Below are 72,089 nucleotides of genomic sequence, written 5' to 3' on the forward strand. Positions count from 1 at the left end.
TCCAACACTTCAAAAAAATTTAAACCCTTGAAACCCTGGATTGCTAAGGGCTTAATTATAAGTATCCGGAAAAGAGACCGCTTAAAGCGGAAATTAAATAAAAAACCGTTTAACCTACAGCTTTCACAGTTTTACCACAGTTATAGACATAGATTATCTGAACTATTACCTCTAACAAAGTGCAATTATTACAAAGAAAAAATTGTTTGTGCTAATAATGATCCTGCAAAAATTTGGAATATTGTTAAAAAGGTCTGTCAAGATAAAAAGAATAAACAAGCGTTAAATGAATTTAATATCAATATCGAGGGTAAAACAGTGGATTCAAAAAAAGAACCTCATGCGGTGCCAGACGGTTTTAACAAATACTTCACAAAAATAAGAGATAAAATGGCCCAGAAAATAATAGATTTGAATCATCAGAAAGTTAATTTTTCTGCAGTTACTCGAAACCAAAGAAGTATTTTCCTAAATCCCGTTACGGAAATAGAAATATTCAACCTTATAAAAGGCTTAAAAAATTCCGCTCCCGGAAGTGATGGCATAAATGCTAGAACTTTAAAATCAATTAGTAGATACATTGTTAGTAGTTATGTACTGTATTCCTAGCCAAGCGGGGGCGTGGCTACCGCGTCCACAGCTGCGTGACGAGGGGGGAATGAAGCGGGGAATCGCGAATCCGCCCCCCCCTCGGGCGCGTGACCTGAATAATTAATGAGATTAACCGGTGTTAATTAATGACCTATCAATCAACCTGTTCAAGGTCAAAAGGGTGAATATTAATGAGCGTGGTATTGTTTAACTAGGTAGATTACCGTTAGGGGTCATTGACCTGTTATATGGATAGTATAGTAACATGTGTTTAGGATCACAAGTAGTTATACTTGTTTATTATATGTTTGAATATTAATTTTGGCGGGAAAGTGTAAGCGTCGCGTGTATAAAAATCAACAAGTGGTTAAGCTCTTTAGGTTTATTAATGTACACTTATGTTTGACATGATTTTGGCTGGGAAACGGGTATAGTTTGTACTCTATAGGTCTATTACATGTTTGTACCTTTATAATTAACCGTTAGGGGTAATTGACCTGGTAGCTATATGGTTAACAAATCATTTTTGGCGCGAATTTAACATGTGTTTCGGTTAGAAAAGCGCGGGAAATTGTAAGCCTCGATTAACAAGTGGTTGAACTCTTTAGGTTTATTAATGTCTGACATGAATATAAATTTTTGTTCTCAACTTCAGAAATATAAAGAGAAACCATAGACCATTTTTTAGCTCTAGTCACCACAAACTCTATATTCAGTTATGAATGCCTATTGAACTTAATATACCAGATGACCATTATTCCAAAGCGCCGCATGGTTAAACTCTTTGAAAAGGTGTATTAATGTACAATTATTGAACATTTTCGGTTTGACCATCACCGAACCATATATCTCTAAATATAAGTCTCCTTCAGATGTCCAGAGTCCAGGATCAGCAGTGTCCAAATATTTAGTTGCTGAAACTCTTTTTGACTTCCATCCTCTAATTCGAAATTTAAGACTTCTTCAGATGTCCAGAGTCCAGGATCAGCAGTGTCCAAATATTTAGTTGCTGAAACTCTTTTGACTCCCATAGAACTCGTATTGAATTCATTATACCAGATGGTCATTATTCCTATTATACAAAGCATAACAATAAAGTTTACGATAAATAACTTAACATTTTTATATTGACATTTCGAATTTACCGCGCCTCTACGAAAATCCCTACTTTCCAAGCGCACTAGCGTCATCTATTGTACTAAATCACTACCATAAAAATATATTTTCGGGCTGTTTAAAATATATAAAATAAATATCAGTCTAATTTGTTTAATATATACTAATATTAAAAACACTGTATAATTAATATAATATAACATTTATCCTTACCGATAATTTAAAGCAACTCGCGTCCCGAAAAATTACCAAAATCTCTCATTTCCAAGCGCACTAGCGCCATCTATGTATTACGTTACAAGACTACCATAAAAATTTGGCGGGTAAATCAGTATATTTGTTTATAACAGTTAGGTAACGTCTTGGGGGTTAATCAACAAGTGGTCTTAAGTAGTAAATATTAAAGAGTTTTATAAGCTGTGTTTTAACGTTAGGAAGCGCGGTAAAAAAGACTTAACAGAACGGGGTAAAGTTTGGAGGCTGGTCTCTCTTTTAACGGTTGTTATATGAACTCTTAGTAATTTTGGTTGGAAATTCACGTGTTTTGGCAGCCATCTTTAATGATTCATATTTAAACGGGTTCTGTAGGGCGTATTGAAAAGGGTGTCCATGTCTGTTATTTTTAGGAAATTTGCCATATATTCTTTAGATCAAGTTTGTGTTTAACAAGTTGTTGCTAACAATTTTTTATATATATTAACCTAAAACGTCGAGTTTGAAGTCGCTAGGCCTAAGGTAGTGCCTTGGGTGTAAGCTGATAAATATTACGACAATGCATCATGTATTAATTTTATATTACCGTTAATGAGGACGCGCGAGAAAGATTATGCATTACGTGGTAAAGTTTTATTGTTAAGCCTGGCCATCGTAAATAATAAGCCTAAAATTTATAAATTGGAAACTGTGTATTCAAGGTTATTTTTGGGGTGAAGAAATTAGGGAGTTTAGTTTTTTATTGGATATTTCAAGTTTTTAACATAGTAAATCCGTTAAAGACTTCTTAACAGTAAAGATAGCATATCCTGTCGTCCGTTAGGAAGCGTGTTTGGGGTCATCTCACGTAAACATGTGTTGAAAAGGGTGAATTACATATCAAGCGTGGTCAAAAGACATTTCAATAACTCGCGTTTCGGCGTGTGTAACAAGTTATCCCTATATAGTTCGATCAAAAAGCCGCGTCACGTGATCATCTGATTTATGGTTAATGAAAGGGGTCTTCCACAAATTAAATTATTATAATCATGCAATGCATTTTTTAGGTATAAACGTCGCTATCTATGGATATTTTCATTCGGATACATGATTACCTGATATGAAAACTGTACAAGTTTCAATATTTGGTTAAGTTGACCCAAACAGGGGAAACCATTTTCGTGTAAAGTTAATCTAACAATGCCTCACGTACATAAATCGTTTACGTATACATTGTTTTATATTACCGTACCATCGGTCTGGTCTAATAAGAAATCGAACATGTTTTGTTCGCTAAAGATCGGGAGAATGAGATTAAGAAACTATCATTTTTAATATTACCACTTCTATAATGAACTAAGGTAGTGCTTTGGGGTCCAGTTGCGTTGGGGACGTGTTAGATATTTTTAAATGTGGAAAAATAATTACTTCTGAGGGTGGCGCGGTAATAATTATCAATTACTTGTAAAATAATATTTACATCGTCTTTGTAGACTTCTTAACAGTACATAACGGGGTAAATTGTCAAGCGGGGCCATCTTTGTTAGATCACGTACAATGTTGTTTTGACGCTTATAAACAAGTTGTTCCCAACGGTTTTTTATATATTAACACGTACCTAAAAAGTCGCAAGTTGTCCCTATATTAAGAATAAGCTTGGAATTATTAACAACGTTTGCAGCTCTGGCCTTATAAATGTTTCACAGTCTTTACGCACATCGTATACATTTTCCTCAAAATATCATTTTTACGCATAAAATTTAATATTACCGCTTATAAATCCTAGTAAATATAATGCATTTATACATTGACACTATACGAAATATTTACATAACAAGGTCGGTTCGCGCTCATGAAATTTAAATAATAGTAAACTTTGTAGGGTAAATCACTTGACTTTGTAATGGATATTTCAATAACCGTTCATCATTTTAATAGAACAATGACGGTTTGAATTAATACTGTGGTATCTTAGGTATAATTAACAACGTTTGCAGCTCTGAATTTTCGTCGCTAAAGGATATGTCCATAAAGATTGATTATAAAAAGTTAAACACGCTGGTATCTATGGATTCGGGTTACCTAAAACCGTTACTTAAACAAGTCGCCCCTATATGAACTTTTAAACGGTTATTCGTGTTAAACGTGTACATTGCATAAAACATTTACGACAACATATAACCAGTCGAACATGTCTGCGATTCTTTATAATTTTGCGTTAGTTTATCAATAATATCGTGTATATAAATTATAGTATTAAGAACTATACTTGTATTGAGCCGTTATAAATGTCGTAAAAATCTTTAATATTGAATAAACGTAAAAAGATCCTCTAATCTATCGTTAACTAGCTGTATATTATTCCGTGTTTACCAAGCGGCACGAGGAATGTTTACGTAGCTGTTTTATAGACTTTAACATGTACGGTCCGTTAATTTTCGTAAGTGGTAGCGAAATTATGGGAGGAGCCACTACGTGAAAGAACGCTCAATCAATTTGTGAACCTTTAAAATGACTAATAGATTTATTAAATGGGTAGCAGACATGGGCTTATAGTAATATTTACAGATTCTATTTAGATTTTAGAGTGGCATTACCATTTCTCACCACTAGGGGTAAATTGAACTCTTATAAACGTAACAAATAACGAACGTTACTTAATTCGTTGACCGAGGGTATTAAAGAGCATTATAGTTTCACCACCAGGGGTAAATTAAGAACATAGTGGCAGCACACACTACCCTGATTGTAACGACTGCATTATTAATGTAAGCAATGTTTAAATACTTGACCAACGAATGTTCCTGTATGTTAGTTTAATGTTGATATTTCGGTTAATATTGCAGTAAAAAGCTAAGCCTAACAAATACGTTGTCGTCAAAACTCGGACCAAAAGCTATAACTTGTTACTGAAAACATTTATACTTTCTGTTATAATCTCCCGCGTATTAATTTGGTAATAATAATGGTTAAACGTATTTTATAGCGTCATATGAAATAACGGGCGGAAATAACTTACTGGCAGGTGTTTTCGGTATTGAGTGTGGCGGCTGAAAGAGTAATTTTGGACTATTTGAGAAGCGGTATTATTGAACTATACTTGATAAGTTTAAATAAAGTTTAACATATTGGAAGAAATGCCTTTCTTCGAAGAGTACCCTTTAATAACGCTCGTCTGTTTAACTATATATTTGGTTTTTTTCTTGTGCCAGGTGTTTTGAAAACCATAACCACTAGATAGCGGTTTTTAAGTTACCGCTAGGTGACGCCAGTTACAATTTACCGCTAGGTGACGACAGTGGCCGCTACGTGACGCCGGTTACATTTTACGCGAGCTAAATTTTTAACCAGCTTTAAATACGTTAATATGCACTTTGAAACAAAAAGAATAGAGTTTTAACTAAAATTTTTCGGCAACCTTTTTAAATGTAAACGAGTTGGCAAACGCCGGCTTTTTTTACACCGGGAATAAAAATATTGTCATGTGTTTCTGTTGTGATGGTTTGGTTAACGATTGGAAAGAGGGGAATGTACCTTTACTAATTCACATCCAACGGTTCCCGAATTGCAAATTTGTTCAGGATAAAACTACGGATAACATTCCCGTGCTACGCGAAACGAACGATTTTTGGAATTTAGGACCTATGCGATCTGAATTTCTGAGATTACAGGCGTTTAAGGATTTCCCGATTGATTACATAGACGTGAGAGATTTAGCACACGCAGGTCTCTTCTACACGTATAACCAAGATTGTGTCAAATGCTTCTGTTGTGCTGGAGAGCTTTTATTTTGGGAACAGAACGATATTCCGATGGAAGAGCACGCTAAATATTACCCGAGATGTAAATTCGTTTTAAACCAGAACTGCGGTAATATACCATACGAGTATGATTCAAACCAAGCGCCCTATTCAAGCACTAACGAGAATGCTCTGGTCTATAGCTTAATTACTCATGTCATTGAAACTCTAGATCGGAAGAAATCTAGACCACTTTGTAGCATTTTATAATTTTCAATCAGAAACAATGAGAATTAAAATGTAGACTTTAAATCAAACATCGTTTTCAACATATTAAAACTGATATACGAAAAGACTATTCTGAACGCGTTGGTAAGGAAATTTTAAATGATGTACAATTAAAATAAGCTATTTTCGTACGTTACGCATCGTCGCTAGTAGTGCCTGTCCCGAGGAGGCTTCTTTGAAAATATACTTAAACTATTATTATCATGGTTCCTCGTGTATATAATTTGCTAAGTTAGACGAAACCACCTATGGACTGTGAGAAGGATAATAAAATACGCGAAAAGTAGATAAGTCCATAATTAAAAGGGATAATATAGCTAAATCCTAAACAAATTTGAAGAAATTTAAAAACTTACTAATAACTCGTACCGATAGGTCTTCGAGCAACGCGAAACTCGGATCAAATAGATCTTCGAGTAATAAACTAAATTAAAAATAAATAAAATAGCCAGAAATTCCAACGGTAGACCGGTTTCGTTCTATTTGGAACTCATCAGTACCGTGCGGGAAATCTGGCTGGCGACTATCAAATCGAAAAGAGAAACTAAGCCTAAACATTAAAAATTTCAAAACGCGTTACATATAGCAACGGAAAGCCGAAAAGGGGGGAGTGTGGTGGAGAATAGTATATACGATAAGTTAAGTAAGAAGAAACCACCTATGGACTGTGAGAAGGATAATAAAATACGCGAAAAAGTAGATAAGTCCATAATTAAAAGGGATAATATAGCTAAATCCTAAACAAATTTGAAGAAAATTAAAAACTTACTAATAACTCGTACCGATAGGTCTTCGAGCAACGCGAAACTCGGATCAAATAGATCTTCGAGTAATAAACTAAATTAAAAATAAATAAAATAGCCAGAAATTCCAACGGTAGACCGGTTTCGTTCTATTTGGAACTCATCAGTACCGTGCGGGAAATCTGGCTGGCGACTATCAAATCGAAAAGAGAAACTAAGCCTAAACATTAAAAATTTCAAAACGCGTTACATATAGCAACGGAAAGCCGAAAAGGGGGGAGTGTGGTGGAGAATAGTATATACGATAAATTAAGTTAGAAGAAACCACCTATGGACTGTGAGAAGGATAATAAAATACGCGAAAAAGTAGATAAGTCCATAATTAAAAGGGATAATATAGCTAAATCCTAAACAAATTTGAAGAAATTTAAAAACTTACTAATAACTCGTACCGATAGGTCTTCGAGCAACGCGAAACTCGGATCAAATAGATCTTCGAGTAATAAACTAAATTAAAAATAAATAAAATAGCCAGAAATTCCAACGGTAGACCGGTTTCGTTCTATTTGGAACTCATCAGTACCGTGCGGGAAATCTGGCTGGTGACTATCAAATCGAAAAGAGAAACTAAGCCTAAACATTAAAAATTTCAAAACGCGTTGGTTGCATATAGCAACGGAAAGCCGAAAAGGGGGGAGTGTGGTGGAGAATAGTATATACGATAAGTTAAGTTAGAAGAAACCACCTATGGACTGTGAGAAGGATAATAAAATACGCGAAAAAGTAGATAAGTCCATAATTAAAAGGGATAATTTAGCTAAATCCTAAACAAATTTGAAGAAATTTAAAAACTTACTAATAACTCGTACCGATAGGTCTTCGAGCAACGCGAAACTCGGATCAAATAGATCTTCGAGTAATAAACTAAATTAAAAATAAATAAAATAGCCAGAAATTCCAACGGTAGACCGGTTTCGTTCTATTTGGAACTCATCAGTACCGTGCGGGAAATCTGGCTGGCGACTATCAAATCGAAAAGAGAAACTAAGCCTAAACATTAAAAATTTCAAAACGCGTTACATATAGCAACGGAAAGCCGAAAAGGGGGGAGTGTGGTGGAGAATAGTATATACGATAAGTTAAGTTAGAAGAAACCACCTATGGACTGTGAGAAGGATAATAAAATACGCGAAAAAGTAGATAAGTCCATAATTAAAAGGGATAATATAGCTAAATCCTAAACAAATTTGAAGAAAATTAAAAACTTACTAATAACTCGTACCGATAGGTCTTCGAGCAACGCGAAACTCGGATCAAATAGATCTTCGAGTAATAAACTAAATTAAAAATAAATAAAATAGCCAGAAATTCCAACGGTAGACCGGTTTCGTTCTATTTGGAACTCATCAGTACCGTGCGGGAAATCTGGCTGGCGACTATCAAATCGAAAAGAGAAACTAAGCCTAAACATTAAAAATTTCAAAACGCGTTACATATAGCAACGGAAAGCCGAAAAGGGGGGAGTGTGGTGGAGAATAGTATATACGATAAATTAAGTTAGAAGAAACCACCTATGGACTGTGAGAAGGATAATAAAATACGCGAAAAAGTAGATAAGTCCATAATTAAAAGGGATAATATAGCTAAATCCTAAACAAATTTGAAGAAATTTAAAAACTTACTAATAACTCGTACCGATAGGTCTTCGAGCAACGCGAAACTCGGATCAAATAGATCTTCGAGTAATAAACTAAATTAAAAATAAATAAAATAGCCAGAAATTCCAACGGTAGACCGGTTTCGTTCTATTTGGAACTCATCAGTACCGTGCGGGAAATCTGGCTGGTGACTATCAAATCGAAAAGAGAAACTAAGCCTAAACATTAAAAATTTCAAAACGCGTTGGTTGCATATAGCAACGGAAAGCCGAAAAGGGGGGAGTGTGGTGGAGAATAGTATATACGATAAGTTAAGTTAGAAGAAACCACCTATGGACTGTGAGAAGGATAATAAAATACGCGAAAAAGTAGATAAGTCCATAATTAAAAGGGATAATTTAGCTAAATCCTAAACAAATTTGAAGAAATTTAAAAACTTACTAATAACTCGTACCGATAGGTCTTCGAGCAACGCGAAACTCGGATCAAATAGATCTTCGAGTAATAAACTAAATTAAAAATAAATAAAATAGCCAGAAATTCCAACGGTAGACCGGTTTCGTTCTATTTGGAACTGATCAGTACCGTGCGGGAAATCTGACTGGCGACTATCAAATCGAAAAGAGAAACTAAGCCTAAACATTAAAAATTTCAAAACGCGTTGCATATAGCAACGGAAAGCAGAAAAGGGGGGAGTTTGGTGGAGAATAGTATATACGATAAGTTAAGTTAGAAGAAACCACCTATGGACTGTGAGAAGGATAATAAAATACGCGAAAAAGTAGATAAGTCCATAATTAAAAGGGATAATATAGCTAAATCCTAAACAAATTTGAAGAATTTTAAAAACTTACTAATAACTCGTACCGATAGGTCTTCGAGCAACGCGAAACTCGGATCAAATAGATCTTCGAGTAATAAACTAAATTAAAAATAAATAAAATAGCCAGAAATTCCAACGGTAGACCGGTTTCGTTCTATTTGGAACTCATCAGTACCGTGCGGGAAATCTGGCTGGCGACTATCAAATCGAAAAGAGAAACTAAGCCTAAACATTAAAAATTTCAAAACGCGTTACATATAGCAACGGAAAGCCGAAAAGGGGGGAGTGTGGTGGAGAATAGTATATACGATAAGTTAAGTTAGAAGAAACCACCTATGGACTGTGAGAAGGATAATAAAATACGCGAAAAAGTAGATAAGTCCATAATTAAAAGGGATAATATAGCTAAATCCTAAACAAATTTGAAGAAAATTAAAAACTTACTAATAACTCGTACCGATAGGTCTTCGAGCAACGCGAAACTCGGATCAAATAGATCTTCGAGTAATAAACTAAATTAAAAATAAATAAAATAGCCAGAAATTCCAACGGTAGACCGGTTTCGTTCTATTTGGAACTCATCAGTACCGTGCGGGAAATCTGGCTGGCGACTATCAAATCGAAAAGAGAAACTAAGCCTAAACATTAAAAATTTCAAAACGCGTTACATATAGCAACGGAAAGCCGAAAAGAGGGGAGTGTGGTGGAGAATAGTATATACGATAAATTAAGTTAGAAGAAACCACCTATGGACTGTGAGAAGGATAATAAAATACGCGAAAAAGTAGATAAGTCCATAATTAAAAGGGATAATATAGCTAAATCCTAAACAAATTTGAAGAAATTTAAAAACTTACTAATAACTCGTACCGATAGGTCTTCGAGCAACGCGAAACTCGGATCAAATAGATCTTCGAGTAATAAACTAAATTAAAAATAAATAAAATAGCCAGAAATTCCAACGGTAGACCGGTTTCGTTCTATTTGGAACTCATCAGTACCGTGCGGGAAATCTGGCTGGTGACTATCAAATCGAAAAGAGAAACTAAGCCTAAACATTAAAAATTTCAAAACGCGTTGGTTGCATATAGCAACGGAAAGCCGAAAAGGGGGGAGTGTGGTGGAGAATAGTATATACGATAAGTTAAGTTAGAAGAAACCACCTATGGACTGTGAGAAGGATAATAAAATACGCGAAAAAGTAGATAAGTCCATAATTAAAAGGGATAATTTAGCTAAATCCTAAACAAATTTGAAGAAATTTAAAAACTTACTAATAACTCGTACCGATAGGTCTTCGAGCAACGCGAAACTCGGATCAAATAGATCTTCGAGTAATAAACTAAATTAAAAATAAATAAAATAGCCAGAAATTCCAACGGTAGACCGGTTTCGTTCTATTTGGAACTGATCAGTACCGTGCGGGAAATCTGGCTGGCGACTATCAAATCGAAAAGAGAAACTAAGCCTAAACATTAAAAATTTCAAAACGCGTTGCATATAGCAACGGAAAGCAGAAAAGGGGGGAGTGTGGTGGAGAATAGTATATACGATAAGTTAAGTTAGAAGAAACCACCTATGGACTGTGAGAAGGATAATAAAATACGCGAAAAAGTAGATAAGTCCATAATTAAAAGGGATAATATAGCTAAATCCTAAACAAATTTGAAGAATTTTAAAAACTTACTAATAACTCGTACCGATAGGTCTTCGAGCAACGCGAAACTCGGATCAAATAGATCTTCGAGTAATAAACTAAATTAAAAATAAATAAAATAGCCAGAAATTCCAACGGTAGACCGGTTTCGTTCTATTTGGAACTCATCAGTACCGTGCGGGAAATCTGGCTGGCGACTATCAAATCGAAAAGAGAAACTAAGCCTAAACATTAAAAATTTCAAAACGCGTTGGTTGCATATAGCAACGGAAAGCCGAAAAGGGGGGAGTGTGGTGGAGAATAGTATATACGATAAGTTAAGTTAGAAGAAACCACCTATGGACTGTGAGAAGGATAATAAAATACGCGAAAAAGTAGATAAGTCCATAATTAAAAGGGATAATTTAGCTAAATCCTAAACAAATTTGAAGAAATTTAAAAACTTACTAATAACTCGTACCGATAGGTCTTCGAGCAACGCGAAACTCGGATCAAATAGATCTTCGAGTAATAAACTAAATTAAAAATAAATAAAATAGCCAGAAATTCCAACGGTAGACCGGTTTCGTTCTATTTGGAACTCATCAGTACCGTGCGGGAAATCTGGCTGGCGACTATCAAATCGAAAAGAGAAACTAAGCCTAAACATTAAAAATTTCAAAACGCGTTGGTTGCATATAGCAACGGAAAGCCGAAAAGGGGGGAGTGTGGTGGAGAATAGTATATACGATAAGTTAAGTTAGAAGAAACCACCTATGGACTGTGAGAAGGATAATAAAATACGCGAAAAAGTAATTAAGTCTATAATTAAAAGGGATAATTTAGCTAAATCCTAAACAAATTTGAAGAAATTTAAAAACTTATCGGTACGAGTTATTAGTAAGTTTTTAAATTTCTTCAAATTTGTTTAGGATTTAGCTATATTATCCCTTTTAATTATGGACTTATCTACTTTTTTGCGTATTTTATTATCCTTCTCACAGTCCATAGGTGGTTTCTTCTAACTTAACTTATCGTATATACTATTCTCCACCACACTCCCCCCTTTTCGGCTTTCCATTGCTATATGCAACGCGTTTTGAAAATTTTAATGTTTAGGCTTAGTTTCTCTTTTCGATTTGATAGTCGCCAGCCAGATTTCCCGCACGGTACTGATGAGTTCCAAATAGAAGGAAACCGGTCTACCGTTGGAATTTCTGGCTATTTTATTTATTTTAATTTAGTTTATTACTCGAAGATCTATTTGATCCGAGTTTCGCGTTGCTCGAAGACCTATCGGTACGAGTTATTAGTAAGTTTTTAAATTTCTTCAAATTTGTTTAGGATTTAGCTATATTATCCCTTTTAATTATGGACTTATCTACTTTTTCGCGTATTTTATTATATAATTTGCTAGTGTACACTAATTTTTCATATGGTATAATAACAAAGAACACATTTACTAATTAAAAATTTATTTATAAACTGTTTTTCAAATATATTACATCATTTAAACAATGATCAATCAAATCCCTTACGTCAAATGGACAATAACCTATAAATTGTTCCAAAAAATCTTTTTCCACTTGGTGGTCCTGAGAAATACGAAAGAAGGCGTAAATTTCTATAAAGGCACAGGGAATTTGTCGCTTCTGTAATGGTTTATAAACCGCTTGAAATTTCGAAAAATTGTCGACCAAAACACTAAACATTAGGTCTATAACCGGTTCGCTTTGTTTTAACAGACTTAACTGTTCATCTATACACACTTTAATTTCATTTAAAGCTAGCACTTGCGCTCTACTAAGTGATAGAATGGCTGATAAGTTTATTTCGTATTCCAAATATTTTTGAGTAAACGCCATTAAATTCCATGAAAATCTTCCTCCCGAACAAGAAACTTCGAAATTGTGTTCTAAAGTACAATCGGAATAAGGTTCGACGGTCGGAATTGGCAGATAAATCTTTTTTTATTGTTGTTGAGTTTAGATTTTCAATGACTGAAGACCATTATTTTGTAAGGGCGTCCCATGTTTCTTAGGAAATGTCCGTACTTTGGGCTCCATTAGAAATATAAATACCTGGCTCTTTGTTAAATATTGATACGGTCACTACCAATCTAGTGGGCGATTGTAACGTCAGAGAAAGTAAAATAAAATACGTGTTAAATAAAATTAGAGTTTAAAAAAGTTTTTAACATACCCTTTTTAAAGGCCATTGCATGAATAATCCACTTTTTGTTATCGAATCAATTCAACTATAACATTTAGTCCTTGTACAAAACGTGCAGGAATTTTTTAATAGCTCGCGGCCTAGCTTCCTCGGCAAAAAACTTTCTCTTTCAGCGAAACTCTCTCTCTCTCTCTCGACGTCGCGCTTTTCGGGGAACCTCGCTTCTTCGGCGAAACACTATCTCTCTGCGCTTTCGGGGAATCTCGGTGAAACGCTCTCTCTCCACGGCGGTGTGGCGCGCGTTTTTCTCTCACGCCGAGATAACCAGCTGGTGAAACTCCGCCTGAATGAGGGAGGCGTGTAAATTTATACCAAACGCTTTTGGGCCAAGTCCTCCTGCATATTTTTTAAAAATGTTAAATAATTACACATTTAAAATTAAGTGATACGTAACAATAAGTTTGCCTCTTTTTGATCAGTGTGTTGCTTTATTTTAATACAACCTATTATACAATTTTTTATAAATTTTTTGTACAATTTTTTAAACAATTTTTTATACATTTTTTGTACAATTTTTTAAACAATTTTTTATACAATTTTTATACAATTTTTTACAAAACGTGTTAAAAGATAAATTTTAACTCGGAACCTAGAAATGGAAAATGGTATTAGAATTGTAATTATTTTTTCGGAACGTAATGTTTTACCTCCTTCTACGACGATAGTGATTCCCGGAGCTGTAATTAATATTTAAAATTAAAAATGAGAAACATGATAGTTTTGTTTTATAATTACCATTTCGAAGATCAAGCTCCCTAGGTTTGTTCGCTGGAGGTTCCGTGTTTTTCGGAGATGTGGCTGGTGGCGATTCGGTCGGGTCGTCCTGTTTCTCGGGATATATTTCTAGGGGATTACCCTCTATACTTTTTACATAAGCGGCCACTTGCCTCGCCTTTTCATAGGCGCACACATTTCTGTAAAATAAGAAATACTATATATTTTCCCTGACAAAAGATGGTGGTCATTGATTCATACCGCGTATGGTCGTTGTTAAAATGGTGGCTAAATTCTCCCGGCTGTAGCTCTAATGCGGGGAAATTAGGACACTCGAATCTCGTGGCCACAATTATTCGATCTAAGTCGATAAAGTTTCCCAGGTACTCTTTCGTTTGCCTTTCTTTGACAATAACGTATTCGGCCAGTCGCGTTATATTTAAGATATGTCGATCGACGGCCTCGATATCGTATTGTCCCTGAGCCCTGGGAAGCGTATTGACATGGTTGCTAAACGCGTTCATTTTGCGGTTTGCATCCCCCGAATAATTTTAAGCAGCCGGTGTTCGAAAAACAATGAGGTCTTCGCGACCATCTGAAGTTTTGTATCCAATCTGTAAGATTTATATGGAACTTTAAATATAATAATAATAATAATCAACTAGGCTAATACCAAGGCACCACCATAGGCCGAAGTCATCAAACGACTTTTGAAGCCATTAATTTAGGTGGCCGGGTTACACGCCCTGCCAACAGCTCCCTACACTAACTATTACAATAAATACTATACTAATTACTATATAAAACTTTAAAAAATTACCTCTTTTACTAAAAATCGTTTTAATGACGTATATTTATTTTTAGGCCAAATCATGGCAAAAAGAATGTGTACGGCTACAAACGATTCCCTTGAAGAAATAACTAAGTATTTGTAACAATAAAAAAACACCTATAGAAACTTACATTTTTGTTACTCCGGGAAGGCTCACTAGGGTCAGGATTCCTAGATTCGGGCGACTTAAGGATATATATACTACCTAGGGGGACGCGTTGGAAACTCTAGCAGCTGTTTCTATTTCGTTGCAAACCATTTTGGTTTAATTTTTGTAACGGTTTTAATGTGCAGGTGGTTAATTTTATTAAGCTAACGTAATTGAAAGTATACATGTAACTACTCTGACATTTTATAACCCCTAGCGGGACGCCTTGGAAACTCTAGCAGCTGTTTCTATTTCGTTGCAAACCATTTTGGTTTAATTTTCGTAACGGGTTTTAAGAATAATGTGCAGGTGGTTAATTTTATTAAGCTAACGTAATTGAAAGTGTACATGTAACTACTCTGACATTTTATAACCCCTAGCGGGACGCCTTGGAAACTCTAGCAGCTGTTTCTATTTCGTTGCAAACCATTTTGGTTTAATTTTCGTAACGGGTTTTAATAATAATGTGCAGGTGGTTAATTTTATTAAGCTAACGTAACTGAAAGTGTAAATGTAACTACTCTGACATTTTATAACCCCTAGCGGGACGCCTTGGAAACTCTAGCAGCTGTTTCTATTTCGTTGCAAACCATTTTGGTTTAATTTTCGTAACGGGTTTTAAGAATAATGTGCAGGTGGTTAATTTTATTAAGCTAACGTAACTGAAAGTGTAAATGTAACTACTCTGACATTTTATAACCCCTAGCGGGACGCGTTGGAAACTCTAGCAGCTGTTTCTATTTCGTTGCAAACCATTTTGGTTTAATTTTCGTAACGGGTTTTAAGAATAATGTGCAGGTGGTTAATTTTATTAAGCTAACGTAACCGAAAGTATAATGTAACTACTCTGACATTTTATAACCCCTAGCGGGACGCGTTGGAAACTAGCAGCTATTTCTATTTCGTTGCAAACCATTTTGGTTTAATTTTCGTAACGGGGTTTTAAGAATAATGTGCAGGTGGTTAATTTTATTAAGCTAACGTAACTGAAAGTGTAAATGTAACATTCGACCACTTGTTTAAAAATGAAAAAGATGGCGGCGTTATCCAAGCAATTACCAAACTCGCGATCACACTTTGAAATAAAAATGGATATTTTACTATCGCCGTCGCTATGAATGTACCTAATTCGTCGCCTTTAAGTACCCAGTATTTCCAAAAGCATTTCGTGACTCCATTGGAAAATCCATTTCGAGATTTAGTTTCAGTTTTTTCAATTCTGTAGGCTTCCTTCAGCTTTCAACTTTTTTCAACAGATCACGTGATATAAACTACGTCACAAGTCGTGAAATAATTTTCATAGATGCGTTGTTGTTTTCATAAGCCAGCCGCTATGGGAAAGATAAAGATGTCTGCGCTTAGGGTACCAAAGAAATGCTGGATATGTGAGGAACGATACCAGTCCGTGAGAGGTTTCAAACAACATTTAATGACTCATTTATCTTGTAATAAAATAAAAGAAGAATCGGATCTGGCGTGTGATTGTGAGGCGAGTGAATCTCTCCATTTTACCGAGCAAGAGGAAATGTCAGATGATAAAATTATCGATTATCTTAACGAACTTATTGTGGCATGTAAATAGCGCGATGAAAGAATTGAATCATACGAGTCAACAAATGTAACGTGGTTTTTCCCGCCGAATTCAAATTGCCGACTGAAAAGCAAATGGAAGCTCCGATTTATTTTCAAGAATATTGTAAAACTAATCAAATTCCTAATATTAAAACCGGTGTAAAGAAATTGTGAATAAACGTTCTTTCTATTGAATTCATTGTTATTTTTTAATAACATTTTAAGGGGACCGTATAAAGTACTTTTTAATTAAAGTAAACAAACAATGATTTTTAGAACACTTACAGTTTAACACTTAAAATTTAATGTAAAGGCGGTATTCAAAAACTCGGATACATATTTTTTACATTGATACTTTATTATAATATTTTTCGTAACACTTTGAAATTAAAAATATGTTTACGACTTTTGTAATATTGTTACATTTCCAACTTGGCATCCTCGAATAAATGGACACAATGGAATTGAACGGCAATGAACTATTAACGGTATGTCTTTATCTTTCCATTCCTCAACCACTAGTCCGCAAAAAGGACATTTGACACTCGAGTCGTTCTTGAGCGAATAAAATCCCCAGGCGGCCAAGTCTTCGGTTCCATATTTAACCCAGTTTTTAAAACTTAATAATCTTTCTTGTTCCGAAGACATTTTTAAAGACTCGTAAGAATGCTCCTTTATTATCGTAGGGAGGACACTTTCAAGTTCTATTCTCGCTGCTATATATTCCGCTTGAAGTTTTCGTTTCTTTTTTTTCAATATATTTATACTTTTTAATAGTTCCGTACACGGTTCGTTATTTTCCTTATCACTCATTATCCGACTGTCGTTAAATTTTGTTCCGTAAAATGAAATATGTAATTCTTGCTTTGTAGGGTTCACCCTACACTCGTTACCGAAAACACCTGCTTGTAAGTTATTTCCACCCGTTATTTCATATGACGCTATAAAATACGTTAAACCATTCTTACCAAGTTAATACGCGGGATATTATAACAGAAAGTATAAATGTTTTCGGTAACAAGTTATATCTTTCGGTCCGAGTTTTGACGACAATGTATTTGTTTGCCTTAGCTTTTTACTGCATTATTAACCGAAATATCAACATTAAACTAACATACAGGAACATTCGTTGGTCAAGTATTTAAACATTGCTTACATTAATAATGCAGTCGTTACAATCAGGGTAGTGTGTGCTGCCACTAAGTTCTTAATTTACCCCTGGTTGTGAAACTATAATGCTCTTTAATACCCTCGGTCAACGAATTAAGTAACGTTACGTTTATAAGAGTTCAATTTACCCCTGGTAGTGAGAAATGGCAATGCCACTCTAAAATCTAAATAGAATCTGTAAATATTACTATAAGCCTGTTAAAACACATTTCTCATGTATTCTATATTGTTGATCAGTGTATATTTATGTATATAACCCTTTTAATTCATTTGCAAATACATGTTTCGAGCCTTTAAATTTTTTGTAAGTACGTGTATAAAAAATATTCGGGTTTTTTTGTTTATTAAGCGCGCGATTTGACGTTGGATTTTTTCTGTGTGATTTTCGAGACGCGCGCTGGGTCTAACGGTAAAAAAAGTCTGTTAGACGTTTTTGAAATAAAGTTGTTGTCTTTTTCGTTTTAAACCGGATGGTTGTTGGTTTTTTTGTCCTGCTGATAGTCGAATTCTTTTCGGTTCCACAAACCTTTAGATATTTCAGTACTGATAGTCGAGATTTTATATTATTTTGGTGCCGAAACCCGGGAAAGCCCCTGAATTCTGGTACATACAGAAGGTTAAATATCGGTAGCATTGTAGAGAAGACACCGCATTTCACTGAAACTACGCAACGGTTACGAAATGGATGATTTTGCAATCATTAAGAGCAGAAGGACAGCTACGAAGAGAGCCGCAACAAAGATCAAGAACTTCCTGGAACCGGAACTGGATAAAGACGAGCCCGATGTTCACAAAATCGAAGGATACGTCAGGGTGTTGGATCAAAAGTCAGCAATGCTAAAAGGGTACGAAGCCGATCTAATGCAATTATTTGAAACCCAAGACGAGTTAGAGGCAGATCTCGCCACGTCCCAAGAATACATCGATGAACTGGAAGTCATGACTATACGAGCGAGAAGTTTACTAGACAGACGTAGGAGGGAGGCCCGTACAGCACGTCGCTTGGAAGATCCCAATAGTAGCGAATCGGACGATGATATCCTCGGGAACAGAGCACGTAGGAATAGAAACAACGCACCAATCGCACCAACGGTCAAACTACCCAAGTTAGAAATTCGTCATTTCAACGGAACAATCTGCCAATGGCAATCATTCTGGACCCACTTTGAGAACATCATTCACAACTCCGAGGCTATAACGAAGACAGACAAGTATAGTTACTTACTATCGTATTTGGAGGGACCCGCACTACGAGCAATCGAAGGTTTATCACTATCTGATGCCAACTACGACAACGCAATCGCGGTACTACGAGAGAGATTTGGACGGAAAGACATTATTATTAGCGAACACATGAACACTCTTCTAAATCTCCCAGTTGTGAGAAGAGCTAACGACATTTCTGGCCTTAGAAAACTGTACGATACTTGCCGCGTGCAAGTACGGAGTCTCGAGTCTCTTGGAGTAATGGATCAGTCTTACGGAAATCTCTTATGCCCCATAATTACACAACGACTACCTGAAGACATTACGTTGGCCTTCAGTCGACAGCATTCGGATGACCAGTTGAAAATTGAAGATTTACTGAAGTTTCTTCAAAAGGAAATCGCAAGCAGAGAACGAGCCCTAGTTTTAGGAAAATCATCTGAAACAGATAAACTAATGTATTCGCAACCTACGCATTCGCAACCTACGCATTCGCAACCTTCACATTCGCAACCTTCGCATTATCGCAGTTTTCGCCGAGAAAACAAATACAATTGCAACCCTTCTAGTGCTGCAGCCTTAACTATGGGAATTAGAACTAGACCCTGTCTCTATTGCGAACAAACGAACCACACCACAACTGACTGCGAGAAGATATCACTTCGAGAAAAAAAGAACGTACTAATTCGCAAGAAACGTTGTTTTATATGCTTGAGAGAAAACCACCAAGCTAGAGATTGCAGAGTAAACAGTAGAGGTTGCGGGAAATGCAACCGTCGTCACCACACGAGCCTCTGTGATCAAGCTGAGTATAACGCGGAACAATCACGGACGCAAAGTGATTCCAAACCACCGTCGCAACAAGATATAACTAAACCTAAAGAAGTGGCCCAAATGTCAGCTGGAATAACGGGTAGTCGAAACGAAGTCGTTTTACTACAGACAGCTCTAGCCCTAGCGCAGAAACCAGGAGATAAAAAGGAAGTGGTAGTGCGTTGCCTTCTCGACAATGGAAGCCACGTTACCTTTGTAAAGGAGAGTGTTTCGAGACAGCTTGGACTTGAGGTCGTTAGAGAAGAATATCTGAATTTGAACAGTTTCGGTAGCGCAAAACCAGAGACAGTGAAGAGAAGGAGAGTACGTTTGCAATTGAAAAACCGTCACGATCCGAGACAAAACGTGAAAATCGAAGCTTACGAAGCCCCCGAAATCTGTGGTTCGGTCTTCTCGGTACCAGGAACTGAGCTAGCTGAAGAATTTAGAAGTCGAGGATTTTTACTGGCAGACGAAATATCAGGGAATGTCGAAGCTAGTAATTCGCACGCTATTGATGTATTAATCGGAGGCGATTTTCTATGGGCAGTGGCGAGTGGTCGATCCGAACGCTTCGGAAGTTTCTTAATCGCAATGGAAACTACATTTGGTTGGACGTTACAAGGTCCGGTAGAAGTTGCCTCTCGCGCAATTGGGATTAATACCGTCGCAATTATGACCGTTACCGCTGAAAATAAACAAAACGAAGAGCTTTCGACTCAGCTTCGCAAATTCTGGGAGTTGGAGTCATTCGGACTTTCGAAAACTGACGCCGAATCCTATTCTCAAAAGGATATTTTAGAAACGTTTGAAAACACTACGACCTACGCAAACGGTCGCTATACCGTCGCATTACCGTGGATACCAGATACGTCGCGTCTCGCGAGTAATCACGCAGTCGCCACAAAACGCACGTCGAATTTATTGTACAAACTTCGCGAGGAACCTCGCATTTTAAAAGAATACAACGCCATCATGAAGGAGCAACTTGAAAATGGAATTATTGAAGAAGTGAAACCTACGATGAAAAAAGGAAAGCGCATTTATTACATGCCACATCGGGCTGTAATCAGAGAGACTAGTACAACCACTAAAACCCGCATTGTTTACGACGCTTCATCTCACGCGTCCGAAGTTGCATCGTTGAACGACTGTCTCGAAGTTGGAACGAATTTGAACCCTAATTTATATGACATTCTCATACGATTTCGTGAACGGAGGGTCGCCTTTACCGGGGACATTGCCAAAGCGTTCCTTCAAATTGAAGTGAGAGAGGAAGATCGCGACGCGTTGAGATTTTTGTGGGTTGATGTCGAGAACCCTCTAACGACTATGAGCCTAAGAACCTACAGATTTATGCGAGTACCATTTGGCGTAACATCTAGTCCGTATTTGCTAGCGGCAACGATAAGAACGCACGCGAAAAAATACAAAGAAACAAAATTGGAAATCAGTAAGATTTTAGACGATTCCTTATACGTGGATGACCTTCTGTCTGGCGCAGACACCGTTGAAAAAGCCCATCAGCTGATAGTCGAATCGCGGGAAGTAATGAGCGAAGCTGGAATGTGTCTCAGGAAGTGGCAATCTAATTCTTCCGAATTAAAACAACTTTTAAACGAAACCAACGGCGAAAAAACGCAAATTGAAGAGCCAGCCATTTTTACGCAATTAAAGGTCCTTGGACTTTCATGGGACAGTACGAAAGACAAACTTATTTACGACATTAAAGAACTCTTGGATTTTGTAAAGAATCGGTCTAGTACTAAGCGATGGGTAGTTAAATCAGTCGCGAAGATCTTCGACCCACTCGGATTCTTGTCACCGTTTGTAGTTCGAGCGAAAATTCTCTTTCAACAGCTTTGGGAGAAAGGAATAGGTTGGGACGATACCCTTCCTGAGGACTTAAAGGACACATTTGATTCATGGTGCTCCGAATTAAAAGATTTGAGAGAAATTAAAATCGAAAGGTATTATTTCAATGGAGTTGAAGAATTGGATACCGCAAACGTCGAACTACACTGTTTTACGGACGCAAGCCAGAAAGCCTACGCGACCGTAGTTTACCTTCGGTATAAGAGCGTAGATGGAGAAAATAAATCAACTTTGATCACGTCGAAATCTAGAGTAGCCCCGTTGAAGAAACTTTCCCTACCAAGACTCGAGTTGATGGGAGCAGCATTAGGCGCGGAACTAACTAACAACCTCACCAATATATTTGAAAGGAAACCAACTAAAATATTTATGTGGACAGACTCGCAAATTGTTCTTGGATGGATAAAAGGAACGGCTTCAAGATGGAAACCGTTTGTTGAAAATAGAGTTCGCACTATCCAAACACTGTCGGATCCAATGAATTGGCGTTATTGTAGAAGTGCGGAAAACCCCGCTGATCTCCCAACAAGAGGTCGGAAGTTGAAGGATCTAGCAGAAGATGAATTTTGGTGGAATGGTCCCAAATTTATTCACGAAGAACCTGTGTCCCGAGAAATTATCGCTACCAATGATGACGTAACCGAAGAACCGCGAGAAGAGTTACGCGGCGCTTTTCAGGTTCTCGCAGTTTTAAATCAACCAGAACGCAATTTACCTATCGATATTAAAATGTATCGCACACTAAAAACTTTACACCGCGTAACCGCCTGGATATTTCGCTTTAATCATAACTGCCGCTACAAAAACAATGCTAAACGAACTGGAGAACTAACAGCCGAAGAAATTCAGCAAGCGGAAACTTACTGGATTAAAAATACCCAAAAGGAACAATTTCCCGAAGAAGTGGATCGCCTAACGAAACAATTGCCAATCAACAAAGATTCGAAAATTAGAACGCTGAATCCTAAACTGGACAGAAATGGGCTAATCCGCGTAAATAGCAGAATTTATGGAAGTGGTCTATCCTATGAAGAAACGAACCCGTGGATTCTCGCACCGAATCACCCTTACACCACGCTTTTAGTGAAACACTCGCACGAAAAAGTAATGCACGCCGGGATGACCAGTACGACAGTCGCCATACGGGAAAGATTTTGGATAATTAAAAACCGGAGATTCGTGCAGTATGTTCTGAAATCATGTACCATTTGCCAATTCTTTCGCGCAAAGCCGTCGCAAGCTATCATGGGACCCCTACTGGAACTACGCACTACACAAGCTCCGCCATTCGAGGTTAGCGGAATGGATTTCGCTGGACCGTTATACTGCCGCGACGGCCAGAAAGTTTACACCGCTTTATTTACTTGCGCAGTAACTCGAGCAGTACATTTGGAACTGGTTTCAAACCAAACTACCGAGAACTTTCTACTTGCCTTCAGACGTTTTGTAGCGCGTAGAGGACTACCGAAACGCATTATGTCTGATAACGCGAAAACATACAAACGCGCGAAAGACGAATTAAGCGAATTATTTAAGAACATCGCGAGTCCCGAAGTTGAACAATTTTTTGCAAATCATCAAATACGTTGGGTATTTATCGCAGACAGAGCCGCCTGGTGGGGTGGTTTTTGGGAAAAGCTCGTATCATCGGTGAAGAAAGCCCTACGCAAAGTGCTTGGACGCGCGAAACTGGCGCACGAAGAACTGGAAACCATTCTCACGGAAGCCGAAGCGGCTATCAACAGTAGGCCGATCACAACGCTATCAGAGGATCCCAGTGAGCCACGGCCACTCACCCCCGCGCATTTTTTATTGGGAGATCGAGCAACGAGTTTACCATCGAGAAGCTTCTCTGGAGATATCGCGGCGTCAGTTACCAGATCTGATTTAACTCGTAGATTGAAGTATCGCCAGACCATAATTGACGGATTCTGGCGCAGATGGAACAAGGAGTATCTACTTCAGCTGAGATCAGCGCACCATCGCACACCGAACAAACCAACGCAACCACTGAAGGAAGGGGACGTCGTCATCATTGCCGAAGACAAGACACCAAGGCTATGTTGGAGAATGGGAGTTGTTGACGAAACCTTTGCGGGAAGCGATGGACACAGTCGTTCATGTATGGTGAGATTGGCGAATAGGACACGACTCCGTAGACCAATCCAACTACTGCATAAATTAGAACTTTAATTAACCTTGCTATTGAACTGTCAAGTTCAACTGGGGGGAATATGTTAAAACACATTTCTCATGTATTCTATATTGTTGATCAGTGTATATTTATGTATATAACCCTTTTAATTCATTTGCAAATACATGTTTCGAGCCTTTAAATTTTTTGTAAGTACGTGTATAAAAAATATTCGGGTTTTTTTGTTTATTAAGCGCGCGATTTGACGTTGGATTTTTTCTGTGTGATTTTCGAGACGCGCGCTGGGTCTAACGGTAAAAAAAGTCTGTTAGACGTTTTTGAAATAAAGTTGTTGTCTTTTTCGTTTTAAACCGGATGGTTGTTGGTTTTTTTGTCCTGCTGATAGTCGAATTCTTTTCGGTTCCACAAACCTTTAGATATTTCAGTACTGATTCTAAAATCTAAATAGAATCTGTAAATATTACTATAAGCCCATGTCTGCTACCCATTTAATAAAACTATTAGTCATTTTAAAGGTTCACAAATTGATTGAGCGTTCTTTCACGTAGTGGCTCCTCCCATAATTTCGCTACCACTTACGAAAATTAACGGACCGTACATGTTGAAGTCTATTAAACCGCTACGTAAACATTCCTCGTGCCGCTTGGTAAACACGGAATAATATACAGCTAGTTAACGATAGATTAGAGGATCTTTTTTACGTTTATTCAATATTAAAGATTAATTCAAACCGTCATTGTTCTATTAAATTGATGAACGGTTATTGAAATATCCATTACAAAGTCAAGTGATTTACCCTACAAAGTTTACTATTATTTAAATTTCATGAGCGGGAACCGACCTTGTTATGTAAATATTTCGTATAGTGTCAATGTATAAATGCATTATATTTACTAGGATTTATAAGCGGTAATATTAAATTTTATGCGTGAAACATTTATAAGGCCAGAGCTGCAAACGTTGTTAATAATTCCAAGCTTATTCTTAATATAGGGACAACTTGCGACTTTTAAGGTACGTGTTAATATATAAAAAACCGTTGGGAACAACTTGTTTATAAGCGTCAAAACAACATTGTACGTGATCTAACAAAGATGGCCGCGCTTGACAATTTACCCCGTTATGTACTGTTAAGAAGTCTACAAAGACGATGTAAATATACTTTTACAAGTAATTGATAATTATTACCGCGCCACCCTCAGAAGTAATTATTTTTCTACATTTAAAAATATCTAACACGTCCCCAACGCAACTGGACCCCAAAACACTACCTTAGTTTATTATAGAAGTGGTAATATTAAAATGGTAGTTTCTTAATCTCATTATCCCGATCTTTGGCGAACAAAACATGTTCGATTTCTTATTAGACCAGACCGATGGTACGGTAATATAAAACAATGTATACGTAAACGATTTATGTACGTGAGGCATTGTTAGATTAACTTTACACGAAAATGTTTTCCCCTGTTTGGGACAACTTAACCAAATATTGAAACTTGTACAGTTTTCATATCAGGTAATCATGTATCCGAATGAAAATATCCATAGATACCAGCGTGTTTAACTTTTTATAATCAATCTTTATGGACATATCCTTTAGCGACGAAAATTCAGAGCTGCAAACGTTGTTAATTATACCTAAGATACCACAGTATTAATTCAAACCGTCATTGTTCTATTAAAATGATGAACGGTTATTGAAATATCCATTACAAAGTCAAGTGATTTACCCTACAAAGTTTACTTTTATTTAAATTTCATGAGCGCGAACCGACCTTGTTATGTAAATATTTCGTATAGTGTCAATGTATAAATGCATTATATTTACTAGGATTTATAAGCGGTAATATTAAATTTTATGCGTGAAACATTTATAAGGCCAGAGCTGCAAACGTTGTTAATAATTCCAAGCTTATTCTTAATATAGGGACAACTTGCGACTTTTTAGGTACGTGTTAATATATAAAAAACCGTTGGGAACAACTTGTTTATAAGCGTCAAAACAACATTGTACGTGATCTAACAAAGATGGCCGCGCTTGACAATTTACCCCGTTATGTACTGTTAAGAAGTCTACAAAGACGATGTAAATATACTTTTACAAGTAATTGATAATTATTACCGCGCCACCCTCAGAAGTAATTATTTTTCTACATTTAAAAATATCTAACACGTCCCCAACGCAACTGGACCCCAAAGCACTACCTTAGTTTATTATAGAAGTGGTAATATTAAAATGGTAGTTTCTTAATCTCATTATCCCGATCTTTGGCGAACAAAACATGTTCGATTTCTTATTAGACCAGACCGATGGTACGGTAATATAAAACAATGTATACGTAAACGATTTATGTACGTGAGGCATTGTTAGATTAACTTTACACGAAAATGTTTTCCCCTGTTTGGGACAACTTAACCAAATATTGAAACTTGTACAGTTTTCATATCAGGTAATCATGTATCCGAATGAAAATATCCATAGATACCAGCGTGTTTAACTTTTTATAATCAATCTTTATGGACATATCCTTTAGCGACGAAAATTCAGAGCTGCAAACGTTGTTAATTATACCTAAGATACCACAGTATTAATTCAAACCGTCATTGTTCTATTAAAATGATGAACGGTTATTGAAATATCCATTACAAAGTCAAGTGATTTACCCTACAAAGTTTACTATTATTTAAATTTCATGAGCGCGAACCGACCTTGTTATGTAAATATTTCGTATAGTGTCAATGTATAAATGCATTATATTTACTAGGATTTATAAGCGGTAATATTAAATTTTATGCGTGAAACATTTATAAGGCCAGAGCTGCAAACGTTGTTAATAATTCCAAGCTTATTCTTAATATAGGGACAACTTGCGACTTTTTAGGTACGTGTTAATATATAAAAAACCGTTGGGAACAACTTGTTTATAAGCGTCAAAACAACATTGTACGTGATCTAACAAAGATGGCCGCGCTTGACAATTTACCCCGTTATGTACTGTTAAGAAGTCTACAAAGACGATGTAAATATACTTTTACAAGTAATTGATAATTATTACCGCGCCACCCTCAGAAGTAATTATTTTTCTACATTTAAAAATATCTAACACGTCCCCAACGCAACTGGACCCCAAAGCACTACCTTAGTTTATTATAGAAGTGGTAATATTAAAATGGTAGTTTCTTAATCTCATTATCCCGATCTTTGGCGAACAAAACATGTTCGATTTCTTATTAGACCAGACCGATGGTACGGTAATATAAAACAATGTATACGTAAACGATTTATGTACGTGAGGCATTGTTAGATTAACTTTACACGAAAATGTTTTCCCCTGTTTGGGACAACTTAACCAAATATTGAAACTTGTACAGTTTTCATATCAGGTAATCATGTATCCGAATGAAAATATCCATAGATACCAGCGTGTTTAACTTTTTATAATCAATCTTTATGGACATATCCTTTAGCGACGAAAATTCAGAGCTGCAAACGTTGTTAATTATACCTAAGATACCACAGTATTAATTCAAACCGTCATTGTTCTATTAAAATGATGAACGGTTATTGAAATATCCATTACAAAGTCAAGTGATTTACCCTACAAAGTTTACTATTATTTAAATTTCATGAGCGCGAACCGACCTTGTTATGTAAATATTTCGTATAGTGTCAATGTATAAATGCATTATATTTACTAGGATTTATAAGCGGTAATATTAAATTTTATGCGTGAAACATTTATAAGGCCAGAGCTGCAAACGTTGTTAATAATTCCAAGCTTATTCTTAATATAGGGACAACTTGCGACTTTTTAGGTACGTGTTAATATATAAAAAACCGTTGGGAACAACTTGTTTATAAGCGTCAAAACAACATTGTACGTGATCTAACAAAGATGGCCGCGCTTGACAATTTACCCCGTTATGTACTGTTAAGAAGTCTACAAAGACGATGTAAATATACTTTTACAAGTAATTGATAATTATTACCGCGCCACCCTCAGAAGTAATTATTTTTCTACATTTAAAAATATCTAACACGTCCCCAACGCAACTGGACCCCAAAGCACTACCTTAGTTTATTATAGAAGTGGTAATATTAAAATGGTAGTTTCTTAATCTCATTATCCCGATCTTTGGCGAACAAAACATGTTCGATTTCTTATTAGACCAGACCGATGGTACGGTAATATAAAACAATGTATACGTAAACGATTTATGTACGTGAGGCATTGTTAGATTAACTTTACACGAAAATGTTTTCCCCTGTTTGGGACAACTTAACCAAATATTGAAACTTGTACAGTTTTCATATCAGGTAATCATGTATCCGAATGAAAATATTCGTAGATACCAGCGTGTTTAACTTTTTATAATCAATCTTTATGGACATATCCTTTAGCGACGAAAATTCAGAGCTGCAAACGTTGTTAATTATACCTAAGATACCACAGTATTAATTCAAACCGTCATTGTTCTATTAAAATGATGAACGGTTATTGAAATATCCATTACAAAGTCAAGTGATTTACCCTACAAAGTTTACTATTATTTAAATTTCATGAGCGCGAACCGACCTTGTTATGTAAATATTGCGTATAGTGTCAATGTATAAATGCATTATATTTACTAGGATTTATAAGCGGTAATATTAAATTTTATGCGTAAAACTGATATTTTGAGGAAAATGTATACGATGTGCGTAAAGACTGTGAAACATTTATAAGGCCAGAGCTGCAAACGTTGTTAATAATTCCAAGCTTATTCTTAATATAGGGACAACTTGCGACTTTTTAGGTACGTGTTAATATATAAAAAACCGTTGGGAACAACTTGTTTATAAGCGTCAAAACAACATTGTACGTGATCTAACAAAGATGGCCCCGTTTGACAATTTACCCCGTTATGTACTGTTAAGAAGTCTACAAAGACGATGTAAATATACTTTTACAAGTAATTGATAATTATTACCGCGCCACCCTCAGAAGTAATTATTTTTCTACATTTAAAAATATCGAACACGTCCCCAACGCAACTGGACCCCAAAGCACTACCTTAGTTCATTATAGAAGTGGTAATATTAAAAATGATAGTTTCTTAATCTCATTCTCCCGATCTTTAGCGAACAAAACATGTTCGATTTCTTATTAGACCAGACCGATGGTACGGTAATATAAAACAATGTATACGTAAACGATTTATGTACGTGAGGCATTGTTAGATTAACTTTACACGAAAATGGTTTCCCCTGTTTGGGTCAACTTAACCAAATATTGAAACTTGTACAGTTTTCATATCAGGTAATCATGTATCCGAATGAAAATATCCATAGATAGCGACGTTTATACCTAAAAATGCATTGCATGATTATAATAATTTAATTTGTGGAAGACCCCTTTCATTAACCATAAATCAGATGATCACGTGACGCGGCTTTTTGATCGAACTATATAGGGATAACTTGTTACACACGCCGAAACGCGAGTTATTGAAATGTCTTTTGACCACGCTTGATATGTAATTCACCCTTTTCAACACATGTTTACGTGAGATGACCCCAAACACGCTTCCTAACGGACGACAGGATATGCTATCTTTACTGTTAAGAAGTCTTTAACGGATTTACTATGTTAAAAACTTGAAATATCCAATAAAAAACTAAACTCCCTAATTTCTTCACCCCAAAAATAACCTTGAATACACAGTTTCCAATTTATAAATTTTAGGCTTATTATTTACGATTATTAACAATAAAACTTTACCACGTAATGCATAATGTTTCTCGCGCGTCCTCATTAACGGTAATATAAAATTAATACATGATGCATTGTCGTAATATTTATCAGCTTACACCCAAGGCACTACCTTAGGTCTAGCGACTTTAAACTCGACGTTTTAGGTTAATATATATAAAAAATTGTTAGCAACAACTTGTTAAACACAAACTTGATCTAAAGAATATATGGCAAATTTCCTAAAAATAACAGACATGGACACCCTTTTCAATACGCCCTACAGAACCCGTTTAAATATGAATCATTAAAGATGGCTGCCAAAACACGTGAATTTCCAACCAAAATTACTAAGAGTTCATATAACAACCGTTAAAAGAGAGACCAGCCTCCAAACTTTACCCCGTTCTGTTAAGTCTTTTTTACCGCGCTTCCTAACGTTAAAACACAGCTTATAAAACTCTTTAATATTTACTACTTAAGACCACTTGTTGATTAACCCCCAAGACGTTACCTAACTGTTATAAACAAATATACTGATTTACCCGCCAAATTTTTATGGTAGTCTTGTAACGTAATACATAGATGGCGCTAGTGCGCTTCGAAATGAGAGATTTTGGTAATTTTTCGGGACGCGAGTTGCTTAAAATTATCGGTTAGGATAAATGTTATATTATATTAATTATACAGTGTTTTTAATATTAGTATATATTAAACAAATTAGACTGATATTTATTTTATATATTTTAAACAGCCCGAAAATATATTTTTATGGTAGTGATTTAGTACAATAGATGACGCTAGTGCGCTTGGAAAGTAGGGATTTTCGTAGAGGCGCGGTAAATTCGAAATGTCAATATAAAAATGTTAAGTTATTTATCGTAAACTTTATTGTTATGCTTTGTATAATAGGAATAATGACCATCTGGTATAATGAATTCAATACGAGTTCTATGGGAGTCAAAAGAGTTTCAACAACTAAATATTTGGACACTGCTGATCCTGGACTCTGGACATCTGAAGGAGTCTTATATTTAGAGATATATGGTTCGGTGATGGTCAAACCGAAAATGTTCAATAATTGTACATTAATACACCTTTTCAAGGAGTTTAACCATGCGGCGCTTTGGAATATTATATTAAGTTCAATAGGCATTCATAACCGAATGTAGAGTTTGTGGTGACTAGACCTAAAAATGGTCTATGGTTTCTCTTTATATTTCTGAAGTTGAGAACAAAAATTTATATTCATGTCAGACATTAATAAACCTAAAGAGTTCAACCACTTGTTAATCGAGGCTTACAATTTCCCGCGCTTTTCTAACCGAAACACATGTTAAATTCGCGCCAAAAATGATTTGTTAACCATATAGCTACCAGGTCAATTACCCCTAACGGTTAATTATAAAGGTACAAACATGTAATAGACCTATAGAGTACAAACTATACCCGTTTCCCAGCCAAAATCATGTCAAACATAAGTGTACATTAATTAACCTAAAGAGCTTAGCCACTTGTTAATTTTTATACACGCGACGCTTACATTTTCCCGCCAAAATTAATATTCAAACATATAATAAACAAGTATAACTACTTGTGATCCTAAACACATGTTACTATACTATCCATATAACAGGTCAATGACCCCTAACGGTAATCTACCTAGTTAAACAATACCACGCTCATTAATATTCACCCTTTTGACATTGAACAGGTTGATTGATAGGTCATTAATTAACACCTGTTAATCTCATTAATTATTCAGGTCACGCGCGCGTGACACGCGCCCGAGGGGGGTGGAATCGCGATTCCCTGCTTCATTCCCCCCCGTCACGCAGCTATGGACGCGGTAGCCACGCCCCCGCTTGGCTAGGAATACGGTACATAACTACTATTGTTCATCCTCTGGTTCATATCATTAATTTAAGCTTCGAGCTTGGTATTTTTCCTGATGTCTTAAAAAATGCACTTATTGTTCCCATATTTAAAACGGGTGAAAAAAATAAATTATCTAATTACAGACCAATTTCTCTGTTAACTCATATATCAAAACTTTTTGAGAAAGCAATGAAAAAAAGGCTTGTTAATTTTCTAGAGGAAACTAGTATGTTGTCAAATTATCAATATGGCTTTCAGTCGAATAAGAGTACTAACGATGCCCTATATAACTTCACTAATTATGTCCATCAAGCTCTTGATAAAAATCAAAAGGTTATTGCTGTTTTCTTGGACTTGGCAAAGGCATTTGATACGATCAGCCACCATATATTGATACAAAAACTTGATAATTGTGGAATTAGGGGTTTGCCTTTAAAATGGTTCGAAAGTTATGTTCAAAATAGAAAATCAAGAGTTAAAATAAACGAAGTTTTTAGTAAGCCTTTACCAGTTACCTGTGGTGTACCCCAAGGTACAGTGCTGGTTCCCATATTGTTCCTCATTTATGTTAATGATTTATGTAATGCAAATGTATCATATTATTTAACCGCCTTCGCTGACGACACAGCCCTTGTTTTTGCTGCCAACACTTGGAGTGATGTTTTGGATAAATCTGAAAATGGTTTAGCTCGCACATATAACCTCTTAAATGCTAACTTACTAAGTTTAAACGCGGAAAAAACTAAGTTTATCACTTTTGGATATCGTAAGCCTAACGAATTAATTGATGATCTGATATTACATTGTAACGATATTTGTATCAGTAATAATAACTTATGTTCAAATTGTCCAAAAATTGAAAATGTCAAAAGTATTAAGTACCTTGGAAGTATTATTGATTTTGATTTAAGGTGGACTAGTCATATCAATAATCTATGTAAAAGCCTCAGATACCTTTTGTATAACTTCAGATTACTGCGTAACATACTTGACCTGCGATTTTTGCGAATGGTTTACCATGCTCTTGTACAATCTATGATAAATTATGGTACTATAGCTTGGGGCTCTGCCACAAAAAATGTCCTTAGTCCACTTGTTAAAGCCCAAAATAAACTCGTAAAAACGTGTATAATTGTTCCATACCGGTTTCATAACAATATTGCATATTCTAACTTTAAGGTTATGACTGTGAAACAATTATTCGTTAAAAACATCAAAACAAATGTTTTCAAATTGAAAAATAATGATCAATGTTTAATTAAAAGTTGTAGGAGCACAAGGCTTCCATATACTATGAATTTTACACTCCCTAAAATTTTAAAAACTAAAACTCAAAAACAGGCTAAATACTTGGGATAAAAATGTTTTAATTACTTACCTTTAAGATTAAAAATAGAAGTTAATTTTTTCCGATTTAAAAAAAATTAAATCTATGGATTATTGACCATGATCGGGAAATTAGTAATTGTTTAGAAAACTAATTGTAATTTCACCTTAAATATTGTAATAAGTGTTACTAATTTTGTACTCAGAACGGTTGATATATTGTTGCATTTGATACCAACCCCCGCTGTCCACACGCGTTTACGCATATACAGTGGGTTGAAAGCAATTATTTGAAGATAAATTTTGTACTTGTAAAAATATCTTGCTTTACATAAATAAATAATAATAAAAATAATAATAATAATAATAATAATAATGGCGCATGGTCACGTGGGCGAAAAGTAGCGGGCGAAATCGTTCGCAAACCTTATGTGGTTCGCGACCAAATCGCGTCGCTACGCGTGATGTTGGGCACATTATCAACTCCTTCTGCGTTGAGTTTGCAAGTTCTCTCCCCACTGGTTTAAGGGGTTTTTCCCCGAGTTCTTCGGTTTCCCCTTCCATAAAAACTTGTCTAGGTTAACGGTAATAGTTAGTGTAGGGAGCTGTTGGCTCGTTCTCGTGGCATGCAGGGCTTGCCACCAACCTCCTACGCATTGTAACCCGGCCACCTGAATTAAGGGCTTCAAAAGTCGCATGATGACTTAGGCCTAAGGTGGTGCCTTGGGTATTAGCCTAGCTGATTATTATTATCATTATTATTATTATTATTATCATTAACATCACGTGAAGTGACGCAATTTGCTCGCGGAAATTTTGAACGTGAAGTCTATGTGTGCATCCGTCTTTAATCACTGAATAGAAAAGAGATTTAAGATTATACTTAGATTGATAGTAAGCTCTATTAGGGGGTTTAATTATTTTTAGCACTAGTATAATTAGTGGCTAAGGCAACCAAAAGTGACACTAGAATTTCATAGTGGCGCCATCAAACGAAGAATTTTCTTAAATATTTTTCTCTTTAAATTAATAGTTTATATATAATCTTCTCCGTTTTTGATGTGTAAAACCCTTTTTAGACGCCTAAAAGGGTTTTTATGTGTAAAACAAAACAGTTATGTCAAATGCAAGTAGATTTTCCAGGCTTTATAATAACCAAAGTCATACGCCACTGATAGTGGGGTTACTCTCCAGGCTTAATAATGTCCAAAGCCATACGCCACTGATAGTGGGGTTACTCTCCAGGCTTAATAATGTCCAAAGCCATACGCCACTGATAGTGGGGTGACTCTCCAGGCTTAATAATGGCCAAAGCCATACACCACTGAAAGTGGGGTAACTCTCCAGGCTTAATAATGTCCAAAGCCATACGCCACTGATAGTGGGGTGACTCTCCAGGCTTAATAATGGCCAAAGCCATACGCCACTGATAGTGGAGTGACTCTCCAGGCTTAATAATGGCCAAAGCCATACACCACTGAAAGTGGGGTAACTCTCCAGGCTTAATAACGGCCAAAGCCATACACCCCTGAAAGTGTGGTGACTCTCCAGGCTTAAAAGGAAACAAGGTCGAGTAGCCCCTCCAGTTAGCCTTTTCAGTTTTCATAGCGCCACTTAGCGGTAAACGCGAGAAACTAATAAACCGCTGGAATTGATCTGATAAGCAGAAGATTTTCCATTATCAAATACTAAGTTTCTGCTTAGCAGACGAAAATGCAGTAGTTTATAAGCTTATTGATTTGGCCACTCTATCTGTCTCTATTTAAACTGAAAAGGCTTATTCAGAATCTCTTCATACCAGATCATGCCTATGATATTTCGCCAGAGCTCACATATTACGAAATATGCAAATTGACTTATGATACGAAAAGTACGACTCTCTGCAGTCAGCAGTATATTTGGCACGAAATGCTGCATTCCCAAATGCCAAGTCTATTTGTGTACCATGGTCGCTCGAAAACCTCCCTTTTAAATTTGGCATAAGTTCCATGCCATACGAGGAAAATAATTTAGTTAAAGCCGTTTTGCTTTTAAGGAAATCTAGATTGAAATCGCCGACCACAACCGTTGGCAATGAATTGTCATATTTCTCATCGAAAAGCGGGTTAAAATCTGTAAAAACAACAGTCAGGCTAGCCACGGGTGACTTGTAAATAGAAATTAAATTTAATGTCGCACTTCCAAAGGTACATTCAAGCCATATTCTTTCAAATCGCGCTCTTCCATAAGGATGCAGACCATATCTAACCAATTCGTGGGAGTTACAATTAATCACTTCATCGGTTCCAAAAATTGTCGACCCATAAGCGATTCTAGGAGATGTATTGGGTAAACAAATTGAACTTAATTGTCAAAACCCAACCAATTTTGGCTCGTCACTAGATTTAGTCCAAGTCTCGGCGAAACAAAGTATAGCCAAGCTCATTAAAAAAGGGTCAGATTGAACATCTATTAAATGGGCATTCAAAGATTGTACATTCTGAAAGCAGATTAGTGGACGTTGTCTAAGAAATAGCAGTTCTAAAGTAGATTCCCCTCTTAATCTAACCATTTCTACCTCGACAATGTCATCATGTTTTGGCGGAACTGTAGCCTTAAAATCACCAAAAATATAGAGGCCGTTGGCAGTTCTAGCTCCGCGGAATAAGTGTCACCTTGAATCTTATGAACAGTTATGGCTTCTGATATTTTTAATGGAAATTGTCTTCTCGATACAGAGACATGTTTTTGACCATGTTTACGAGTGAACGATCTCGAAATCTTTTCAATGGGAGTCCAAGATGAATCTACTTTTGAACGGATCATAATGATACTGTTCCTATTTCTAGTTTCTTTCCCGGATTTATCATCGTCAAATTTAACCCAAACTCTATTAGGTATTTTCTCTCGCGTATTAGTTCCTTGTATAGACCTTTCGGCGTAATCTATTTTATGTAGTCGACCTGTCGCTCCATTGACTAATCCATCTGAGGTGTCAACGTTCACCGTCATCATATAACGCGCTCCACAAGTTAAAGTCAATTCCCTAGCTAAGCCCATAGTCTCCTGGGCTGAAAGAGACCGAACTCTTTCAAGAATTTGCTTCTTGGTGGAGTTTTCAACATCTCCCATGGCCATGTCAAAAGATACGGCATTTGCAGTTTCGGAGTTCATTTCGGACAGCCTTACGGAGTTAAAGTCGTCCACCGCTTTGTTCGTTGGAAACAAGTGAATTGCGTCTTTAGGAAAAAGTCTACACCGGGAAACTTTGCAACGCTCAAAAATATCTATGTCAGCTTATGTCATGGTACTAACAGCCCAACGATTTAACGCAAGAGCAAAGGCTTTATCATCTTTTGGCCTCATAACTTCTGTCAGTTCGAAAAGTTTGAATTCCTTCCAGAGAGGACTGTCAATCAAATTTCCGTACGTAGTTGATGCCCCTGACGATTCGAAAACAGATTTGCCTCCTACAGGTTTTAATTGATGAAAGTCACCAACCAGCATTACAGAGAGACCACCAAAAGGCCGTTTCGAACCCATAATCTGTTGACACCTCGAATGTACTTGATTAAGAATTTTGACACTAGTCATGGAAATTTCATCAATCACCAATAGTTTTAAATCATGATAGGTTGATCGCATTCTATTAAGATATTCAGAGTCCAAGCTAGCCATTTGTCCGGCGTATTCGTGAACAGGAAGACTAAACGCATTATGCAAAGTTGAACCTCCTATGTTAAAGGCTGCCTTTCCTGTAAAAGCTGTTCTTAGAACAACAACATTACCAACATCCACCTCCAGTAAAGAGTGGAAATAACGAGAAACTGCTTCGCAAAGAACATTAATTAAAACACTTTTACCAACTCCGGCGCCACCGGTCAGGAAAAGCCTTAAGTATTCACTGGAAGGTTTTGTTTTAAAATGGCCCAGAACGGAGTAAAAAAATTCACGCTGTCTAGTATTTAAAGAGCGCAACGACGAAATATACTCTGAATCAGCAACGTACGTTATTTGGTGTACAACAGTATGATTGCCAGGTACGGTGGAGTTGATCTCCAAGCCTATGTCTCCTTCACCGGCTCGGGTGGCTTCGATGGTCGTCAATAGTAAAATGCCTATCTCTTTCGTTCTGATAATCGTTCATTGGTTGGATGCCACCAAGCTCTATATCTCCCTGATTCTCTTCGAACTCCGCCAAAGCTCTTTCTATGGCATTTCCATCCTCCGACTTAAAGCTTACCCAAGTAAAACCACCAGAAGACAAATTTAAAAAAAAGGGGAAGAAAGAATGTAGAAAGTTCAACTATGTAGGTGACTACTCCCTCTTGTGACTCATGGCAACACAGATAAATTGCTATAGTGTAGTATTGGAAAAGATGGGAATATTTAAAAAAAAACCGGAAACAATATTGACATATACAAATATATAAATTTTTTGACATATATAAATATACATATTCCTTAAATATAAAAGTACGTTTTTCAGTATTATCATATTACGATAGACAAATTTCAATTTAAAGAAACTGTAATAATATCGCTATATAATATTATATTTCGTTAATTTTTTGGTTTAGTTTAACCAGAAGTAAATGAACTTCTGGTTTAATGGGACATTAAAACAAAAGTTGTTAAGTGTTGATATATGTAAGTAGGATCTTTGAAAATCTTATTTTTAATAAACCTGAATTAACAAAAAAAAATATATATACACTTTTGGGCTCATTAAAAACCTAGTAACACGTGCCTGTGACATCATTACCACTTTTTCTTACAGGACCCCCCTCCCCCAAGAAAGCCATGACCGAAGCTCTATTGCGATGCGCCGGAAAGTAGTGTGCAGTGTTGCCAATGAACGTCAGTTTTCCTGTTTGCGTGAAATCTAGTTAATAATATAAATAAACAATGGAGCGACAAGCTGACGGGTCTCTATGAGCGTCCACGGAGGGGGGGCGTCTGAATTAAAGCTTGCCATGCTCCTAAAAACTCGAGAACGGTCAGGTCTAGAGCTTTAAAATTTTTACTCAATGCTCAGGGCCTGATTTCCAACTAATCGCACCTAATTCAAAATACCTGAGATGGTTATTCATCTAATTTATAAGACTGATTTTAAATGCCTCCACTCTTAGTTCCCTTATCTCTTTTTTATATTTTTCCTTATTTATTTTTTCGGATATTCCGAGAATTCGAGTGTAAGGGGATACCACTATGCCACGATATTCAAACCAAAAAGGGGTTTAGACTTCTACAATGGAGCGACAAGCTGACGGGTCTCTATGGGCGTCCACGGCGGGGGGGGCTGAATTAAAGCTTGTCATTTATATATTTATTTATTTATTTGCATGTCATGTTTCCTAAAAACTCGAGAACGGCTTTAAAATTTTAACTCAATGTTAAGGGCCTGATTTCCAACTAATCACACCTAATTTAAAATACCTGAGATGGTTATTAATCTTAATTATAAGAGTGAATCCCCCTTATCTCTTTTTTTAACATTTTTCCTTATCTATTTTTTTCGGATCTTCCGAGAGTGTTTCGTTACCGGCCTTAACCCGCCTGCCCTGGCCCAGCAGATTGCGTACGTAAAAATACGATAAAAGCTACTAGCGGAAAGATAATCTAACGAATATCAACTAAAAGAGCGAGCTGGAGCTATCTGCATATTTTCCGTACCCGCCTCGATCCGCCTGCCCTCGCTACGCAATTCGCGAACACAGTTAAATTCTATAAAGCTACTCGCGTATCCTTACGGAAAGATAGTCCAACAAATCTCAACCAAAATAGCGAGCTGGAGCTGACCGCATATTTCCCGCCTTAGGTCTTTGGTGTGAAACACCAACGTTAGCAGCTCTGGCGCCACTGTTCAGGGTAATTTATAAAATAAAGAAGTCTTTAATGAAGATTGCTTGGTAAGTTATATTCCCTGTAAATGGGTCATCACTTGAAAAAGTGCACTCATCGAACATAACCAAAAGGAATTGAAAATCTCAGATTCGTCAGTCTTGATGTTAAGCCATTTGCGGAATTTATATCGGGGTGGCATATCTCCATTGTTTAGTTCTTGATGGAGTGCCGATGATAATGGTGACTGTTTAGACGTAGCTATTTGCCACACTCTGACTCTAGTTAGAGGATAAGCAAGGAAGTACGCAAGGAGAACATCTTCTACGTCAGAGCTGTTTCGGCTTTGTTTCGGGTTGATGATTTCGAAATTGTTGAAGTGCCTTAAGAAACTGAGAACAGTTGTTTGACTAGCAGAACAGTTGGAAAACCATTTCCAACAAACTGGATGATAAAATACGCGGAAAGGTAAATTAGTCCATAATTAAAAGGGATAATATAGCTAAACCCTAAACAAATTTGAAGAAATTAAAAAACTTACTAATAACTCGTACCAATAGGTCTTCGAGCAAACAAAAAAACGCGAATCTCGGATCAATTAGATCTTCAAGAAATAAACTACATAAAGCTAAATAAAATAAAACAGCCAGAAATTCCAACGCCTTTCTTATTTTATTTAGTTTTAATGTTGTTTGTTACTCGAAGATCTATTTGATCCGAGATTCGCGTTTTTTTTGTTTGCTCGAAGACCTATTGGTACGATTTATAAGTAAGATTTTTAATTTCTTCAAATTTGTTTAGGGTTAAGCTATATTATTCCTTTTAATTATGGACTAATCTACTTTTTCGCGTATTTTATCATCCTTCGCACAGTCCATAGGTGGTTTCTTATAACTTATTATATTATATTACCTACACAGAGATATAGTTCAAGCAAAAGGGTGTTTTGCTCCAACTTATAACTTAAATAATAAGATGGATGGTGACAGAAATAGAAAGGAACATGAAAAACCTTGCGCGTAATATTTAAAAATAAAATAAATAATAACAACGATATTATTGCGCAAGTAAAACTTTTAATAATAAAAGCCGACTAGTTTCGGCACAACATTGTGTCTTTGTCTTTCCGCTCCTTGACAAAGACACAATGTTGTGCCGAAACTAGCCGTCTTTTATTATTAAAAGTTTTACTTGCGCAATAATATCGTTGTACTTATTTTTTTTAATGGATGGTGACGTTGTCTCGGTGGGATTCTTGGCAATATTGTTCGAGTCTTTCGTACAATATCTTAAGATAATAACGGCAGTTTTAATTGTAATTATAATGATATAAGTTAGTGATTTTATTTTGTTTTTATTAAAACACGAGGAACTATGTATGATGGATAAACTAAAATCATTTTATAATAAAGTTCCGGATTCGGGTTCGAACAGCAGTTTTGACGGGTTATATTGGGCGGCGAATAATAGAAGTATAAAGGTCACCGCGAATGAAATTGTTGAATTATCACAAAGTCTGGATACAAAAACTTTTCACAAGAAAGCTCGAAAACGTTTTAAAAGAAAGTTGATACTGTACGGAAACGACGATTAGAGGCAAATTGACTTAGCCAATTTGCAGAGCCTCCCCCGACCAAGTCATGGTTTTCGTTACCTGTTATGCTGCATAGACGTTTCAGGGAGATCTCGTTTGTGATAGACTGAAGACAAGAAAGGCACGAACACACTGTTAAAAATTGCTGTTAAAATTTACAGGAATTTACCTGGCAGAAAATAACCAGGAAAATTCCTGTAAAATTACAGGTATTTTTTCCTGTAACCGTAGCAAGTAAAAACCTGTTCTAGACACGAGAAATATAAAGTACCATTAACAGTAAATTTTAAATTGCTGTTGTTCCAACATGAAATTTCCCATTACGTTTACGGTAATTTAACAATAGAACTTTATTATCCTGTTGTCGCAAAAATTATGCTTGGGCTATAGGCCTACCCAAAATTAATTCCAAATATTAATTACTACATGATAATTGTTCATGAATGGCAATTTTAAATTTAAATAGATAAAACTAAATTATTTATGAACGTTTTTATTTGAAAAACATGATACAGCAATTGAATCAAATAAGGTTATGTGAACCAAATTTTTAAAACATCAAAAAGTGCATAAACCTCACCAAGATTGTTTTTACTAAAAATACTTATACAATTACAATACACTTTTATTTCGGTGAAATTAAATTATAAGCGTGAATTTTCTGCTATTTAATACTCTAAGGGTTAGGTTTTCTTCTTCCTGTCACCCTTTAAATTTACTTTCCTGCCACACAAATATACTGGTGGTAGGCCAACTGCAGAAAACGTTGGCCTTCCACCAGGGTATTTGTGCGGCAGGTAAGTAAATTTAAAGGGTAACAGGCAGAAAAAAAAAGACCTTTAATTTAATTTAACAATTGATGTTTTTTGAAATTATCAGCTTCAGCTTTCTTGTTTGATTACCATTGATTAAGATACTCGAAATGAAACTTTAGTCAAATCCTGGAATCCAGCTGTTTCCATTTCTCAATCTTGATTTTAATAAATTCAGCCAAAATATTTTTCAATCTGAATTAAACTCTTCATCAGTGTTCAATGTCTTCTATGAGTGTACTGCAGCTAAACAATATAATAATTTTAATAACTGGAAATTCTTCATACAAAATCACAACCAAAAACATATGCACATTAAGCATAGTCATTAAGATTTTAGGCAGGTTCTTTCAGCGGTAGTGATTAAAATACAATTAAAATTATTTTTAGTAAAAAAGTTTAAATAGATAACCAAATTTCAAACTCAATTTTAAAAAGGGAGCTAAATATATTTTTTTCACCTAGCTTACTCAATGGGTGACCACAGACTAAGATAGATACTTTTTGAAGATATTTAAAGGCAACTTCTCTTACATTTCACATTTATTGAATACCGAAAAGGTAATCCCCTACTTCAAGACTTGGGCAAGGTGGTTTTTTAGAGGTGTTAAAACAATAATTTAAATTTTAAAATAAGTGAAATTTTGGTGGTATACACGCTAGAGCTTTTTTTTCAATTTGATACCATCACTTAAAAACAACTTTGCCAAAGTCTGAATAACTATGTAAAGTAATAAAAGGGTGGTTAAATATTTTTGGATTCAATAATTGTGATTTAGGGCAAAACAAATTGAATATATTAAAGTTATCGTAGTGAAATAAAATAGTTTCCTTTAAATGCAGCTGAAAAGAAACATCATTAGTTTGTGTTCACCCATTGGCAGAGTTCATATACCTACTGCAATTGCTCAACTGTTCTCTAATTGGACCATCTTTTTTTTGTCTTTAGGTGAGCAAATTTTACTTAATCTTTCCTCTATTATTGTGAACTCTGCCAAGTATATTTAAAAGAAATTAAAACATCCAAATTATAAAATATTCAAATATGCCTCCGGAAACGAGGGACCCTATACTATCTGAAATTCGGAAACTTAACGAAAAGATAGACTCTAAATTTGCTATGACGAATGACGCCTTAACCTCGATATCAGCGCAAATAGATATTAACAACAAAAAAGTTAAAAATTTAGAAACGCTACTTGTGGGGGTACAAAATAAACTTACGGACTTAGAAGAAGAGGTAAAATCTGTCCCTGATTTAAAATTTGAAATCAACAGAGTTAATGATAACGCAGTAGCTATCAACCAAGACCTTAGCGCTAAAATAGAAAAAAATCGATTTAAACTTGAAAACCTAGATATAACCATTAGGCGAAATAATATTGTGATAAAGGGTTTGGCAGATAGTGAAACAGAAACCCGCGATCAGTTAGCAGAAAAATTGAGAGACTTATTCCGTAACCACCTCGAGATGTACTTTGACTTCTTTGCAAACCAAGCCTACAGAAGGGGTCCCTATATGAAAGAAAAAAGGCGCTACGTAATTTTTAAAGCAGAAACGTATGATGCAAAAATTGAGATACTTAGAAACAGCCCCAAACTTAAAGGAAAGAACATTTATCTTGAACATGACTATACGCAGGAACAAGAAAGCGCGAGATACTTCTTACGTTCTTTCGCGAAATCAAAGTTCCCTGATAAATACAAATTTACAAGTGTAAACCAAATTCTAATTGGAAATAATAGCTATAAGTATGATTTTGTTAAGCGTGATGTCGTGCAGATATAATAATTTTTTTTTTCTTTTCTCTTATGTTTCAAATATTTAAAATTATGATTAAAATAATCTATAGCAATATAAGAAGTGCTTCGGCAAATTTTTCTAATCTATTATGTAATTGTACTTTTAACTTTAACGACAAAATAGATGTCTATGCTCTTGTCGAAACGTGGTACTGTGAAACATACTCTGATTTGGTGGAGGGTTACCAGTTCTCAGGTATTGGAAGAAATAAAAGAATAGGTACTAGGGGCGGGGTGGGCTTCTATGTACGGTCTGGTATTGACTATGAAATAATTCGCGACGCGTGCCAAATTAAAAATTCTATTGAGTCTTACGTCATTAAAATTGGTGAAATCTTTTATTGCGTAATACGAGCTAGAAAATATTATTGATAATTTAGGCCCTCCTCATATAAAAAAGTTATTTTTGGTGATTTTAATATAGATTTAGACATTTCCAAACGTAGTAATGACTCCTTAGCGCTAATTGATCTAACAAACTGTAAAGGGTTATCACAATTTATCCACCGCCCAACGAGGGTGACTGCTGACTCTGCGACTATTATAGACCACGTATACTCAAATGTAGAGAATAATTTAAAAATTATCGATAATTGGTCGATCACCGACCATTATCCGATACTTATCGAGCTTCATAACAATATAGACTTTACGGAATCGATCCCACGTAGAAGCTATTCAAACACTAATATAAAAAACTTTTTGGCAAAGGTAGGCAAAATTAATTGGGATACCCTTTTTAACATCGAAGAAATTAATCATGCCTTTACATATTTTCTAAACCTAATCCTTGAAGTCTACAACTCTGCTTTCCCCCATTACCTACCAAAAAACAAAGTTAAAAGATCGAACGAATGGATTAACGATAACATTAAGCAAGAGTTAAAAATTAAAAACAGGTTAAAAAATAAAGCTAAGAACTACCCTACAGACGAAAACCAATTTAACTATAAAAAATCCAAAAATAAATGTGTTAATCTAATAAGAAACGCTCGTCATAATTATTATGATAAACAAATATCTGATAGTAAAAACAATAGAGATACCTGGGGGCTGGTAAACCATCTCTTAAATCGAAAAGAAATTAAGAAAACACCTATTAAACTTTCACCCAACGAGTTAAACGACTTTTTCTGTTCGACTACCCCAATATCGAACGCCGAGATGTATACCACAGTTAAAAACACTCCTAACTCGTTAGTCCTCCTCGATGTTGATTCAAATGAAATAAATAAAATTCTAAACACTCTGAGAACAAACGCTGCACCTGGTGACGATGGAATTTCATAGAAATTTCTAAAACTTGTTAGCGAACACTTAAACAAACCGCTTGAGTACCTAATTAATCTAAGTTTTAAATCCGGAGTATAACCTAATATCCTTAAAAATGGTATAATTAGCCCAATCTTTAAGAAGGGCGATCCAAATGAACCCGGAAATTACCGTCCCATCACCGTTTTATCTGTATTTGCTAAAATATTCGATAGCTGTTATTTCTCACGTCTATCCAATTTTTGTTATAAATACAACCTCATATCAAAAAAATCAATTCGGATTTGTAAAGAACAAGGGAGTCGAACATGCAATTAATAGAGTCTATAAAAAATAATCGACAAACTAGATAAAAGCGAATATGTTTTAGGGGTTTTTCTGGACCTCAGAAAAGCCTTCGACCTAGTCACTCATGAAATTTTACTAAAAAAGTTATATATTCTGGGAATTCGGGGCCCTGCATATGAATGGTTAAAATCGTACCTCCACTTACGTAGCAATAAAACTAAAGTAAACAATACTATCTCTAACCCGAAAATAATCAAATATGGGGTCCCGCAGGGATCAATCTTATCACCACTTCTGTTCAACCTATTTATTAACGACATATTTAATATCGATGAAACAGACTCGCTTACGTTATACGCTGCTGACTCCCTCCTTCTAGAAAATGATACAGACTTAAAAAAGCTAATTAATAATATAAACAATAAATTAGGTAAAATCCATCAATGGCTAACCTATAACGCGTTAGAACTAAATTTAACTAAAACTGTATATATGGTCTTCTGTAACAAAAACAAAATCGTACCTAAGAACATTAAGATAATTATTAATAATAGAGACCTAAATAGAGTAGATAAATACAAATACCTTGGAATATGGCTCGATGAAAAGTTAACCTGGAATGTACACATTGATAAGATTGCCCAAAAAATAGCTTACAGCATATACACTATTAATAAAAACCGCTATATTCTAAGTGAAAAACTATGTATACAACTCTATTACGCTTTAATATATCCTCACATAACCTTTGGTATTTCGGTTTGGGGCAATACCTCAGACACAAACCTAAATCGAATCCATAAATTACAGAAAAGAATTGTTAGAGTCATTAAAAAAAACCATATCACGAGCCAACTAGAAATATGTTCTTATCTCTAGGACTGTACAATGTTAGAGAAATCTATAAATATAACTGTTTAATCTTTATCTTCAATTCGTTAAAACATCCGGAAAATGATTTATTTCAATATACCCCTGCCAATACACATAACCTCAGATCAAATGACCTATTAATTGTGCCTTCAGCAAGTACTTCTAGAAAAATTAACTCTTTATTTTAGACCGGAATTAAGTTATACAACAATCTACCCAGAAATATGCAAAACTCTACAAACATAATAGGGTTTAAAAAACACATAAAGAACCTTATTTGGGAAATATAAAACCAATATGTAAAAAATAGAGATAAATTAATTGTAACTGGTAAAATTTGTATAGTGAAGGAATTAATGTGTATATAAATTAATAAACATAAGCGCGTCAAAATATACAGAACTTAACCACGAAAATCTAAAACTAATATATACATACCACCTACTAACGTGTCTTTGTGAATAAAATAATAATACTGAAATAAAATGTAACATGCGTGCCGATCTCTGTCGGGTTTAAGGCCTAAAAGTCTTTTAAGACTTGGCCATAATCTGTAATTTATTATTCATACTTTTTTGGCAATCTATGAAATAAATTGAAATTGAAATTGAAATTGAAATTGAAATTGAATACGGTAGCAGGTGTAAAATTTTCTATTCGCCAACTTTTTAAAATAAAAAGTGGTTAAATATATTTTGGTCCAATAATTGTGGTTTTGGGTTAAAAAAATCTTAGATAACAGTATTAAGTTGATTTAAAATAAATAAAATTTAACCACTATTGCACAGTAAAAACATATTTATTGCTACTAGAGCTGTTTCGGCTCCCTACCTGACGACGGCTCCGGTAAGGGAGCCGAAACAGCTGTAGTAGCAATAAATATGTTTTACTGTGCAATAGTGGTTAAATTTTATTTATTTTAAATTAGTACATGTACAGGAAGTCCGTCCACAAATAATTAGTATTAAGTTGGTTAAATAAAATTTTTTCATATGCTACCATACCCAATGGTCACACATAGACTAACAAAGATAATTTTTAACTATATTTAAAGGCAACTTCCCTTACATTTCACTGTAAAAACATTGAAACTTCCTTCACTGCCATAACTTTATTATATGCAGTTTTATTTTCCAGAATCACAATTATTGAAGAGAAAAAAATACGTAACCACCTTAAAATTACCCAACACAGGTATTCAGACTTTGGCAAGGTTGTTTTTAAGTGATGGTGTTCAATTTAAAAAAATAACTTTAGCTTTTAAATAAGATTTTATTTTGTATCCACCCTATATCATTAACATATTTTTTGTATTCTAATTTAACCATCACTTTAAATACCTTGTGCAAGTCAGAGTAGTTGTGTAGAGTACTAATCACGTAAATAAATATTTCTTGGTTCAGTTATGTGTAGGGAAGCTTGTTTTAAGATTTGGTTAAAATGAATTTGGAAAAAAAATGCCTAAGCTTTTAAATATATGATAAAGGGAAATTAAAATTTCAAATTAAAATTTAATAAAAGCTTGCTATATGAACTTTTTTCACTTCCTAACATATTAATTGGGTGAACACAGACTTAAAAAGATAATTTTCAACTATATTTAACGGCAACTTCCCTTAAATTTCACCCTGAAAACACTAGTTTCCTGCAATCCAATAACTTTGACTTATGCAAATCGTAAATTTAAAAGCTCAAGCAATTTTTTTTCCAAATTCATTTTTAACTTATCTTAAAACAAGCTTCCCTTAGTCTGACTACCCAGCAAACACAAATCGTCCCTGGGACGTCCCAGCATGGTCCATAGAGCCAAGCTTGGTCCCCTTCAAAATTCTTCCTACGGGACGAATAACGGACGTACCATTTTAGTCCTCGTAGAACCAATTTCGCGACATCCGATATTCAGCTCAATCGACGTTGTATGGATCTCCACTATTCGTCCGAAATGTTTCGTCCATCAATGCTATCTAGAGGTGCGTTTATCAGCAATTAATTTTAATTTTTTTCACCTGAATTTGTATTTGAGCTGATAATGATTAATGAACCACAAAATATTAATTTTATTAAGAATATTTTTATTTAAATTTACGAGTTTATTTAACGTGAATTAATGAAATTACCTATTAAATCAAACCTACTTAATTATTTAATTAATTTTATCTGTTCTTAATTTTTATATTTTTTATATTATTATTTTCTTAATTTTTATTACCATTATTTTCATTTGATGAATTATTTCTACAATCACAGCCAATTACTGCGAAAAAGCTGATCTAAGTTGGCCGAGCTAAAGTCCTTTTAAAATATCTGGTAGCCCAGTTTGTAGTTTCTTTTGTACGACGCCATTACTCGATAGTTTGGAATCGGTCACCATAAAGGCCATAATGCGTTCTACACAAACGTTAAAGATTTTTTTTTATTCAAGGAAGAAAGGGCTGAATGAGTCTGAGAAGACCGCGAGCCCGGCGAAACACCATCTGATTAATCAGGGTGAGATATGTGTAACGGCCACGCCAACGGGGGGATACGTGGGGACAGGGGTGGGGACACCCGTGGCGGAAGTATTCCGACCACCCGTCGGGGAATTGGTAGTCGTCCTCACACGACCATCCACAAACTCTGCCTCCCGGACGCCTGGGATTACAGGAGTGAGCCACTACTCCCGGCAACGTTAAAGATTATAACATAGTTATATCTAGTATTGCTGATAATATATCATAAGAGTAAGTATTTTATTAAAAAACTGTTGGATTTTTTTAATGATTTTAACTCGATTTTTTTAATGTGTCTTTTACAGAGGTAGGAAGAAAATATGTTTGATCAAAGTCTATTCATTTTGAACCTGTACATGTTTCAATTTAACTTTTATAAGTTTATTATTCATTACTCTAACTGAACAGTTCGCCTAAAGCTTTATTTCATTTTGTTATATTTTATATATTGGATTTGGAATTCCAAAAGTAAGATTTGCGTTGAATTCTCCGAGTGTTAGGGAAGGTTTGCTGTTTTTAAAGTTCATTTTAGACCTCTTCATATTTCAACTTAACCTTTTAAGTTTATTATTCATTACTCTCACTGAGTGGTTCGCTTAAAGCTTTATTTTATACTGTGATAATTTATATAGTTAAATTGTAATTCCAAAAGTAAGATTTGCGTTGAATTCTCCGAATGTTAGGGAAGGTTCGCTGTTTTTAAAGTTCATTTTGGACCTGTACATGTTTCAATTTAACTTTTTAAGTTTATTATTCATTACTCTCTCTGAGTGGTTCGCCTAAAGCTTCATTTCATTTTGTTATATTTTATATATTGGATTTAGAATTCCAAAAGTACGATTTGCGTTGAATTCTCCGAATGTTAGGGAAGGTTCGCTGTTTTTAAAGTTCATTTTGGACCTGTACATGTTTCAATTTAACTTTTTAAGTTAATTGTGTATTACTCTCACTGAGTGGTTCGCCTAAAGCTATATTTTATACTGTGATAATTTATATAGTTTAATTGTAATTCCAAAAGTAAGATTTGCGTTGAATTCTCCGAATGTTAGGGAAGGTTCGCGGTTTTTAAAGTTCATTTTGGACCTGTACATGTTTCAATTTAACTTAAGTTTATTATTCATTACTCTCACTGAGTGGTTCGCCTAAAGCTTTATTTCATTTTGTTATATTCTATATATTGGATTCGGAATTCCAAAAGTAAGATTTGCTTTGAATTCTCCGAATATTAGGGAAGTTTCGCTGTTTTTAAAGTTCATTTCGGACCGGTACATGTTTCAATTTTACTTTTTAAGTTTATTATTCTTTACTCTCACTGAGTGGTTCGCCTAAAGCTTTATTTCATTTTGTTATATTTTATATATTGGATTTAGAATTCCAAAAGTAAGATTTGCGTTGAATTCTCCGAATGTTAGGGAAGGTTCGCTGTTTTTAAAGTTCATTTTGGACCTGTACATGTTTCAATTTAACTTTTTAAGTTTATTATTCATTACTCTCACTGAGTGGTTCGCCTAAAGTTTTTTTCATTTTGTTATATTCTATATATTGGATTCGGAATTCCAAAAGTAAGATTTGCATTGAATTCTCCGAATATTAGGGAAGGTTCGTAAGTTCATTTTGGACCTGTACATGTTTTAATTTAACTTTTTAAGTTTATTATTCATTACTCTCACTGAGTGGTTCGCCTAAAGCTTTATTTTATACTGTGATAATTTATATAGTTAAATTGTAATTCCAAAGGTAAGATTTGCGTTGAATTCTCCGAATGTTAGGGAAGTTTCGCTGTTTTTAAAGTTCATTTTGGACCTGTACATGTTTCAATTTAACTTTTTAAGTTTATTATTCATTACTCTCTCTGAGTGGTTCGCCTAAAGCTTTTTTTCATTTTGTTATATTCTATATATTGGATTCGGAATTCCAAAAGTAAGATTTGCATTGAATTCTCCGAATATTAGGGAAGGTTCGTAAGTTCATTTTGGACCTGTACATGTTTTAATTTAACTTTTTAAGTTTATTATTCATTACTCTCTCTGAGTGGTTCGCCTAAAGCTTTTTTTCATTTTGTTATATTCTATATATTGGATTCGGAATTCCAAAAGTAAGATTTGCATTGAATTCTCCGAATATTAGGGAAGGTTCGTAAGTTCATTTTGGACCTGTACATGTTTTAATTTAACTTTTTAAGTTTATTATTCATTACTCTCACTGAGTGGTTCGCCTAAAGCTTTATTTTATACTGTGATAATTTATATAGTTAAATTGTAATTCCAAAAGTAAGATTTGCGTTGAATTCTCCGAATGTTAGGGAAGGTTCGCTGTTTTTAAAGTTCATTTTGGACCTGTACATGTTTCAATTTAACTTTTTAAGTTTATTATTCATTACTCTCTCTGAGTGGTTCGCCTAAAGCTTTATTTCATTTTGTTATATTTTATATATTGGATTTAGAATTCCAAAAGTAAGATTTGCGTTGAATTCTCCGAATGTTAGGGAAGGTTCGCTGTTTTTAAAGTTCATTTTGGACCTGTACATGTTTCAATTTAACGTTTATTATTCATTACTCTCACTGAGTGGTTCGCCTAAAGCTTTATTTCATTTTGTTATATTCTATATATTGGATTCGGAATTCCAAAAGTAAGATTTGCATTGAATTCTCCGAATATTAGGGAAGGTTCGCTGTTTTTAAAGTTCATTTTGGACCTGTACATGTTTTAATTTAACTTTTTAAGTTTATTATTCATTACTCTCACTGAGTGGTTCGCCTAAAGTTTTTTTCATTTTGTTATATTCTATATATTGGATTCGGAATTCCAAAAGTAAGATTTGCATTGAATTCTCCGAATATTAGGGAAGGTTCGTAAGTTCATTTTGGACCTGTACATGTTTTAATTTAACTTTTTAAGTTTATTATTCATTACTCTCACTGAGTGGTTCGCCTAAAGCTTTATTTTATACTGTGATAATTTATATAGTTAAATTGTAATTCCAAAGGTAAGATTTGCGTTGAATTCTCCGAATGTTAGGGAAGTTTCGCTGTTTTTAAAGTTCATTTTGGACCTGTACATGTTTCAATTTAACTTTTTAAGTTTATTATTCATTACTCTCTCTGAGTGGTTCGCCTAAAGCTTTTTTTCATTTTGTTATATTCTATATATTGGATTCGGAATTCCAAAAGTAAGATTTGCATTGAATTCTCCGAATATTAGGGAAGGTTCGTAAGTTCATTTTGGACCTGTACATGTTTTAATTTAACTTTTTAAGTTTATTATTCATTACTCTCTCTGAGTGGTTCGCCTAAAGCTTTTTTTCATTTTGTTATATTCTATATATTGGATTCGGAATTCCAAAAGTAAGATTTGCATTGAATTCTCCGAATATTAGGGAAGGTTCGTAAGTTCATTTTGGACCTGTACATGTTTTAATTTAACTTTTTAAGTTTATTATTCATTACTCTCACTGAGTGGTTCGCCTAAAGCTTTATTTTATACTGTGATAATTTATATAGTTAAATTGTAATTCCAAAAGTAAGATTTGCGTTGAATTCTCCGAATGTTAGGGAAGGTTCGCTGTTTTTAAAGTTCATTTTGGACCTGTACATGTTTCAATTTAACTTTTTAAGTTTATTATTCATTACTCTCTCTGAGTGGTTCGCCTAAAGCTTTATTTCATTTTGTTATATTTTATATATTGGATTTAGAATTCCAAAAGTAAGATTTGCGTTGAATTCTCCGAATGTTAGGGAAGGTTCGCTGTTTTTAAAGTTCATTTTGGACCTGTACATGTTTCAATTTAACGTTTATTATTCATTACTCTCACTGAGTGGTTCGCCTAAAGCTTTATTTCATTTTGTTATATTCTATATATTGGATTCGGAATTCCAAAAGTAAGATTTGCATTGAATTCTCCGAATATTAGGGAAGGTTCGCTGTTTTTAAAGTTCATTTTGGACCTGTACATGTTTTAATTTAACTTTTTAAGTTTATTATTCATTACTCTCACTGAGTGGTTCGCCTAAAGCTTTATTTCATTTTGTTATATTTTATATATTGGATTTAGAATTCCAAAAGTAAGATTTGCGTTGAATTCTCCGAATGTTAGGGAAGGTTCGCTGTTTTTAAAGTTCATTTTGGACCTGTACATGTTTCAATTTTACTTTTTAAGTTTATTATTCATTACTCTCACTGAGTGGTTCGCCTAAAGCTTTATTTCATTTTGTTATATTCTATATATTGGATTCGGAATTCCAAAAGTAAGATTTGCATTGAATTCTCCGAATATTAGGGAAGGTTCGTAAGTTCATTTTGGACCTGTACATGTTTTAATTTAACTTTTTAAGTTTATTATTCATTACTCTCACTGAGTGGTTCGCCTAAAGCTTTATTTTATACTGTGATAATTTATATAGTTAAATTGTAATTCCAAAAGTAAGATTTGCGTTGAATTCTCCGAATGTTAGGGAAGGTTCGCTGTTTTTAAAGTTCATTTTGGACCTGTACATGTTTCAATTTAACTTTTTTAAGTTTATTATTCATTACTCTCTCTGAGTGGTTCGCCTAAAGCTTTATTTCATTTTGTTATATTTTATATATTGGATTTAGAATTCCAAAAGTACGATTTGCGTTGAATTCTCCGAATGTTAGGGAAGGTTCTCTGTTTTTAAAGTTCATTTTGGACCTGTACATGTTTCAATTTAACTTTTTAAGTTAATTGTTTATTACTCTCACTGAGTGGTTCGCCTAAAGCTATATTTTATACTGTGATAATTTATATAGTTTAATTGTAATTCCAAAAGTAAGATTTGCTTTGAATTCTCCGAATATTAGGGAAGGTTCGCTGTTTTTAAAGTTCATTTCGGACCTGTACATGTTTCAATTTTACTTTTTAAGTTTATTATTCTTTACTCTCACTGAGTGGTTCGCCTAAAGCTTTATTTCATTTTGTTATATTTTATATATTGGATTTAGAATTCCAAAAGTAAGATTTGCATTGAATTCTCCGAATATTAGGGAAGGTTCGCTGTTTTTAAAGTTCATTTTGGACCTGTACATGTTTCAATTTAACTTTTTAAGTTTATTATTCATTACTCTCACTGAACGGTTCGCCTAAAGCTTTATTTTATACTGTGATAATTTATATAGTTAAATTGTAATTCCAAAAGTAAGATTTGGATAGATATTAAAATTAAGCTTCGAGCAACAGTAACTTCTTGAGTACATTTTTCATCCGATAGTCTAATTTTTTTTAAATGGCTTAGTTTTATTTTGCTTCTGATTTAAAAATTAATTTTATTGTTTTTTACATTTGTATAAGGAAGTTTATTTAATTTTTTAATAGTTTAGTTCGAAATTTATTTTGTTATATAAAAATTAAATAACTATATAAGTTTTGTAATTTATATGTTAACTGCTAATACTTGCAGAGTTCGTGTTTTTACAATCAAATTGTACACTTGCTGCTGGATTTTTCCATTATCTTGTATTTTTATGTTTTGAATTAAATTTTAATATCAAGTTTGGCTTTTTAAATTATTTGTTCAGAATACGATATCCAATGAACGTCCTTGTTTCATCCCTATTGAGCCATGATTAAACCAAATTAAAGGCCCAAAGACATCTCTAGGTTTTATAGAAAGACATCCAGGGGACGACCGCCGTAATCGCCGTTGGACGTCCGAAAACTCGTCCCCGGGACGTACTACGGTTATAGACAAACCGGACATTTGGACGTCCTTTGACGTCCAACCGACGTCAACCCCAGATTTTGGGATGTCCTACGGACGAAAGCAAGATCCAAGTGTGACGTCTATCGGATATCCATAGGACGTGTTTGTGTTTGCTGGGTAGCTCTGTAGGGTAATAACAAAATAGCTAAATATTTTTTGGATTCAATAATTTTGAGTCTGAGTGAAAACTTTGCATATATTACAGTATTAGTTGGGCTAATTAATTTTGTTTCATCTGCTACCATACTCAATGGGTGAACATAGAATAACAAAAGTAATTTTCCACTATATTTAAAGTCAACTTCCCTTACATTTCACTATGAAAACACTGAAGCTTCTTTCAATGTGATAACTTAATTGCATGCAATTTTTTTCCCAGAATTACAATTATTGAATCGAAAAATTACCCAACGCAGCTTATCAGACTTGGGCAAGGTTGTTTTTAAGTGATGGTGTTAAATAAAAAAATATACTTCAGCTTTTGAATAAGATTTATTTCTATCCTACCTATATAATTTATATTAAAGCTGAAGTAATTTATCCATTCAATCCAACAAGCATTAAAAAACCAGGTTCAAGTCAGAATAGCTGTGCAAAGTACTAATAACGTAGAAAATGTTTTTGGTGCAATTGACCTGATGAAAAATTTTCATATGATAAAGTTACTGGACTGATGGAAGCTTCAGTGTTTTCAGAGCGAAGTCTTCTGTTCACCCACTGAATATGTTAACGAGTGAAAAAATTTAATTTAGCCAGCTTTTCTAAATTTAAGTTTGAAATTTTCGTATCCATCATCGTGTAAAATATACTTCAAAGCTATAGCAATTTTTTTCCAAATGCATTTGAATGATAACTTAAAACAACCTTCCCTAAGTCTGACTAGGGTAATCTAATAATATAATATAATAGCTATGCTAAATATTTTTAGTTTCAATAATTGAGATTCTGGGTGAAATATTTGTTTATATTACAGTATTAAGTTGACTAAGTGTTTTTTAACTGCTATTTTGCTTCAAAGTGATCACTATAATATATACAAATTTATCACTCAGAATCATAATTAAAGTTTTAAATTATAGCGTTTAACGGGATAATTTAAAAATTGACGCGTTATTGAGTTAAGCCTAGGCGATTTGTTTATACCAATCAAGCATAAATAAATACATTCTTGACCAAATACACAATACAAATATCTACTTAACTAAAATGGCCCCATTATTAACTTAATTATTACTTTAAAATAATGAAATTTAAAATTCTACTCACTATTTTGTATTTGATGATAATTTGTGTTCCGTGATACGATCATCTTCAATTGCACCACAGCAAAGCCGTTACACTTTGAAACTAGTGAAAACTGCAACCTCCACAAGATGGCGGGCTCAAGCCGTCGGTTACACGGTATTACCGAAAATTTACTGTTAATATAACGGTTAATCGACGAACAGGACTAAAGCTGTTGCGTACAGCAACTATCTAGTAACTCTAACGGTGAAAGTTGGTACTGGAATTTACCTGTTAAAATTTAACAGGAATTTAACAGGAAGCTACAGTAATTTTTAACAGTGCATGTTTCAAACTTTAAATGTTTTTTGGTTATCTCTACGCACCACAATCGGGTCTAAAACGAAACTGTAAACGAATTTCTTCGCAAGGCGTTGCAGTGAGAGTGAAAAGGAAATAAAATGTTTCGCCCCTTAATCAGAACTGAAAGCGACGTTCATCGAACGTTTCAACGGAACTTTAAAACCCGGAACAAAATACAAGTATATCGATGTACTCAAAAATATGGTCGAGGCCTATAACAATTAAATAAAAAAATGCTTTTATCAAAGCAGTGGGAAGGTTGATTTAAGGGGTAGTTGGGATCTATGAAGGCACATATATTGGAAATGTTTTAGAATTAAAGAGTTATTTTTTGGAATAATTTTTAAAAGCAAAATATATTTCTAAAATAATTTCCATCAATTTTTCCTCTACTTTTATATATTTTAAAACCCTTTCCTTAAATTTCAGCCTTGAAACTGTAACAGTAAACTGAGAAAATTTTAAATTGTAAAGGAGTACACGTGCTTAGTTCAGAATTATGTTTATTCTAATTGAAATATTTAAAATTAATTTTAAAATCGGCCGCCATGGATATAAAATAGGGCTGTGAGATAAAAAAATTCGAAGGAAAAAGACATACTACCAAGGATTTCTGGCATTGATTTTCAATGCTATAGACGTAGTGCTTCCATATGCGGGGAATTTTTCAACCTTTAAAAACGCTAAAAGGGGAATAATTCAATTTAAGAGGGAAAACGGGAAAAACGATGGAAATTTAATAAAGGGTCATTATAAAAGTAATGAAAGTCACGATCTAAATATCTAAAGCAGCTTTTGAGCATATGTTTATGCAAAATTATTAAAATGTGAGTAATTTTGTAATAAATAAAACCTTCAATTTGGATTCATTTTCAAAATTAATCTGAATATCTTTATAAATTAGTATTAAGAGCGAGGGATACAAAATGGAAATTTCTAGGTCAAAAACGCAAAAAACGGTATTTTTCATTTAATGAAAATATCGCAAGAGGAAAAATTTAGATATCAAATGAGGAAGCCCTGTATAGACGTCTGCTATGCTGTCGTAACTCGATTCTGCAGTTTTGTGTTTCAAACTACTACTCGCAAAATATTATAACCTTAATTAATGATTAATATGCTGTTTTATATGCTAAATTAAAATTTTGTATAAATACATATGAAATTAAACGGTGAAAGGAGTTTGCAACTTTCGATGTAAGCTAATTTTCTTAATGAATTTAATGAATTTATAAAACAGACATGTACTAAATTCTATCTTTTCAAGTCTGCACTTATTATTTTAAACTTCTGGTTTAAAGTAGAATACTTCAGTATTTAAATTTGGCATGCATCATGAAAAACTGAAGATCCTCACAAGTCAAGTACCCGCTGGTAGTAAAAAAGAGTGACATTAGAGTTACATTAATATGACCAATTGACCCCATTTCTTTCTAGAAAGGCCCGATGAAATGTGTGCAGTTACACCGCAGTAGCCTGTTTGAATTGTTAAAGGGACTTTCAAGAAAGACTAAGTCGAATTGAAATAAGTCATTCAGTCGTAACTTTGGGTTTACAATGTACGGCATGTTAAGTTTAATAACTTTCTTGATTAAATTGATTGTAAATCTCTTTTATTGATGACTTTTTTAATAGTTTAGTTTCTATAATGAGTTTCAGCAATTTAAATGCTGTAATTTTACAAATAATCCTTTACAATTTAAAATTTTCTAAGTTTACTGTTACAGTTTCAAGGCTCAAATTTAAGGAAACGGTTTTAAAATATATAAACGTAGAGGAAAAATTGATGGAAATTCATTTAGAAATATATTTTGCTTTTTAAAATAATTTAAAAAAATAACTCTTTAATTCTAAAACATTTCCAATATCTGTGCCTTCATAGATCCCAACTACCCCTTAAATCAACCTTCCCACTGCTTTGATAAAAGCATTTTTCATTTAATAGCTGTCCCTTTGCGCTGCCTCACAAGGCATATTTGATATTTTGCCTAAAATTTATAATTGAAGATAAAAGCCATAAGTTGGAAAATAATTAGGTTTTTTTTTAATATATTTTGAACAGACATTTTAAAATTATTGAATATAATTTAAGATATTGATTATTATTTTAAATATTTTACTTAACATTTAGAAATAAAGATGATAATTGGTTATGTCATGTCAAATTGAGTTTAAATTTCCCATTAAGATTTAGATAACAAGATAATAGGTATGTAACTGGTTCTAGTAAGCAAGTGAAATATGCTAATTTTGGTAAAACTATCAATCAAAAACAGACCTTTAATAACATAGTGATTATGGGTAGCATAGCATGATTTGTGAAGAGCTTTTAATCGTTTACTTTTATATCAATCATGTATCAAGAGTTTTCCAACTCTGCCGAGGCAAAGTGTTAGTTATATTCACGAAGGCAAAGTGTAATTTGTAGCCACAAGGCAATATAAATAGAATGGGATACAGTACATAGACATTGTAAATGAAAATAGCCACAAAGGCAATTAATATGAATATTTGTTATATTAAAAACCTAAAAAAATTCTAACGCGCTTAGTATAAGTAAGCACATTTATCAACAGTACTTGAATGGTGGGTCTCCAGTCCTGTTCTGGCTGTACTACCTTACAACGGTATGGGTTGTACACTACTGATCCTCAAATAACAATAATTTCAGTCTACTCATTCTTTAAGCTTTTGAATAATTAAGACGCCTTTACATAGAGGATTAAGTTTGAATGCCCAAAAAGTTTATTGTTGAAAAGTATTCAAATATTTACCATACTTAATTACTGTAATTTAAATTCCCTAAAGTATTTACACAATGCTAGATGGATACACCTAAATCAAAATTCAATGATAATTTTTATTTTAACTCTGTAAATAATCATCTGGGTAAAAAAACTTACGGAAGAGACAAAACGAAATTAACTTTAAACTAAATTTCAATTTCCACGAAATTATTTTTGGTACTACTAAATACGTTATTTTTAATCCAGAATAAATGAACGTTTTTAATCCAAGATATGATCGGGTTCTACGGGCTAATTTTCCCTACGAAGCAAAGGCTTAACAGTTAAATGCTAATTACTATTCAACTGCAAGTAAATTAATTACGATAATGATAATTTTTATATAAAAAATACTTAGTAACGTATAAATAATGCGAGTTAAATAAAGTTCCCATAAGAAATGGTTTATTATTTCTTGAGTAAAGTGCGAAAAACAACGTTAACTCGAAGACGGACAAAATTTGATTTTTGCATTTTTCCGAGAAACTGGCTACGAGCTGATCAGTTGGCCTTCCATGTCAAAAATGGTACACTAACTCATTACAGTACGTCGGTTCTTATCTACAGTCGACTAACTTTCGTTAAATGACGGGATTCCAATTTGTTACTCGCTGAAGTTGACTGTCAGAATAATCCCGCTAGGCATCCACAATACTGAATCTTGGGCATGAAAATCGCTTAAAATAAAGTCTTTAAATTTTTAGCGACAGGACTATTGATTCTCCTGCGCTTGGCTGTATTAATTTTAGCCATAGGAAATCGCGCTGACCCCTTAAATAAGAATGGCCTACCGGCCATTCTTAATAGTTACCACGATCGAGTTTTAGCCCGTCGAAATCACACCGGCCACAGCAAAACGTATTTGAGAGAACCTCTATGGCAATGTCGATTTTTCACTTCCAGACTCGTATGCTTTTGAAATTGGCGACGTAGTTCGGATAATTTCGAGCAAGGACATCTTCGACAAACGCTATACGCCCATGTGGTCGGAAGAACGTTTGTATTTATCCGATAGGTTATCCCGCAGTCCACCGGTTTATATGATACGCGCTTTAGATGACAAAGTCATTACTGAAATATTCTACGAAGAGCAACTACAAAAATAGGGAAAGATCAAAATAATAGAATTTTCAAATTCTTAAGAGTGTTACGACAACCAAGAAACGCGGACGGGAGTATAAAGAAATATTTTCGCTGTAAAGGATATCCACCATTATTTGACAGCTGGATACGATAAATAGTGTTTACATAAAATTAGCTTCGGACTGCTTTATATTTGCATATTTAATTTTAAAATCAATGATATTTACAATGATATTTCTTACTAGTTTCGAAACGCAAATCAAACAAAGTCTTCTCCTTATTATTATCATCATTAGCATATTGACTGAACACATCAATATGACTCTTTTATGAGATATTTTAAAAAAATGGGACTTCTAAGTTTACCAGAAACTGTGAAATTATCAGGTTCCTACGAAGTGGCTTTAGCGGAGATCATTTATCCTCACATTTGAAACAATTCACCACAATTGGAACAATTTTCGAGTTACATGTTCAATGACTTTAGCTAGCACCATTAACTCTATGCTTAGCACTGGTTGCACTGGAATGATTACAATACCCACTGGCTACTACGGAAATATTAAGAACCTTTTGAAACTATTTTCGCATTACATGTTCGATGAATTTAGCTAGCACCGTTAACTCTATGCTTAGCACTGGTTACATTGGAATGATTAAAATACCCGCTGGCTACTACGGAAATATTAAGAACCTTTTGAAGCAATTTTCGAGTTACATGTTCGATGACTTTAACTAGCACCGTTAACTCTATTCTAAGCACCATGAATTTATTCATTTTACCCATGGATATAGAACTGTACCTTATCTGTATGGTGCTATCCCGATCCGGTAGAAAGCAGGGCTTGCGAAGCTATGCCGCTACTAAGTCAAATTGTTTAGCCAATTAAAAGCTAGAGAAAATGACGGACATCTCCATAGAAGAGTAGGGGTTCAAAAATCAAGTGGCTCTGCCGAACTGTGGAGACACGAACTGAGTCTCCCCCAATGCTTTTACTACGGGAATTTGTTTTCTGAACTGTGTTGCAATTCGGGGACTTTTTAATAATTTTAGTGTTTGTACTCAACTATACATTTTTCATATGATTGTTTGTAAGTTTCCAGGTTTGATTTAAGACTACTTTCATAAATTTCCCTTAATTATTTCACTCGTAATCTACTTTTCAAATCGACGAAAATTTTAAGGCGAGGAAATGAATTCCCCGCCTTTGGGACCTGTATTTGTGATAGGCCTTGGTTTTTATGTTTGGAATTTAAAAATCATTGCGCTATCATTGAAAAAGGCTGGTTCGTTACTCGTTTCCACCTATAGAGTAAATCCATGTCAAATCACCCGATTTCAAGAAAAGTTCCCACGGCACCAGTTTCGATTTCGTATAAACTTTAACCTCTTATTTTATAGACCTTTTGAGCAGGAAAGCCAAATTTGGAGCTCTTAAATCGAAGTATTTTTGAAGATACGATTTTTTTAAATAACCTTGCAACTAGGCGAGTGTTTTGACAAGTACAATTTTGTCATTTTTGAGCATTGATATCTAAAGATCGGTTAATATCACGTAGGTGTAATTTTTTATAACGATTTTACTGGTGGTAAAGATAACTAAGTAATCATTCCGAGGTTCGAAAATAGGGTCGTTAATTTTATAAAAATCAGCGAATGTGCCATAAAAATTCGCAATACAGGTAAACAGACCAAATTCGTCAGTCTTTAAGACATCGAAATAAATTTTTTTAAATTCATTTATCGACCTATATAGGATGAAATTAAGCCGGGGAATACAAAAAAGGAACCAGAATTACTCGCGGATCTATACTTTTGGAGTTATAGGGGTTCAAATTTAACGTTTTTCTCAAAATCGGGAAATCATGGTAGTGAATAGTCGCGTTTTTGGCAATGTCGGATACTGAAACACAAAATAATTTTGATACCATCTGAACGTACAGATTTCATTATATAACATATGAAATTTTCATCTTGTGTTTCCAAGTCGTTCAAGGTCAAACGTTAAGGGCAAAACGAACCCGATTTTTAAAACTTAAAACTGAGCACTCCACGTCAAATCAACCAGGCCCATACCACTCAAGTCACCGAATTTGATTAATTTTTTTGGGCAGGTGTAGTTATGGGTAAAACTAACCCCTGTACAGCAAAAGTGCCGAAATAAGTTTATTTGGAAGATATATGATAAAATAAGTGTTTTGCGATTTTCCGAAAATCCGTTGCACCCAAAGAATTAATAGCTATAACTTCAGTTCTAAGAGAGATAAAAATGTGATCGATGACTTATTTTATAGGTAATGAAATCCTTAACACACCATATTATATATTTTTTAAATTAAAGGTTTAAAAATTTGGGAATTTGAAACTTGGAGGTAAGTTATTCGCGGATCCCCAAAATAGTTAAATTTAGGAAAATTAATTTTTGCCCTCATCGACTTATTTCGACATAAAACATTCTCTGTTAAAACATTTTCTTGGGGAATTAACGTTGAAGGAAGCTACAACCAAATTACCGCCCCCCTCCATGCAATTTTAGATTTTAGGAGTTTTCATACTTTAATTTATTTTTCCTTCGGGTTTTATTTTTATTTACTTCATGATATATAAAAATTGAAATGTTATTATTTTATTACTTTTGGAATTACTATCAAAATGTTACTGCACTGTTAGTACGGGTCTATGTAACATAATTACTCAGAAGTATGCCTCTATATAACATATCTGCATTAAAAATTTCATTGAGACCTTGGTTCACAGCCACCAAAGAAATCACGAACGAGCTACGCGCCAAACCGGTTTAACTTCCTTTCCTTCCCGCCAGACCTGGTTTTGATGACGTAAAAGCCGTCATCAATTGGAAAGTGACGTCAATTACGTCATATCCTGTGAACAAGGTATCATTGAGAAGACGTTCTTTTTGGCACACTTATGAGTAATTATGTTATTTTTGGTGTCTAATAGTCCTTTAAATAACAGGTCATTAAAGCTGATTATAGAGTTTGTGCTGCTGGGACTGGACATATAACTGGTCTATGGTTTCCCTTCATACTGCCAAAGCTGATAATTTTCTATTCATAAATCTGGCGGCATTTTTCAACAGTGGGGCAAGACAGTCAGAGAGGGGTTTATTTATAAGTGCCTCAGTAAAACACTTAGGACGCGCAAGGTCTAGCATATGATTTCAGAGCACATCACTTGTCGATAAATAAGTCCAGTTTATGACGTTTATGGGAATATAATTACAGATCTTGCCCGTTATTTGATTTCACTACTTTTATGGCCTAAAGTAATATAGGACCTGACGTTTTTGTTTAAAAGGACCTTGCAATTTTTAACCGAATGGTTTTTGGGTGGATTTTACGCCTTTTTGTTTATAACAATAGCAGTGAAGTTATTATAATAACTTCAAATGTAACAAAGCGGAAATAATATTTATAAACAAAATTGGAAAGTGAACTTTGCCAACATTGTGTACGTTTAGATATTGTTTACGTTAATTTTTTGAAAACGTGACGTCATTTTGCTCTTTAATTCATGTTTTAATGTTAATAAATAAGCTTGTACGATTGTTATTAAACTAAACACATTTTAAACACTGTTTATAACTCATTGGCATCGTTTACTGCCCTCTGGTGGCACACTGGCGAGACACTTCGAGCTCACTGCACCTCTTTCACTTAGAAACAACCTATAAATCAGTAACATTCGAATGTTTAATATATTGCCCTAGGACAAGATCTATAATTATATTCCCATAAACGTCATAAACTGGACTTATTTATCGAAAAGCCCTATTGCGGACAACCCCCACCCTGACACTCGCAAGACTATTGTTATTGTTACCCACAATCCACCTATAAATATGTTGCATACATAGTTTCCAAGTATATCCGTCATAGCGGCATTTTAACCTTTAAGACTATTTTTTCGAACACAGCGCCACTTTTTCACCTAGAATCAACCATCAAACCTTTTGCATTAATTTTTTTATATCGCTGATCGCTCCGGTTTAGTACTTCTTATGTGTTTATTACTCCATGGTTTCGTTATCGACTCGCTGAACTGTACATTTGTCACCATAGCTCAAAAACTATACTAGATATGAACTTCTCCTTCGGCAGGACACAATGGGAGCTTACTTTGAAACTGTATACAAAATTTAATTTAAATCGGTTTACTAGTTTTTGCCGTAGAGCGGTCTGCGAGGAGAAGATGGAAGAATAGGAAGAAGAAGAAGAAAAATTAAGCCTTACTTTGCCCCATTGCTACGAAACGTCGCCTCAACCCTGTTCGATGGAATTCTTATATGTTTGTCGCGTGCCTGTAACCTTTCAAACGATACATCACATGTTTTGATACGTCCTATAGTTTTTGAGATACGAGGGGGTAAAATCGGCTTCGAGATAATATAGCAAGTGCCCGGGTAGGTGCTCTACTCTACCGGTCCTTTTGATATAAGCTCAATTAATAAATAATACATTTATTATAGTCTAACTACCAATATAAGTATAATCAAGAGTCCTACTTTACCGATTCCTTGTCATTTAAAAAAAGCGCTATATCTGCGACCGGCGTGCTAAAAGCGAAAGGGCCAATCATTGGCCTTTTTCCCTCTTAGACAAGTATTCCACCCCCGCGTGTTGCCCTTACTCCCGTCCGGAAAAGCTCCGTCTCTCTCGAGCCGGTTGTTTTTAAAGCGAAGAAATTATTAACTGAATTTGTATTTAATGATTAACTAATTAAAATTAACTGATATTGATTTGATATATAGAAAAGGGCGAGGATTGAAATGTCAGGAATCTAATGGTGTTTTCCGATTTTACCTACGATAAGTAGTTTGTTCTCTAGACCGTACTGTATACAAAATTGTCAAAATGCGATCTTTTTGCAAATTTGATGTGTAAAATCGGGTCTTAGCGATCGAATATAGCCCAATGCTACACGAGAGAGTACGAGATAAACAGCAAAATGGGGATGGAGTGGAAGGCAGGAGTCGAGGGTAAGAATAAACAGTAAACCTATCGGTTTACTTTAATAACGTCCATGGAAATGCCGTCCACAAAAATGTGCCGTGCGGGGAGAACCATACCTTCCGCCCCCCCTCTAGATACGCTAGTGAATGAAATTGGCGCGGAAAAAATTTTAAACCGGCTTTTGGCGAGTTTAAATTTTGAAATGTTTCTGGGGCATCTTAAACAAGGAGTAAGTTTAAAATGTCAATTAGAAAAGTTATTATTCATAAAATATTGTTTAAATCAGCAGAAATTTTGGCGGTGCCGGAACAAAAGATTGATGGAGAAGTAAGACATCGGTACTACGCTTATAAAAAGGAGGACGAAAGCGTAAGTTTTAACTAAAATTATTAATAATAATTATCGATTATTTATTTTTGTAGGATATATTATTACGTAAGGAAGATGTGAGGAAAGAAGATGAGTTGAAAGGGGGGGCAAAGGAAGGGAGAAGAAGCAAAAGGAGTTCCTCGACGAGGAGAAAGAAGATGCGATGTTGGGAGATAAGGAGGTGAAAAATGGAAACGTAAGTAAAATATTTAATTATTTACCAATTTATATGAAATTGGTTATTCTTGGATGTGTATAATTCCAATTTATAATAAGGAGGAAAATGTACGAGATGTGTTCAGAGTCGACGGAGAAGAAAGAATACCGGGGGGATTATATTATAAAATATTTTATTGGCTTGTCAGCGATCACCGAGGGCCCCAAATTGCTTATAATAAATTTTTCCAAAAGATACTTTAGACGCGTTTGACGTTTCAAATTAATGTGCACGTAGAATCTAGTACACTTTAAATGTTATTTGTTGTCCTATACATAACCATTTAGATTTTTATTCCATACCCCCTACCGCCTCTAGCCGAGGGCCCCCAAAGGAGCCTATTTTATATTGAATTAATTTTGTTGGTTTTTCTTTCAATAAATTTTTTGTAAATCATTGAAACGGGTTTTACTTTGTTAAAAACGCAATATTCCCCTAAATAGCAATGCTTATAGTTAGGGAGGGGCATATTTTTGAAGCAATAGATACACACATAAGTTTCAATTTAAATATTAAGTTCACTGGCCTTTACTACATATTTTCTTTTTTATTCTAGGTTAAAGTTATTTTATTTAAGATGTTAGTTATTGAATAAACTTTGTACTAAGGTATGATTCGCGATAGGTATTCAGTTAAATTCATTAACAAAAATCGTGTATAATATTAAGAAAACTTAGGCTTACTTTTAGATCGATCTATGTTTTTACATAAGTTAGAATAAAAGATGTATGTAAATGCACGAGGTAACATGTATTTAATGCTTTATATAATTTTACAGTTAAATAATACCAGGGTTTCTTTAGACGTAGGATATTTCGTATTTGGTACAGTTTAAAACTTTAAATAGAGAAAGCCTTATAGACGTTATCTGTCGAATAATTTGTTCATCCCATTTTAAAATTGTATAAATCCCAACATATGGATTTTTTAGGGAATTTTCCATTGGCTGACCACATGGGTGTTATAAAAAATTTAGATAAGTTTTTTCAATTAATGGTCATTTAAATTTTTAATCTTGTTAATCCCTATATTGGCTTTCATATGTTTCTTCCCAGGTTTTTTCAAGAACAATAATAATAATAATAATAATAAATCTAGTTACTTAAAACTTTCTAAATCTTGACTACGCCTTTTCGGAGATGTAGGTTACTTTTTAACCATTTTTGCGGGAGCTCACAAATATCGATTTTCTCCAACTTTCTAAGTAAAATATCATGGGTTACCATATCAAAGACTTTAGCTAAGTCTATATATATTGCTTGAACCTAGTTCCCATTATTTGAGCAACTCAAAACATATTCCTAAAATGATTATAGGCTATCGTTAGTGGACTTACGTTTTTGGAATCCATATGGAGAAAATGAAATTAAATCTAAACGATAGAGAAAATAACACAATTGACTTTTCAGCCATTTTTCGAAAATTTTAGAAATAATAGAAATTGGACGGTAATTCGTGAGCTCTTCTTTACAACCACTTAAAATATGGAACAATTTCAGCAGTTTTACCGATAATAGCAACTTTAAACCTATTTAATTATAGTGAACAAACAAAATCGATGGTTTTCAAGTTATCTGACCCGCAAGAGTTTGAATTAAAAAATTTTAGTCCATTTATTCAACATAAAATTTAATGTCATGATCAACTATTGGGACAATTAAAAAAGAATGACTATTATCGCGGTCAGATAATGGATATTTTATATAGCTAGGATTATGCGGGATACGTTTAGCTAATTGTAAGATCGAGCCCACATTTGAAAACAAATTTATTAAATGTATTCACGAGTTCTTATGAATTGACTTTCATATTTAGTGTTTTACTCTTTTAATTTGTAAGATTTATTATCTTGTGAATTACTTTCCGAATTTTGCAAGTTTCTTAAGTAGCATCGTCTACTTTTTTAGTGGTTTTTATAAGAATCATTATACTATGCTTATAGTTATAATAGACTAAAATTGAAAGGCTCGTTTTTAAACGCCGGTATAATTAATCCCTCTTATAGGTAGGTTTGTTGGATTCAATTTATTTTATTCGTTAAAAACTATTCTTAATGAGCGATGGCAGACGTAGGTGAGGAAACAGCTTACGGCATCGAGGCATCGTTCTGAAGGAAATGAGATGCCACTTATTAATCGTTTTAGGAAAACTGAACAGCAATATTAACGATAAAAATACACGGAAATGGATGACCGCATTTTACTGAAGTACGTTAAAAAATTTCTTGGTCAATTCAATTGGTAAAGGGATTTCCTTTACGAAGTTGTGGCAAAAATGATTTGAAGCGGCCAACAGGAAATGATCGTTTAAAAATCAGACGATAACAGTTTTTACGCACTCATTATTTAAGAAAAATTCTTTGTGCTTTAAGACGAGGCGTAAGTTTCAAATTATAATTGTTATTATATCAGTTCAAGCTTGAAATTTTATCGCACGAAAAAAGTAAAACGTAGGACCCGAAGACTGAGGAGCTGGACATGGAGATGAAAAAGGAATATGGATGACAGAGCCGAAAAAGAATGGAAAGGAGAGGACAATGAGACGAAAGAGAAGGTGGAGGAGAAGAAGCAGAGCAAGGTTGAGTAAAAGAAGATCAGGGAGAAGAACAAGAAAGGCTGGGCGGAGGGAAAGGAGAACAATAAGGGCAAGGCGGATGACAGAGTAGAAGGTGTAGGACAAAATCACTGACTAGTATTACAAAGGAAACCATAAAATATTGCTAAATATAATTTAAAGGAATACCTTTTTAAGGGATGAAACTCCGGAAGCAATTAGAAATGAACTTTCAGTGTATCCAACGAATTATTTCAATAACTTAAATCATCGGGAACAAAAAAACACAAAGAAAATAGCATACACAGCTCAAATTTGAAAATTCGCGTAAATTTGAAAATTTCATTCGCCGAAAGCCTACCCTTTTCCAAGAAACTACTTTTGCCTTCCTCACAAGTACAGTGCGATGGGGAACAATTCTTTAGTTTTGTCAACTATGGAACGGATGGTGAGAAAAGCGAAGGAATGTATACCACTTATTTGTTAGTTCTAATGGCTGTTGCATTAAATGGCCATTGAAAAATATCACTTTGGTATTTTTTGTGCGATGGAACTCCCAGCTGGCTTCTTGAAAGCATTGTTAAAGAATTTCTAATTAGATTATACGATACTGGAGTTAAATATATTGCATTGGTGTGTGATGGTTAGAGTGCCAATTGGACGATGACCAAAAATCTTGGTGTAAATTAAGATCTCACCAACATTCGTTCATTGTTCCCTTATCTATCAGATTCAAGTGAAAAAGTATTTTTCATAATAGATATTTGCCACGCCCTTAAACTTTTAAGAAACGCATGGGGTGACTCAATGGTTTTTCTACATAGTGATCATATGCAAGTTATTGTCAAATGCAAATTGCTTAAATATAAATTAAGAAATTTCTTAAATCAGTGTTCGTATGAAATTTGTGGAATCGAATTCCTTTACTTTTTCGGGTTTACCCCGAGTTTTATAAAAGGGATGAGCACCTTTGAGGGAGAGTTGGAAAATCAAGAAATACATAATGTAATCTTTAAAGCTACGTTGATTCGCTCTTCAGTTAAAAAGGAGGCCAAATCCCAATTTTAAAATTAAAAATCATAGGAAAAACCTAGTAAATATTATATGGGTCAGATATTATAGTTCAACTACAAATCTAATTATACATTTATAGCTATAGGCTCTGAAGGAAAATGTAGACTTTAAATCTATGTTGGTTCGCTCTTTCAATTGAAAAGGAGGCCAAATCTCACTTTTCAAATTGAATAATATAATAAATTAAATAAGTTAATATTTAGCCTCTATTAATGAATTTGAAAGAAGTTGCTAAGAATAAAACTTGGTTTGGTTTTCCTAAGTTATTATTTTCAACATAGATTCTTACATCTAACAATTTAACGTATGCCAATTTCATGTTTCTTACAATTCATGTATTAAAAGCTTATTATTAATTTAACTTACTTAAGATTCTTGGAAACGAACACCATGACTTCAAACGATTTAAATAAAATACACGGTAACGGAGTCTGTAGTGACCACGATGCTTGGTCCTTTATGAAAACGGCGTAAGTTTTCTTCTGCTTTTGTAAAAACCCGTATCTGCAGCCAAAACAGGGGTTTTTTGACATTGTTTTAGCATTTTGATATTGATATGTTATAACACATTTTTAGTGTCGGCATTAAACAGACCGGTCTTAAACATTGCAGTAGTGACTTCCATGGAACAGTCAGTCGCAATTATTCGACTTCAGATTCATTAATAATGCCAACTCTCAACCTTTAAAGTATTTCGCTATAACATTTATCATTTGCTTGTCGAACATTAATTGTTAAAATATTAATTAATAGTTAGGTTAATTCATCGTACTCGAAAAAGTTCCACAAGTGAGCTCCTGCTACACTGTTAAATATTTTTTTGCCTCTTGAAGAGTGAGTTTCTGAAATGCAGGATTTCCACGAACAGGTGTTAGTTGGAGGAAATCGTCAAATATAAAAACTGTAACTTTTCCACCGAAAGGTTTATCTCTTCCATGAATCTCAAATTAATATATCCTAACAAAAAGGATGATACCATTGATATCTCATCCATTATTAGGAGTTTTAAATTTCCCAAAGTTCTTTTCATCATTGCTAAGCTATCGTGAGCCTGACGACGCTGGTGTTTGGCGTCGAAACGGCCGTAGCTGTTTTAATAACAAAACAATTTAAATTCTACAACTGTGGTTTTTTCTTATTTTTAATTTCTAAATTATGTACAAGATTTGTCCTTCATTGAGTTAATTGGGAGTCAAAGTACGATATTGTGCAATTTGACCATGTTCGACTGGTAACATAAATAACCTATGCAAAGTTACGCCATTGATATTCAATGCTTCTAATCCTGTAGGTGTTGCAAAAACCACAGATTTGAGATGATATCAGACGTAATTTTATGGAGTTTCAACCAAAAATGATTTTCCATTACCACCCTGACACGAATAAAACAGACAAGTTTGTAATTTGAGATTTTATTCGATCTCATTGATTTTCTCATACAATTTTTGGAGTTCTTCTACGAATCCATGATGCATAGCATCTTCAACATTTATTTTATTTGCACGTTGCTGTCATTTTCATCCAGAGTTGCCTGCTCTGTAGCATCTTGTAAATTTTTATTGCATCCTCAATCATTTTTCAGTTTCTCGTGATATCTAATCATGTTCTCTAATTCAGGGAGTTGAGCTTCAAAAGCATCAGTGAAAGTTGTGTATTGATGCAGTAATTCACTCTCATCCTGCCAAGGTTTGAATATGAATAGTAGAGAATGGCAATATTTGTCCCTCTCTTCTTTCGGATCGTTATTGATATGTTGTATAATAATAATATAAGGTTTAGTTCGTCTTTTTAAAAACCCTTGACCTTTCTCCAACTTTACAACATTTTTATTTTCAATATCTGAGCCTGGTACAGGGTCATTACACCTCCTCAAATCGTACAAGCACATATCCTCCAGTATATTTGGCCTTTCGGAATATTTATCATCAACAAAACTTTTGGAGTAAATGTTTTTACTATTTGGATTGCTTTTCCTTAAAGCTTCTAATTCAGTATATGGGAGAAAAACTCTAGGCCTGTCCTCTTTCAGATTTGTGTTAATGAAACTCGTTACTCTGCTTTTTTATATAAATTCTGACCCGTTCTGATACTCTATGCGATAAAAATAATCCTCAACTAGTCCAAAGACCAGATTAACTTTGCATAGAATAAGGTTTTTAAATTAACTCTGACTTTGCTGTGGAAGTGTTGACTGATAGTTCCTGTATCCAAAGCCAATAGTTCCGCATCTGTCATTGACAATATTCCAGGAACATCTTTATTGAACTTTCTAATGTGATCTAATAGTGGTTGGTCGGCATACTCTGCTGGGTTTATTGTCAATAAAATTGTTGGGGGACCCAGTTCCAGTATCATAGCCGTGACCTCTGTTTCTACGAAACCAGAATTATGTACTACTCCTAACATTTCCCATGAAAGCGGACAGGTTAATTTACAATTCTTGATCACCCGTCTCAAATTGTTCCATTAAATTTGAAACTGGCATTGTTTTTGGTTTTTTTCATTCGAACCAAATGATTGACACTATTAATTACTGCCTTTTTTATGCATTTTTGATAGTTATGGAAAAGATAACAGTATTTTTTTTTCAGAATCCGCCATCTACATGCATGATGCGTGCCATTCTGTAGTCGGTGTCATTAATTTTCTCAAATGATCTCTCGGCGTTTTTTCCAAAACGACCTTTGGGAAACAAATGTACAAAGCAACGATAATCCTTTTTTTTTTTCATTTCCAGACAATGGTGTTCCTTCCACTTTTTTCATCTCAAACATTTTAAGCAGATCACCGGAAGTCTGAGGATTAACTGGGTGTTATGTATTTTGCTCATATACTTCTGCTGCTTCTTTTTCACTTATTTTGTTCAACAAAGCACCAGATTGCGTTATAAGGCTTAAAAAACTTGCTGAGGTTAACGGTAATAGTTAGTGTATGAAGCTGTTGGCTCGCGTGGCATGAAGGGCTTGCCACCACCCTCCTACGCTTTGTAACCAGTGGTGTAGTCATAAAATAAAAAGAACCGGGGCGCTACCTGGGTACGGCCAACTTCGATTTCGCCCGTAACTGAAGTTGGCTGTACCAACGATAATAACTATTATTATTATTATTCCCGCAGGAACTCGGAAAAAATTCGCTCCATGGCTTGCGCCTTACCGCAACCACGGCCAACTTCGATCACGCGCTGCCGCGCTATATTATCTTAGGCTGTACCGGCTGCTATACATGTAGGTCCAACTTCGATTTTTTTGCGTGATCGAAGTTGGCCGTACCTAGGTAACGATTTGAAATTGTTATGGTTATGGTATTTTTCTGCGGCCAAAATTTATCATAAATTCACACACCTTTATTCGAGAAAAATGATTTACAAAATAGAAAGCGCGCCCTGGAAAAATGGAAAAACCAAGGCGGGGCGGCGCCCAGCTTTTGAAAAAAGCACCGGGGCGACGCCCTGCCCCGCCCTGGCCCGACTACACCACTGATTGTAACCCAGCCACCTGTTACTTGATCACGCACAAGCAACATTGCTTATGTGGTCGAAGGTGGTACCTTGGGTATTAGCTCTATTTAAAAAAAACTTCCTCTGTCTCAGGAATATGGTGTGACGTTGCAGTTTGCAATTGATTCATTCATTTGCATTTGCTGTGTTATATTTCCATTTGTGTTTAACTAAACAGAAATTATAGTTAATAATCAGCTTGGCTAATACCCAACGCACCACCTTAGGCCTAAGTCATTAAGCGACTTTTGAAGCCATTAATTCAGGTGGCTGGGTTACAATGCGTAGGAGGGTGGTGGAAAGCCCTGCATGCCACGAGATCGAGCCAACAGCTCCCTACACTAACTATTACCGTTAACCTTGACAAGTTTTTATGGGAGGGGAAACAAAAGAACTCGGGGGAAAACCCCTTAAGCCAGTGGGGAGAGAACTTGCAAACTCAACGCAGAAGGAGTTGTTCCGAGTTTTCACCCAGTGCCACAAGCTGGGATCGAACCCGGCTCCTCTTGCTGCGAGGCGAAAGTGATAACTACTCCGCTACCCCACCTTAGCCTGTGCACCATCTAACCATTCACTTGGATCATTATTCCTAATTTCCTGGCTTAAATTTTGTGAAATTGGTAACTGGTCGTAAATCAATATCTTGTTACAATGGGTTTTTTCTTTGAAATTTTGTTGGCTTTCAAATTTTTTCAATTCGCACCACTTGCTGCCAGACCTTTTTATCCTTGGTAGGTAGTCCAATAACTAAAATGTATAGCTCATGATTTTCTGGCAAATTTGGTATCATGTTAATATTTTCGAGAAAAGGGTAAATTACTAAACCTTTTAAATCTTTA

The 72,089-nt window shown here is 34.6% G+C and overlaps 2 protein-coding genes across 2 annotated transcripts; both read left to right on the top strand.

The window, feature by feature from the left end:
* The first annotated feature begins 5,381 nt into the window (after positions 1-5,381).
* Positions 5,382-5,909, top strand: LOC149945834 (baculoviral IAP repeat-containing protein 7-B-like). The gene has a single exon (XM_090176740.1). The coding sequence runs from the start codon at positions 5,382-5,384 to the stop codon at positions 5,907-5,909; it is 528 nt and encodes a 175-aa protein (XP_090032866.1).
* Positions 5,910-18,136: 12,227 nt separating this feature from the next.
* Positions 18,137-23,542, top strand: LOC149945835 (uncharacterized). Its single transcript, XM_090176741.1, has one exon. It carries the CDS (start codon positions 18,137-18,139, stop codon positions 23,540-23,542), a length of 5,406 nt encoding a protein of 1,801 aa, XP_090032867.1.
* The last annotated feature ends 48,547 nt before the right edge of the window (positions 23,543-72,089 follow it).

Source organism: Leiobunum rupestre, chromosome 5, assembly GCF_980474605.1.
Source record: "Leiobunum rupestre chromosome 5, qqLeiRupe1.1.hap1, whole genome shotgun sequence".
NCBI lineage: Eukaryota > Metazoa > Arthropoda > Arachnida > Opiliones > Sclerosomatidae > Leiobunum > Leiobunum rupestre.

Bases quoted from the DNA above. Each gene is read 5' to 3' on its own strand.
- LOC149945834 (XM_090176740.1), top strand. From the start codon at position 5,382: ATGTGTTTCTGTTGTGATGGTTTGGTTAACGATTGGAAAGAGGGGAAT.
- LOC149945835 (XM_090176741.1), top strand. From the start codon at position 18,137: ATGGATGATTTTGCAATCATTAAGAGCAGAAGGACAGCTACGAAGAGA.